Here is a 72,089-nt window from a genome sequence, read left to right as displayed (position 1 = left end):
TGGGTCAGATGTGCCAGGCCATCGGATCCACACAGTCCAGTAGATCCGATTATCCCTTTCCTCTTCCTGGCTAGAGGCAGGGCCCTCCTATTCCTGGTCACGGCATACATTGTTCTCCTCCTGTACGTATGTTTCTGAGGTCCCTTCCAGAGGATCAGTCATATCATCATTCCTGTACCGTCTGGAGTTCTGAGAGACTGGGGCAACCTTGATTCTAGATGGGCTTCTTGTGGTAGATGTTCCTCTTTTCAGTTCACGTACCCAGGCTGCTAAGGAGGAGGTGGGTTTTCCATCCCACTTCTTCATGTCTTCTCCATGCTCTCGAAGAAAAGACCACAGGTTACCCCGTGGTGTGTATCCTCTCTCCCTGGCTGGGGGATGCCTGCTCCTAATGGCAGAGACTCTCATCGGCTCTGGTGAGATATGGTAAATTTCTCCCTTAAGTTCTTTTAATTTCTGATGGCCTTCTTCAATCAAGCTCCGGACTTGCTCCGCCAGTCTTGTTTCCACAGACAAGACATGAGTGCAAACTGGGGCGGTGACAGTGTCCTCGTAAATTCTTAATTTATTAGCCAAGACACCCACCTTGTCCTCACCTTCCCTCCATTGCAGTGTTGCCAGGTAACGTGAGTGCATCTCTGGTCCAAGCCGTGCAAATCTCAACCACATCCGTGATGTGCACTGGACATCATCTGAGCTTTTAGGAAATCTCTCGTTTTCTGAAAAAATGATCTCCAGCACAGCCAATTCCCTCAGGCATTGGATACCTTGTTCTATTGTGCTCCATTTTCCTTGGTGCACTTGGAGGTCTTCTTTACAAAGTTATCTGTCTTTCACACTTGTTAGCAGTCGCTGCCAGAGGCTGAGAGGTTCTTGGGTTTTCCCAATCCCCTGGTCAATGACCACATCCTGGGACAGTGATCCCAGTTGCCTGGCCTCAATTCCATCCAGAATGGTGTCATTGGCTGCAGCGTCTCAGATGCGGAGCAGCCAGGTCAGGATGGACTCGTTGGTCTGGCGGGTGAATTCCCTTCGCAGGTCACGCAACTCACCCAGGGATAGAGAGTGAATGATGATCTCTATCTCTGTCTCCTCTGCTGGCTGCGAAGGTCCTGCTGCATCCTCGTCAGTCACTACGCAGACTGATTTGCTCCTTGACTTCTTCTTCTGAGTGGTGGCAACTGCTACTGGTTTAGGTGGTTCCAGTTCAGTGACGGTTTGTGTGGAGATGCTGACAGCACCTTTGGTTCCGTTCTCCTCTGTGACAGTCTGCGTAGATGTGGACACTGTTGATTCACTTTTGGCTTCTTTCTCCTCTGCGATGGTCTGTGTAGATGAGGACACTGTTGTCTTGCCTTTGGTTCTCTTCTTCTTTGTGATGGACTGTGTAGACGCTGATGCTGTTGTTTTGCTTCTCTTTCCCTCTTCCTCTTCCTTAAGAACACACTGTATCACACTAGGTAGTGTTTTGATCCTAAGCATGTTACGGGCTGTGCAGAGAAGACAAAGCAGGACTAACAACAACATCATACTGTCCTTGGTATTAAGAGGGTACTCAATATTTTCAAAAACTGCTATGTTATGCCTGAAAAGCTGGAAAAAATCATTCTTTACTCCTCCCCACAGGGGCTGGGTAAGATTGTTTAGGCCCCAGATGTAGCATCCTAGACCAGAAAACGAATCTAAAACTAGGTATATATTCTGAATGCTGTTCATTGCCCCGGAGTTTATCAAGCAATGGACATAATAGACCAATAAGGCAATTTTAGTACCATACCCTGGTCTACACAGGAGCATTAAGACCGGCAGATAGTACCCCATGTGTGGAAAAATATAGAGAGATAGGTATAAGACACATGTAAGCATGTTGAGCATCATAGCAAACAGGTGTCTTCTTCAATACAAAACTATAGTTCTGACTTTTCTCAGTGCCTCTGCCCCACGTTGGGCACCAAAAAAAATGTTGTGGTTTGAAAGCAAAACAAATGAGAGGCTCCAAGTCAGAAATACAATTTAATAAGAAGAAAGGTAAAAAGGTAAAAATAAAATAAAATAAATGCAATAACACAAAGGACCACTGAGAGAGTCAGAATACAACCTGAGCAGGATGGTGGAAGCAGTCCAGGTGAGGTGCTCTTCCTGAAGCAGTGATCCTGTAGAAAGGTCTGGTAGCTCTGGTCCTCTGGGAATCCAGTAGGTAAGTGCTGCTTGTACTGTTCCAAATCCCAGGTTATATCCAGATGAGAATGCTTGTCTCCTCCCCCTGGGCAGAGCATCTCACAATGGGATGATGAGTGTGAAGTGGGTCCTTGATGGCCCATTAACAGAGATAACCCCTGGAGGGAGTTACCTGTGAGTCATGGGCAAGGTGTTGATGGGCCATTAGCAGAAGACAGCCCAACACTAGAGCTCTGCCCCACTTGGTTTCAACAGTTCATGAAGATGGTGATAGAATAGATACTTTGTGTACATCCCATACTACAACCCAGGACACCCTCTTTGCAGAATTTGCTGCCTGTGCACAGAAACCACATGGAAATGACACTTCTGGGCTGTCTCTGGTTGTGTCAGTGCTGGAGTGGCTTTGGGATTGGGATGTGCATTTCCCATTGATTCCAGCCAGGCAGGAACACCTGAATTTATGGGATAATTTTGCCTGGAAAATGAGCATATTACATTTCCCAGTGATTGCCACTTAATTCTTCTGCTGTCAATCCTACTGCGAATTTTCAGTGAATTGAGGCTTTCTTGTGCCCATTTTTCTACTTCAGGGCACTTAGGACCCCTCCAAGGAGCCAAAGAGCAGAACCCAAATCCAGCTGGCATTTGAAGGCCACTGGAATATATATGATCAAGGCATTAACTTTGTTCCTTTATTGCTCCTTTCCTTCCTGTTCTTTCCTGCCCCAGCAGAACTCATTTGTCATTTGGGCCTTAAATATTGCATGTCTTTGGTTCATCCTGATGCTTTCATGGAGCTTTCCATCCATAGAATCCATGAACAGGCTGCTGTGGCACAAATGGAGCTTCCAGGGGTGGCTTGGTGGAATCTGAGTGGTTTAGGAACCCTGCCTGGGGAAGGGGGTACCCCCATGAGCCCAAAACATCAACTTTGTGCCTCAAATTGTTGTATTTGGAACTTTTTGACTGTCTGCAATGCATTCATGATATCCTGTCTCATTCTCTCATCCTGTGGCACTGCTTCTAAAGGTCTCACACGTTTAAAGCATCAGCTTTAGGACCACAGCTCCTGTGGAATAATGTTTAGTGCCTGAGTGACCCAAAAGAATCATTATTGGGGTGATTAAATCAACAGGTTTAATTGTGTTTGGATGGGGTGTTTCATTGACGGGTTTTCCAGGAAAACTAAAGAAAAAAAAAAAAAAAAAAAAAAAAAAGAGAGAGAGAAAAAACATCACTTTACAGAAACCACGTTTGGTCCTGGAAAAGATTTTAAAGGGAAATTCCTGAGCAGAACCAGGTTGGATGAGGCTCAGAGCAACCTGGGATAGTGGAAGGTGTCCCTGCCCATGGCTGGGAGTGGAACTGGGTGAGCTTTAAGTTCCCTTCAGCCCAAATCACTCCACGATTCTGTGATTCTCTAACCCTTCAAGAGCTCATTAATGCTGCAGAATTCCTAATGTTCCATGGTTTGTCAGGGCTTCCATTTGAAACCTTTTTTGAAAAGTTTTATAACACAGCAACTAAAAATCCCTTTGGAATTAAATGGAAGTGCAAAGCATCATTTTTTCAGTTTTGGGGGTTTTTTAAAGAAGCATTTAGAAGAATTTTTAAATAATTTTAAGTGCTGTAGAGAGATGGCAAAGAAGAAAAACAAAAGGCAAGTGCTCATTTGAAGCCATCCCCTTGCAATTTTAAAAAGGCCTCATTTAAAAGTCTTGGTTTGTTTATTTATCAGCACTTAATGTTCCATTACTTTCCTATCCGAGAGAACTTTTTTCCAATAGATGCCAGGATATTTCTTCTACAAATGTTTAGGCCTTTCTGTATTTAATGCACTTAAACAAAAGCAGGATCATGAGCTGCTGAAATTTAGGAAAAAGGTAAAATAAAACTTTTTGCTGTTTGCTGGGTCAGGCAAATCCAAACCTCTGGTGGCACCAAGGCCTGGACTTGACTATCCCTGCAAACCTCACATTTTGTCCTCAACCTTTGTTTTTATTTTATCCCAAATAAGTCAGGAGAGTCATCTCTCTGGACAGAGTCCTCTCCCAGTCATCAGCACTCCTTGCTCTTTTGCTTTCCATGTCCTATAGGAATTTAGTCTAGCTCTTCCAAGGTTGTCTAAGCAATTTCAGAGCCTTTAATTTCTCTTGCTGATGGAGAAGGGATTCATTTTGCAGACTTTCCACTCATTCCTCATCTTTCCCAGAACATGGAGCAATTTCCAAGCATGACCACATCAAGCCCATGGTGTCTCCCTGCAGAAATTGCATCCAGAAAAGAAATTCCTGTTCATTGTCTGCTCCAGAATGAGTTCAGAAACTCACCATGTCTGTATTTTCTGTGGGATCTGGGTTTGTTGGCTCCTTTTCCCCAGTTCAAAGGGACAGATCCCCAGTTCTGCTGGGACAAATCCCGGTGGGAATGGACACTTGTTTTGACAGGAGGATCCAGCTACTCTGAAATCTTATCCCTGGAAAAAGGAGCAGGTGTTTTCCAGCAGAGCCTGCCTGCTCCATCTGGGCAGAGACTGATTCCCAAGCTGTGATATCGCTCCTGCCTGATCATGCCCAAAGGGACACGGAAACACTTCCCTTTTTCTTCCCATCCTGCAGAGTGGAGTTTTAATGAAAACTGGGAGAAGTAGAGTTGGTTTGTTGGGGTTTTTTTCTGAATCCTGGTGACTGCTCCTATTCCAGACATGGAGCCTGGTTTTTAGGCAGGGATAGTTGATTGGAAGGTGATGCTGCCCATGGCAGAGGAGTTGGAACTGAATGATCCTTAGGGTCTCTCTCAACCCAAGCTGTCAGTGCCAGCAGGAGATTCCATATATCCACATTTTGTCCCTCACAGCTTCCCTGGGCTGAGGCTGTGGGATGGCTGTAACTGGAATATGACATCAGCAAGTCCTGGTGTTTTCCTGGAAGAAAATGAGTTTCACAAAAAAAATTGGGAAGGGTGGAGAGCCAGACTGATGGGAAGATCCACCACAGGGCAGAAATGAAGGGAGAAGACATCAACAGAGGACATGCCCAGGGATGGCTGCTGTTCCTAGGCAGGAGCACGGAGGGAGGTTAAATTTCAACAAACCCCAAGGACACAAGACATCAGGGAATTTATTCTGTGTTCTGACAGCAAAACCTCCCAGTTTAAAAGGGATGGGAGCACCCCAAACAATCGAGGGCACAGCCAGGCAGGAGCACAATTCTGCTGGGCATGAATAGAAGGAAGAAGCAGCTGAATATCAGGAAATGTTTGCAACAATGCAGAGATTGGGCTTTGCTGGAGGCTCCCAAGGGAAGTGGTAAAAGCCACAAAGGCTGAATAATGGAAAACCAGACAAAACCATGGTGTGCATGTCAGGGAGAAAAATTTTTCAGCACAGGCCTGGAGAATTCTCAATCCTTAGAGAACACAGGATTGCTGTTGTGGTAATAATGTCATTAAGTGACTGAGTTTGAGTCACAGATTGAAGATTTCTTGCAAAGGAGGGAGATGGGGAGGCCCTGGCACAGATTGCTCAGAGAAGCTGTGACTGCCTCATCCCTGGAAGTGTCCAAAGCCAGGTTGGAGCAACCTGGGACAGTAGAAGGTGTCCCTGCTGATGGCAAGGGGTAGGACTGGATGAGCTTTAAGGTCCTTCCCACCCTAACCAGACTGGGATTCTGTCTCAACCCCAAAATGAGGCAGTTTGGAGCCCAGGGCTCACAGGGAGCTCTCTGATTGTGCCCAGCTGGGGTCAAACGCCCAAATTGTGCCTCACTTGTAGGACCTGCATTAGCAAAGCTCATTAACAGAGCTAATCTTGCTCAGCCTGAGCTTTGCTGGTGCACAAACTCCCAGTGTTATGCAAATACAAGCAGGTTTATTGGTGTTATGCCACCACTGCTTCACTCCTGCTCTCCAGTTGTTGCTGGGACTTTGGCCTCCCCTCAGCCTCACTAATTGCAATTAAGCTTTTGGCAAAGCAGCCAAGGCTGTCTGCTCTGGGTTTGCTCCATATCCCTGGAAGATGCAGATAAGCATTTCCTTGGGAATGGCTCCAAAATGCCTTCAAAATGCCCATAAGGGAGCCCTCACATCCCCCAAGCCTGGTTCATCAGGACCTGACCTTCTTCCTCCCAACCCTCCCTTCTTCAGCCTGTAATAAACACTTGGCATCCACTGGAAGTCCAGCCTGAAGTTCAAAATTATCCCAAAGCTTGTAGTTCATGACCCAGAATTCCTGCCCAGGCTGACTGGTGTCCCACAGGATCTCTTGACAGGAGACAGACATTTCTTCAGGATCACCAGGTTGGAAATAGAGCACCAAGCAAAGAAATCCAGGAGATAAAACAAATAAAAACTGCTTTGCTAAAAGCATTTTGACTCCTGAGGGAGGAAGAGCTTCACCATGCCAGGGAAAGGCCTCCCTGTCCAGGAGCTCCCTAGATAAGAATGGAATTCCTTGTATAACCTTTCCCTTTGTTACCAAAGCTTTGTCTATTTTTTCCTTTTACCTTTCCTCTGTTGACTCCTGATGTCCCTCCAAGCCTGGGGAAGGCGCAGCTGCCCCATCACACCCCTGTAGCAAAGGGGAGCAAAGGCACACAGACCTTCTTGTTGTTCCAAAGAAGATTGTATATTGTAACAAACCGAGTCTTTTTATACTCTAAACTTAACCAAACTTAACCAAACTTAACTGAAACTTAACCAAAATGAGCACTCGTTGGCTGCCTGCCACTGTAGTGTCATTGTTCACGCATCCCTTTATCCAGTCAGCTCTCTGTTCATGTGGTGTCCACACATCTCTCATGATGCCTTAGGAGTTTAGTTTTTATATTTTTCATATATTTGTAATCCTGCAGTTCTTTAGTGAATAACTCTAAACTCTATATGGAGTGTTAGCTACTGTTCTCCCAGTTTGGTCAGACAAAACAATTCCTCTCTAGGCCTGGGAATAGAGGACACCTCACTGTCCCAGGCCCTGAGAGATGTAAACAAAAGTGAGTTGTGGAGGAGCAAACTTGGGGTAAATGACTTAACTACCTGAAGGTGTAATTGGAAGATTAACCCCCAATATGCAAATGGAGCAAATTTATAAAAGTGTGAAAACCCGTGACCCATCATCCATTTTTGGGTGTAGCCCCTGAGGGGGCTTTGTCTGCCTGAAATGTACCTGAAGGCCCTTCAGTAAATATAACTGCTTTTTATTCCCTTAATTTTGTCTGGCCTCTGCTTTTAGGTAGCCCCGAAAAGGCATCACCCCAACCAATCACTGCCTTATGCACAAGGCAACCATCAACCGACTCTCCGGCCCACAGCTGAATCCTTCCCAGAGTGCTTTCTGGTGAACAAAAGTGAAAAATATCCTTATTCTTATTTCCCACACATCCCTACTCTGGGGAACAGCTCACCATGAAATGTAAGACCCTCACTCGTAATTCACGGGCTTCTCATTTTATCACCACTAAGTGACCAGGGAAGGACAACTGCACCTCCTGTGACTTGGAGCCAATACAGGATTTTCTCCTGGGTTCCTGTCTTCCCTCCTTTACTGTCTTGCTTTTCCTCTGGGAAAGGATTTAAGTAAAGCAAGGATTTTACTCAACATTTAATAGTAGTTGTAGTGACTGAAGTGAATAGACTGAAGCAAGTCAACCCCTCTAGTTTTACAGGGTCTGATTGAAGTGTTTCCTGCTGGTTTCTTGTTTCTGACTATGCAATTTCATGAATTATTAATCATGCTGGACTCCCCCAAGTCATACTGGCTGTGGAATGGGAGATAATAGGATGCTTTTCTTGTTTATAACAGCACCTGCAACCCAACTTGCATGGGATCTGCTGCCCTGGAGTGTGTCCTTTGGGCTTGAGGATCCTTTCATCCATCCCTTTCCCATCCCTGCCCTTTCACAGCCACAGATCTGCTCAGCAAGAAGAAACCTGGGAGGATTATCCCTATTTTCAGCTAGACAGTGACATAGCCATGGCCAAGGGTTTGCTGAGGTTTTGATGGAACTACTCCGGATCTTTTGGAAAGGGCTTGGATTAACCTCATGCAGCCAAAAAGCCAAATGGCCCAATTCCCGACTTCTCTACCCTGAGCCTGCCTGTTCTGAGGAGGGTTGGAAAGGTCAGGGAAGTGCCTGGTGGGCTCCAAGAGGCCATGGTTGGTCCTCAGCTGGACTCAAGGTGGCTTTGGAGCAGGATGGGATGTGGAGGCCACCAGGATGTGCTGACCCCTATCAGTGCTGAGGGCAGAGCTGAAGGCAGATCACAGCCCAGGAGCTCCCCAGGAGCTGCAGATGGAGTTTCCTTGCAGGGCTGGAATACAATGAGTTCCCAGTCAAGGCAGCACCTTCCAGCAGCTCTCACTCCATGCCCGGGGGTATCCAGCTCTGGCTGCACTGGGATCCAGGACAGGAAGCAGAAACCAGCACGCCCAAAGGGAAGCGCCAGAGGAATTCAGGGAGACAGAAAAACAGCATGGAATTTGTCCAGATGCTTGGGGTTGTCACCCCATCTCCTGCAAAAGGACCATGAGTGGCCTTTGTCCAAGCACTGTGTCCCTGGGAGAGGTACAGAGAAGTGGGACCAGTGCTTGAGGTGTTCCTGGGTGCTGGGCCAGCTCCAGCTCCAGCCCGTGCAGGGCAGTTTTCCACAGTGGCACAGAGAGGTTTTCCCTTGGGAGCTTTGGCTGTGGCTGCACTCAGCTGAAGCTCACAATTCATATTCTTATGAGAACTCAAGGTGACTTTTCGGACCATTCCGAGCAGATCCTATATTTATCCTAACCCTGACACATCTCTAAATAGCACAGATATATGGCAGGTCCCTGGTCAGAGAGTTCACCACTATCAGTTTCCCTGAGCGTGGTTCCTTGGAGCACTTTGTAAAGGAGCAGATCCTCCTTAAACACTGCTTTGATCGCACATTTTTCTGACCAGCAGGAGTTGCCAGTCTCTCCCTTCTCTGCCAAGTCATTGTTACACCTCTTCTGTAAACATTATTTCCCCTCTTTCTGTTCTCTTTAGCATTCCTAAAACACCCCTTCTACCATTTTCCAAAATCCTACTGAATCTCTCACAAATTCACAGAATCACTGAGGTTGGAAAAGCCCTCCAAGGCCATTGAATCCAACCTGTGCCTGATCCCCACTTGTCACCAGCCCAGAGCACTGAGTGCCACCTCCAGGTGTTCTTTGACCACCTCCAGGGATGGGGACTCCAACACCTCCCTGGGCAGCCTCTTCCAGTGCTTCACAACTCTTTCCATGGAGAAATTCCTCCTGCTGTCCAACCTGCACCTTCCCTGGCACAGCTTGAGGCCATTCCCTCTGCCTGTTCCCTGTCCTAGAGTGACTCTGATGTTTGTATCCACAATTGTCTGTTCTGTTTATGCTGTATGTTAAGTTCTGTACCTTTAAGACTAGTTCCAAAAGTGAAGGGGGAGAAAGAAGCAGTGCAGAATTTGTTTCAAATACGACCTGACTCCTACACATTCTTTCTCCCAGACAGTGTTGTCTGCAGCACAGACGGACTGTGGGACAGAGATCTCCTGTGCTTTTGTTTTAGCTAGCTAGGGCAGAGAAGTTCCTTGAACTGTTTTTTTTTGTTTGTTTGTTTGTTTGTTTTTCTTTTTCTTAGAACTGTTTAAACCTGCTCTGGACTAAAAAACCCAGAAAAACACTGGGAGCTCGCACCTGCAGCCCACTGGGGCCTAGACCTAAGGATTTTGCCAACACCAGAGGGACTAATAAAAGACTGAGCAAGCTAAGCTACCCACAGCAAGGAATTTTTAAATTTGCCATCTCACTTCAGAACAACAAAAAGTTTTATTGATTCTTATTATTCATTCTTTGTACTTGTAAGCACTTTGTTAAATAAATAGTTTTGTTCACTTTTCTCTGAGGAAGTTTTTTCCCGGACCAGTTAGGAGAAGGGCCATTTAAGTTTATTTCCCAAAGAAACCCTATTCAAGGGTTTTCTCCCAAATTTGCCCTAAACCAGGACAAATACTGTTGCTTCGCATATCTGTCTCTCAGGTCAGCCCAGCGTTTGGCTGGACCACCCTGCTAGCTCTGATATGCCTCAACAGTACCTTGCGTGGGTCTTTGGCTCCGCAGCACCTTTGCCTTCGCTGTCACGGCCGTGGTTCGAAAGAGGGGACACTCTCGAGGCTCGGGGAACAAAGGTTTTATTCGGGGATCACAGGGGCAGTCCCTGGTTCCAGGCCTGTGCCTCAGGAGAGTGACCCAGGACCTGGTCTGCAAGGGGTTTTTGTTCAACAGAAGTCTCAGGGGTGGGTACAAGTTGCAAACCAATGAAACAAAGCAAGGTGGCTAATACCAACTGCAATACACAAACATCAACAAATCAGGTAAATTGGGGTGGGGACCCTGGAGGATCCACCAACCACTGTCCGACACCTCTCAGAAGGTCTTGAGCCTGGGAGATTGATGGACAGGAGGGGGGAGAAGATACATTGGGATGGGGGAAAAGACAATGGGAAGACCAGTCTCCAGGCAGAGACTTAGGTTGTCTTGGAAACTCTTATCAACTTCTGATAAGAACATTCCAGGACAGGGAGCCTTACCTAGCTAGGGTTAAAGTTCAAACCATACTAAACTTATAACTAAAACCTACAAAACAATTCCAGCATCCCCACACCTCCCCCTTTTTCTTTTATTTGTGTTACTGTTCTGGAGTGTAGATTTCTGAATCGCACTCGCTGCTGGAGGCAGAGTCTGGTGGGAATTCGATGGCAGGTACTACAGAATGCACAGAGGGGGTAGTAGTGGGGAGAACTGCATTCATGATCAGGCTTTTGACCAAACCAGAAGCAATGGCTACAATTAAAATGATGAACAGAACTAGCAGTCTGGTTTTGACCCACGAGCTGGCAATGTTAGAGAGTCCAACACCTTTGAAGAGGTTATCAAACCAGTCCCCTGTTTCTTGCTTGATGGAATCGACCATTCCTCGCAGCTGTCGGATTAACTCAGAAAAAAGGGGTCAGTTAAACAACCACTGAAAACATTCAGCTGGAGGAAACAGCTCTTCTGCTTCCTTTTCATGCCAGAAAACCCAGGAGGGAAGAGTAATTGGGCGAGGAGGACTTGCCTCCTAACTGTGAGCTCCCACGGAAGTGCCTTGTCACCGGCGGGTTCATGGTCTCAAAGGAACAGTTAAGAAAATTCAAAGTGAACACAGCACGGGCTAGTCTTACAGATGGTGGTTCAATTTTGAGGACTGGTTGCTGCTGGCTGAGGACTCTTTTGAGGTTCTGATGAGTCCTTTCCACAATCGCCTGACCTGTCGGGGAGTGGGGGATGCCAGTTTTGTGTTCCACTCCCCATTGCTGCAGAAAGCTGCAGAATTCCTTGGATCTGTACGCTGGTCCATTGTCGGTTTTCAGGGACCTTGGGATGCCCAGGACAGAGAAAGCCTGGATGAGATGCTTGATAGCATCCCCAGCCTTCTCCCCTGTGTGGGCAGAAGCAAAAACAGCTCCTGAGAACGTGTCCACAGAGACGTGCACGTATTTCTGCCTCCCAAAGGGGGCAAAGTGCTTGACGTCTGTCTGCCACACTTCACAGCTGGACAAACCACGGGGATTCACGCCTGTGGGCATGGATGGGATGGCACATTTGTGACATTGTGGACAGCCGGTCACAATCGCTTTGGCCTGGTCACGGGTTAAGTTAAACTGCCGGACCAGACCTGGCGCATTTTGATGGTGAAGCTGATGGCTGATTCTGGCTTGCTCAAAACAATTTGGCAGCGGGGTCACCTCCACAGGGGCAGCGAGAGCATCGGCTCTCCTGTTTCCCTCTGCTATGAACCCTGGGAGCTCTGTATGGGATCTGGTGTGCATCACGTAAAAGGGTTGCTTCCTGTGGGAAATCAGTTTGACCAGCTTAGAAAGCAACTGAAAAAGAGTGATGTTGGAAACCTCCTGCAGCACAGAATGTTCTGCTCTAGAAACTATCCCTGCAACATAACTCGAATCTGTTACCAAATTGAAAGGTCCAGGGAACGTCTCAAATGCTCTAACGACTGTGGCCAACTCAGCGACTTGAGGCGATCCTTCCACCTCAACAACCTCTGATTCCCACCTCTGGGTGAGAGGGTCCCGCCAAGTCATAACTGATTTGTGGGACTTTCCAGACGCGTCAGTGAAGACGGTTAGAGCATTAAGAGGCTCCTTGCTTTGGACACTTTTTAACTCTAATTGAAATTGGGCATCCAAATTGAAAATTTTGTGGGCAGGCTGATGAATAGAAATTTGACCAGGGTAGTTATCTAGGGCAAACTGCAGTGCTTCGTTCTCTTGAAGCAAGTGCTCTAACATTGCTTTTGTAATTTGGCCCGATTTTAATTTGATTGGCATGTGAATGCACTCAAAGTCACAACCAGCCAGTTCCCGAAGGCGAACTCTGGCTTTCCGGATCAGGTCAGCCATCAATTCTTGTGGCTTTGTCATCCTTTTGGTCCTGTGGTGGCTCAGAAAGACTCACTCTATAATAGAGAGAGGATCTTCTTTGCCTTGGACCTCCCTTGATTTTTGGAGGGTTTTGCTGTTCCATTGGAAAATCATCCCATGGAGGTGTGGCAGCTTTCCTAAGATGATGAAACGAAAAGGCAGGTCAGGTTTACATCTGTTGGCCTGTCTGGTGGACAGTGCGTGTTGAATGTTCTCAAGTGCAATCTTTGCCTCTGGGATGAGGGTCCTGGGTGAACTCAGTTCAGCTCCCCCTTTTAACAAATCGAAAAGGGGGGCCAGGTCTTCGGTAGAAAGACCCAGCCAAGGTCTCACTCAATTCAAAGCTCCACACAGCTGATGGACATCTGCAAGGGTCTGAATTTGAGTCTTGATTTCCAATTTTTGAGGAACAATGGTCCTCTTCCCAATTTCAAGCCCTAGGTATTTCCAGGGTGGCATCTTTTGAATTTTGGATTCTTGCAGCTCAAACCCTGCAGCAACCAGTGCAGACAATGTGAGGTCGAGTGCATGCGCCAACAGGTCGTCTGTTGGTGCGGAAATCAACACGTCGTCGATATAGTGATGGATTATTACTTGGGGCATCGCTGCACGCACAGGTGCAAGCAGGGAAGAAACATACCTTTGACAAATCACAGGCAAATTTTTCAAACCTTGAGGAAGAACTTTCCACTGATACCTCTTTCGTGGAGCCTCTCGGTTCAAGGTGGGCACCAAAAAAGCAAAGCGTGGGGCATCATCACGGTGGAGAGGAATGTGGAAAAAACAGTCTTTTATATCAATGACAGTCAAATTCCAGTTTTCGGGGAGCATGCTTGGGGCGGGCATCCCTGGCTGCAGGGATCCCATGTCCTCAATTACCTCATTAATTTTGCGGAGGTCGTGTAGAAACCTCCACCTGGTCTTATCTGCTTTCTGAATGACAAACACTAGAGAGTTCCACGGTGAAGTGGTCTCTTCAATGTGGCCTTTTTTCAGCTGTTCTTCCACAAGCTCATTGAGCGCCTTTAACTTTTGCTTAGAAAGTGGCCACTGTTCAATCTAGACTGGTTCATATGACAGCCAATTCAGTTTCTGGATAGGGCGCTCCTCAGTGACCACTGCCCGAAAAACCTTTGGAGGGTCAGGAATGTTAATTGTGACCCCCCATTGGGACATCAAATCTCTTCCCCACAGAGGTTCGTTAAAATCCAAAACGAAAGGGCGTAGAGTGGCCAATTGCCCTTTTGGCCCTTCAATTGTCACTGCCTTTTTTGACTGCTTGGCCAATTGCAAGCCTCCAATACCGTTTACATGTTTGACAATGTCCTGCAGTTCCCAATGTGATGGCCACATCCTTTCTGGGACGACCGTCACATCAGCGGCTGTGTCCCAAGCTCCTTTAAGGAGTTTGGATTCCCCACCCATGGAAAGCTTACAGTAATCTTTTGGCCTGCCTGAGCCTATCTTTTTTACCACAGCGACAGTGGTGTCTTTGTCGCTTTCTCCTTTGCCACTTTCTGTGGCACTGTCCTCTGGACTTGCTTTTACTGCAAGCCCTTGCACTGCTGGGATGGCCTGGGCAATAATTTGCCCCTTTGGTAGAAAGGTGGGTGGGTTTTCACTGCGGAGCCACACAACAAATCGCTCTGGGTCAGTTGTGATTGTCCCAGGGGCGATCTTTATGTCTGAGGGGGTGAACTTACAGTCTCCGATGACCATAAATTTTGTCTCCACCATGTGCCACGTGCCGGGTTCCTTTGAGACCATGGCTGTTTGCCACTGACTGTCCCGCAGGTGAAGAGGCTCCGCCAACTGGAGCCTAAAAGGCTCATACCTGTCTGTCGTTGTCAAGGATCCTGTTGGCTCAGGCAATATTATGTGCCTCGGTTTCCCTTGTTCTGTCAGGTCCTGCGAAGAAAGAGACAAATCTGATTTAGATGACCTTTTTTCTTTTTGGGTTATTTGGGCTGCCTGATTGGGATCTTCACGCTGGGCAGTCCCACGCTCCCCAATCAGTTTTTTGACAACCTGGTGTTCTTTTTGTCCTCCCTCCCCTCATTTTCCCTTTCTTGTTTTAAAAAATTGTCAAATCGTCCCTTCATTGGACACTGGTTGACCCAGTGACCGTTCTTTCCACACAGAAAACACGGGCAGTTAGCTCGTGCAGGAGTGTTCTTCTTGTGTGGCTCTGGTGTTTTCTGCATTTTCTGGGCTTTTGGTGTTTCCATGGCAGCAGTGGTGATTTTTGGGCGCGTTTTCCCCTCTTTCAGGGCTGGTTTTCTGCAGTGCAGGACGATGGCACTCACAGCTTGCAGCATCTCCTTGAGAGGAGGCGTCGAGCCTGGTTCTCTGGGTATGAGATTTATGGCAGCAGTGCATTCCTTGTTCGCATGGGAGTATGCTAACTGCTGTATCACTTGTTTTTGTCCTTCTTCTCCAACCAACTGCTGTTCAACTGCTGATGCAAGTCGCTCCACAAACTTGACATAGGGTTCTTGTGGTTCCTGAAAAATTTCTAGGTAACATTGTGAGGGACCATATGGTTGCATTTTTAAAAAAGCTTTGCAAGCTTGATTAGCTACAAACTCAAGGACATTTTTGGGAATGTTGGTGGCCTGGTCTGAGGCTGCTTTCCAATCACCCTCACCTAACAGGTGGTTTAGGGTAATTGGGTTTCCTGCATTGTCAGTTGCTGTGGTTGGATCTTCCAGCAAGCCTGGCAGTGCAGCTTTCAGCAGTTTTCTCCAAGTGACCTCCCAAAGCTCAAACTCCATTTTGCTTGAGAGGCACTTGAAAATCTGCCTTAAATCAAATGGGACAACTGTGATCCCACCAAAGGAAGAAAACGACATGCCTTCAAAGTATGGGCTATCTCGCCCATACTCCTTCAAGGCTTTCATGAGATCCTTAACAAGCGTCTGTGACAACGCTTTCCAGGTGGCAACAGTTGTTCCCTGCCCCCGACTCCGGCGGTATGTAACTGGAGTAACTGTGGGCACACCACCTGGGTTCACACCCCCTGGCTTCCGAATTCCTCCCGCTGGGTTCCCAATCGCAGCATCAGCTGCTGGTTCCGGGGCAGCTGCCGTTTCGCAGCATGTCTTGGGGCTCCAGCTGTATGCTGGGAGTGGCACCCAGTCTGCCTGTGGCACGGGCAGCTGGGGTGGCTGAAAGCTTGGAAGAGCGTCCTTCAGAGGGGGTGCAGTTGGGAAAACCATGTCACCAGGGGGGGAGTAGGGCGGGAGCGGGGTCAGCGGGACTCCCGCGGTAGAAGGGGGCTGCAGGCTCCATGCTCCCGTCAGCAGTGGCAGCGGCTGGTGGGGGGGGCCCACGCTGGACAGGGGCGCCCCGTCCGTGCCGCGCGGGGGCTGCAAGAAGACGGGCTGGGGTAGGGGCTACACCTCGCTCACGCCGCGGTGATCGGGGGATGGGGTCCACGGCGCGATCAGGGGCAGCAGCAGCGGGGGGGGAAAGGGAGCCAGGATCGCACGGTCCACTCCGTCCAGCAGCAGCGTAGGGAAAGGGGGAAACGCGGCAGCTGTGGCGTGCGGCAGGGGAGGGGGGGCCAGACAGGCCGAGGGGAGAGCGGGCGGCCGCGGCTCCGGTGGGAACGGCGGCGGCAATGGGCAGCCCCACGCTGTTTGGGCTGCGCCGTGATCTCCTCCCGGTCTCAGGAGCGGGCCCGGCACGGTGGGGGGTTGGGGTGGGTGCAGAGCCTCCCCGGGGCCACACGGCTCGGGACGGCTCAGCACCGGGAACGTGGGGGGTGGAAGGAGGGGTTGGGGCGGGTGTGGGGTGGCTCCCACATGGCATGGAGCAGGAACATCCTGCTCCGGGGGCGGGGAGGGCAGGAGGGAGGTTCGGGGTGGAGGCGGGGCAGCGCCTGCACTGCAGGAGGCGGGGATGTCCCACCCCTGACTCTGCAGGGGCGGGGGAAGGGGCGGGGGCAAGCCTTGGGAGGAAAGGAGAGGCGGGTATGAGGGAGGGCAGGTAGGAGGCAGGGGGAAGGGATTCTGGGGGCAAGAAGGTGAGGGGGGAAGCAAACAAAGAGAGGATGGCTGCTCCTCGAGGCTGCCGCCATTATCGGGGCACTTTTCTTTGTTCTCTGAAAGGGGGGGGGCCTCGGCGTCTCCCTTTTGGGGGTTCCCACAGCCGTCCTCGCCGCCGGTCCCAACAGGGGGTGTTGGGGGCTGGTTTTCCTTGGCAAAAGAAAAACGGACTCTGGGTTTGTTCGCTGGGGAAATCGGGGGGGGTAAAGGGGGGGAGTTTGGGCGTCCTGGCCAGCCAGGCTGCCCCGGGAACCCCTCGCAGCCCAGCCGTGGCTGCAGGGGGGAGGGGACCCCGGAATTCTTAAAGCGCCCGGACTGAAGGAACCCCTGGGGGGTCGGAGCACTTTTCAGAATCCCTGGGGGGGGGGGGGGTTGGGGTTTTTGGGGACTTGGGAGACTTGGGGGACTTGGACGGGGGGAAAAGGGGAGACTTGGGGGATTTGGGGGACTTGGGGGACGCAGAGGGACAGGACAGTGGGGACTTGGGGGAAGCAGGGGAAGGGGGAGGTGGGGATGGGGCTGAGGGAATGCTTTGAGAAGATGCAACTTTGTTTTCTTGCATTCCTCTGATCTCTTTTAAAGCAGCTTTTATCTGCCAGGGCCAAAATAAGAATTCAGAAAACAGGATATCTTCTGACTTCGCTAACTGTTCTAACTTTTTAGAAGTATTTTCCCAAAACCAAATGCTGTTTACTTGGTCCGAATTAACATTCGGAAAATGCAAAAACAAATGCCTAATAAATTTTTTCAGTTCCTTTTTTGAGTATTCAATTTTGGCGACAATTAAAACTCCAATTAAACTTTTAAAAACCTCTTTCTGGGTGGTGTTTAATCTGTTTCCCATTCCGACTAGCTGTTACTTTTTTTCACCACCCCTGCCAGCAACACCCACCCCAAATCCCCCTGCGAGCTTCCCTTCCTGGGGGAAAGGGCCTCTGCTCGGGGCGGACCCACGGTCCCCCCTCCTTCCCTCCCAGGGGTTGCGCAACCTAGATCCCTGAGGCTTTTCCAAGCCTCTGTGGTGGGTATCTTCCCCTCCCTTCGAGGAAAATACTCACCCAGCCCTCGGGACACTGGACGACGTTGCTGGGGAAACCACAAGCCGAAGGAGACTCCTCTGGGCAGGAGCTGTTCCCTTCATCCACCAGGGGCGCTTTTTGAGCAACCCCAGTGGTGCGTGGAGCGCTGAAAGCCTCGGGACACGGCAATGCGATGTCCTCTCAGAAGGTCTCTGGGTCACAGGGTCCGAGCCTTTCTCGGGCCTCCGTGTCGGCCCCCACGCCACAGCGAGGTCGAAAGGCGTCTGCAGGCCCCGCGTTGCCGCGCCAATCTGTTCCTTCGCGTATCTGTCTCGCAGGCCGGCCCAGCGTTCGGCTGGACCACCCTGCTAGCTCTGATACGCCTCAACAGGACCTTGCGTGGGTCTTTGGCTCCGCAGCACCTTTGCCTTCGCTGTCACGGCCGTGGTTCGAAAGAGGGGACACTCTCGAGGCTCGGGGAACAAAGGTTTTATTCGGGGATCACAGGGGCAGTCCCTGGTTCCAGGCCTGTGCCTCAGGAGAGTGACCCAGGACCTGGTCTGCAAGGGGTTTTTGTTCAACAGAAGTCTCAGGGGTGGGTACAAGTTGCAAACCAATGAAACAAAGCAAGGTGGCTAATACCAACTGCAATACACAAACATCAACAAATCAGGTAAATTGGGGTGGGGACCCTGGGGGATCCACCAACCACTGTCCGACACCTCTCAGAAGGTCTTGAGCCTGGGAGATTGATGGACAGGAGGGGGGAGAAGATACATTGGGATGGGGGAAAAGACAATGGGAAGACCAGTCTCCAGGCAGAGACTTAGGTTGTCTTGGAAACTCTTATCAACTTCTGATAAGAACATTCCAGGACAGGGAGCCTTACCTAGCTAGGGTTAAAGTTCAAACCATACTAAATTTATAACTAAAACCTACAAAACAATTCCAGCATCCCCACAAAATACATTTTTATTTGCGCCCAACGCGTGGCACAAGAAAGTGGAAAAAACCTGTACTGATTACATTTTGGTTGTACTTTGTGTGGGGATAAAGCAGTCAGTAGCCATGTTGCTCCTTGAATTCATGTTTCTTGAGATAGAGTCCTTGTGTTTCTGTTCCCTAGGCTTTTTTGTGGTTTTAATGCCTTTCTGGTCCCTAGATTTATTTTCTTATCCAGAAACAGCTCCTGTCTTGTCCCTAACACATACTTTTTACAGTAGAGATGCACGGATTAGAATCGCTATTTTGCTGGGCTCAGTGATAATGATTTATAGGAAATTTATAAAGGTACTGGAGTTTGTGCCATCTATTTTTGGTTTATGGTTTCTTCATCCTACCCTGCATCCTAGTTCCAGCAGCATGTTTTGGGAATTTATTAGTAACTGCACAGTTTGTTGGAGGAGGAGTAGGAGATGAAGCTTTGCAGCCTTTCCTTTCCTTGTTCTCTTTTGAATCTGTTACATCACTTTTGGAGAATGTTCAGTGTCTCCTGAATGTTAAAGAGACGACCTTCCTAGTATTTAATCTAGTAAGCTTCCTCTATACAGTCTCCAGCTTCTCTAGAATGAGGGCTGAGATGTCCAGAGGAGCTCATGAGACCCCTGATTCAGAAGTAGACCCAGAAGTAGAGCCAGGTGGGGAAAATCCTGAGTAGTGTGGAGAATGACAAAGAATGGGCCGAACCTTGAACGAATTTTCTGATCCCCCAGCTTGGGAATTTTCACATGAACAAATTCAGAACCCAGACGAGGTAAGGGAATATCTGGAGGACACCTGCCATGATAACTCTAAGGAGAAAAAGCTCATTGCAATAAGCTGGGCCCTGGCATATGCTTATCACATGCTGCTAGATACTGTAGAGCAGCAGATAGAGGCAGTGGGGCAGGGAGATAAATCAGCAGCTGTCGCTATTGTATTAGGGATGCCTGGAATAATGACAAGACTCCAAGTCCTCTTCCATAGAACCAGAGCAAATCTTTATTGTACGTCGTGCTTTTATAGACAGTTCCAATGGAACAAGAGATGATTGGCCATCAAACCAACACTTCACTATCATTGGCCACTCAGGAACAACACCCTTCGAAAACCTTGCAAGTAAACAGCAAGTCATCAAAATAGCACCTGCAAGGACTGTTTTGATTCTCCCTCACAATTTCTCAAGCCAGTATGTAAGAAGCTTTCCCACAGGCTCTGCTGGCTGTCAGCATCCACAAGCAGCTACCCCAGTCATTCAGGCTGCAGCCAACACTCATGTTGTAGCTAAACCAGACACTGAGCCTAAGTCAGCAGCTACACCAGATAGAGAGCCTAAGTCAGCAGCTAAACCAGACAATAAGCCTAAGACAGCAGCTAAACCAGACAGTGAGCCTAAGACACTGGCAGTCACTGCAGGAAAGAAGCACACACAAAACCAGTTGTCTTGGTTTAGATAGACAGGTATCTGCCAAGGAAGATTGGAGTCTCCCTTGGAACATAAGCCCCTCCCTCCCCCTTTTCAAATTATTATAAATTTGCAATTAAAAGGCTGTCAGGCAAAGATTTTGGGAATAGGTATAGCAGTTCTTTACTAGGGATATTAAAAAAATACAAATGTTATAGTACAAAAGAATAAGCAAACAAACAAACAAAGAATCCCAGAAAACCCTGACGGAGTAAGAAATACAACCTGATGCCCTGTTAGTCAGGGCATTGGAAACAGTGCAAAGTCAGTCCTCCTGGAGTGGCAGATGTGGTCCTGTTGGAAGCAGAGATGGTCCTGTGGAGCCAGGGGTCCTGAAGTGGGTCCGGTCTTCCTTTGGGAGTCCCATGGGAACACCGGAGTGCCTGATGACACTTTTGGCTCCTTTTTATCTAGGTAGAAATGGTTTGCCTTCTGCTCCCTGGTAGAGCATCTCACAATAGGATGATGAAATGTGTCATGCCATTGGTGAGCTTTAATGGTGCATTAACAGAAGATATTCCCATGGGGGTAGTGGAAGACTGAGCAGAGATAAGAGACAATACCCCACCCGGTTTTTAACAGCTGGCTTGTTATCAGGGAAGGCAGTTACCCCCTCCCTTCTGGAGTTACAACAGATAAGAAAAAACCTCCCCAACAGAGCTTTTGGCCATCTCTTTGTTTTGTTCAAGTACTCTTTAAGTATCCAACACTTAGTCTTCTTGGTAACTTATGGAGAAAAAATTCTTTAAAGTAAAAAAGGAGCAAACCTAACCCCCAACACCAGTGGACAGTGATCCAAGTGAAGGGCCCTCAATGCCTCCCGACAGCCAATCAGAAGCCCAACCAACTGACACCCAATCAGAAGCTGAACTAACTGACATACAGTCAGAAGCCCAACCAACTGGCACAAGATCTGGAGCCACTATTGAGTCCTTTTCCCTGAAGGACCTTTGTGACCTAAGAAAAGATTACACTTGACTACCTGATGAATCTATAATTAATTAGTTAGTCCGTCTTTAAGATGCTGCAGGCAAGGCTACAGTTCTAGATGGCACTGAAGCAAGGCATTTGAGATCCCTCTTTCATAATTTCTTGGTCAATAACTGGATCATGTGACAGGGATCTGGGAATGGGTCCCAGGAAGTGTGGCACAAAAATATCTGTGTGCAGATGATCTCTCTATGCAGCAAACTCAGTGGAAGACCATAGAACAAAAGATTCAACGCTTAAGAAAAATAGCAATGGAAAAGACGGTCTTCTCAGATGACCTAAACACTAAGAACCCAGACTTGGTACAATGTACACCTGTAATGTGGCAAAAACTTGTATGACTTGGGCCACAAGAATACTCTTCTGCTTTAGCAATAATGAAGCAGGATGACATGGAGGAGACCGTGCTAAATATGGCGAAGAAGCTCCAAGCATATGCAAGAATCGCAGCTGTAAAAACAATTCTGCAGAAATTAGAAGACAAGATAGAGGAGAACCACAAGAAACTCAAGGAGGAGATTAAAGAGGGCATTCTCCAAATCTCAGCAGTACAAGTCAGAGGTTCTAGCACTAAATGCAGATGTCCCCTAGAGAGAGAAGGGGCATCCCACGAGCTAAGCTGTAGACCCTCCTGTGTGATTCTGGGGAAGACATGAGGAGATGGGATAAAAAAATCTACTGATGCTCTGGCACAATGGCTGCATGAACTGTTGAAAAACAAGACTCAGAGAGGAAGTTCTACCAAAAAGGAAGCAGATCCAGTTACCCAAGAAAAGAAGGATAACCAAGCTTAGAGAGGCCCTGTCTCTAGCCAGGGAGAGGCTAGGGAAAACAGTGTTTTTTGGACTGTGTGGATTCGTCGGCCTGGCACATTAGAACCAGAAAAATATGTGGCCTTTGTTAACACTAGTGCGCAGTACACATTACTCCCATCAAGATATGTGAAGGCAGAATCTGTTTCTATTGCTAGTGTGACAGAGGGATCACAGGATTTTACTTTAGTGAAAGCTGATGTGAGCCTAACTAGAAATGAATAGAAGAAACACTCTATTGTAACCAGCCCAAAAGCCCCATGCATTTTGGACATAAACTTCCTCCAAAATTGGTATTTCAAAAACCCAAAAGGACTCAAGTGGGTGTTCAGGATAGCAGCTGTAGAAACAAAAGTTGTTAAGCAACTGAACACCTTACCTAGACTATCAGAGAATCCATCTGCAGTAAAACTTCTAAAGGGGGAAGTGCAAGGAGTGCAAATTGCCACTTCAACAGTGCATCACCAACAGTACAGAACAACTCAAGATACTGTAATCCCCATCCACAAGATGATCTGTAAGCTAAAGAGCCAAAAAGTAGTCAGCAAAACACACTCACCCTTCAACAGTCCCATCTGGCCTGTGCACAAATCTAAAAGAGAATAGAAATTGACTGTAGACTATGGTGCCTTAAATAAAGTAACTCCACTATTGAGCATTGCTGTACCAAACATGTTAGAGCCCCAGTACAAGCTGAAGTCAAAGGCAGCAAAGTGGTATGCCACTTTTGACATTACCAATGCATTTTTCTCCATTCCTTTAACAGCAGAATACAAGCCTCAGTTTGCCTTCACGTAAAGGGGAGTGCAGTACACCTAGAACCAATTACCCCAGGAGTAAAAGCACAGTCCTACCACCTGCCATGGACCAATTCAGACTGCACTAAAAAAAGGTAAAGCTCCAGAGCATCTACTGTACATCAATAACATCATTGAATAGAAAAACACTACAGCTAAAGTGTTAAAAAAAAAAGATCATCCAGATTCTCCTGAAAGCCAGTTTCTCTATTAAGAAGAACAAAGTTAAAGGACCCACTCAAGAGATCCAGTTCCTAGGAGTAAAGTAGGAAGATAAACCGACGTCATCAACAAAATTACAGCAATGTCTCCACCAACCAACAAGAAGGAAACACAAGCTTTCCTAGGTGCCATGGGCTTTTAAAGAATGCATATTCCTGAGTACAGCCAGATTGTGAGCCCTCTCTACCTAGTCACTTGCAAGAAGAACACTTTCTAGTGGGGCCCTGAACAGCAACATGCCTTTGCCCAGATCAAGCAAAAGATCGCTCATGCAGTAGCCCTTAGCCCAGTCAGCACGAAACCAGATATAAAAAATGTGCTCTACTCTGCAGCCGGGAGCTATGGTCTATCCTGGAGCCTTTAGCAGAAAGTGTCTAGTGAAACTCAAAGCCAACCACTAAAATTCCAAAGTCGAAGTTACAAAAATCTGAAGCCAACTACACTCCAACAGAAAAGGAAATTTTAGCAGCCTATAAAGGAGTCCAAGCTGCCTCAGAAGTAATAAGCACTAAAACACAACTCCTTCTGGCACCCTGACTACCAGTACTGAAGTAAATATTCAAAGCAAAAATTCCCTCTACCCACCATGCCACCAATGCCACACGAAGTAAGTAGATTGCTCTCATCACACAGCTCATCCGTATTAAAAAATTAAATCACCCTGAGATTTTAGAGATAATTACAAATTAGTCTGAAAGTGAAAACTTTAGTCTTACTACTGAAGAACAAGACCAAGTAACACGTGCTAAAGAAGCTCCACCGTACAACCAACTGCTAGCAGAAGAAACACGTTACACTCTTTTTACAGATAGTTCTTATTGCATTGTAGAGATGAAACAAAAGTAAAAAGCAGCCGTATAGAGCCCCACACAACAAGTTGTACAAATTACTAATAAAAAAGTAAGTCAAACCAACTCGCTGAACTCACATGTTCAATTATCCCTAGACATTACTAAAAAAGAAAAGTAGCCAAAGCTCTACCTCTATACTAATTCATAAATAGTAGCCAATGCTCTGTAGAGATAGCTAAAGAAATAAAAAAAGGCTAATTGGCAGCATAAAAGAAAACCAATTTAGGCTGCTAAAAAGTAAAAAGATATCGCTACCAAGGTAAAAAAACTACCTGTAAAAGTCCGCCATGTAGATGCTCATATCCCCAAGAGTAGAGCTAATGAAAAGCACCGAAACAATGAGCAAGTAGATCAGGCTGCAAAGATAGAAGTGTCAAAAATAAACTTAGATTAGCAACACAAGGGAGAGTTATTCCTAGCTCAATAGACTCATAATGCCTCCGGTCATCAGAGTAAAGGTGCCACCTATAAGTAGGCACAAGACCAAGAAGTAGATTTAACCATAAACAGTATTTCTCAAGTTATCCATGACTGTAAGACATCTGCTGCAATCAAGTAAGCCAAGCAGGTAAAGCCCCTATAGTATAGTAGGCAGTAGTCCAAATATATGTATAAAGAAGTATAGCAAATTAATTATATTACACTGCCCCGGACATGCCAAAGTAAGCACTATGTACTCACAATAGTAGAAACCACCACAGGATAACTAAAAGCCTACCAAGTGCCTCATACTACAGTCCGTAACACCATTCTAAGTCTTGAAAAGCAAGTTCTTTAAAAGCATAGTACCCCTAAAAAATTAAGCCAGACAATAAGACTCATTTCAAAAACAGCCTTATCAACACCTAAAATAAAGAACATAGCATTAAGTGAGTGTACCATATCCCCTACCATGCACCAGCTGCCAGGAAAGTGGAAAGATACAATAAACTGTTAAAAACCACTTTAAAAGTGTAAGGAATAAAATACAAGTTCCTGAACTGAGTTGAATGTAGTTACTGTAAAGTGCCTTCTTGGTTAAATGCTATTTATCTCGTACCTATTGTAAGGCCTTATCTGTTAAATACCGTTTGCCTCATACCTATTGTTATTGTTGTGAAAAACGAGGTTCACTTTTTGGTAAATTTTAAGAAATACGCTTAATTAAAAAATTAAGACAATTAGGAGAAAAAAAAGCCAAGTATGGCATTTAGCCAAGTCCACACCTTGCTATCTCAGAGACATTCGTTAAATACCCTTTCTATCACAACAGTTTACGAATATTCATTAAAACTATTTTTTCCTATTTTTGAGGTCACCTCTAAAAATCAGAAAAACCTCTAAAAATTAGCCCCTGTTAATCCGCAAAACTGCACCTTTTTTTTTTTTTTTTTTAGCACCTTAAGACTCAGTTCAGGGTATTTCTTCTAATTACTATATTTTAAATTTTTTTTGATAGAGACTTCAAACTCTTTCCTTTTTACTATCACCATTTCTGATATATATATATAATTTTTTTAACTTACTTTTTACATACTACTGGGGCCCCTCCCACAACATATGCTTTCTTTGCTTCAAGACTGACTAAAATTTTGAATACTTCCTCCTTAGGACCTACTTTCAAGGTTATTAGAGGCTCTAGGTGGTATTTGCCTTCTAAAAAAATTACCAGAGCCTATGACTCCTCTATTTTATTTTTTTTTTTGTTGTTGTTTGTTTGTTTTCTCGATGAGGGCACTCACGCTTATAATGTTTTTCCCTCCCACAAAAGAAGCAGACATTTTTAGGGTGCTCTTGAGAATTTGTTCGTACTAGGGCTCTGTTTCTTTTTCTTTTTCTCTAAGACCTGAATCTCTGAGGAGAGGGAGGTTGCAGGCGGTGTCTGGGGCCGCTCCACGGTCAGAGTCATCCGGCGGAAGGCAGGCTGTCCGCGGAGCACCTGGTGGCATGGACTCCGCGTTCGGGACAGACGGGACTCTCAATGGAGTCCGCAAAGCCGCAGCGGCGTCTCCCACAGCAGAGCTGAGGCACCTTTCTCTGTTGGCAGCCCCGCGGCTGTAACATGAGCAGGTGGGGGGGGCAGGACTGCGGGGAGGTTTAGCACGAATTCTATGGGGACAAATGGCTGCATGGCAGGGGAGATGGGTGGCTGCTCCGGGGCGGGAGGCAGCGGCGCGGGGAAAGTGGTCGGAGCAAACAGGACTTCTGGCGTGGCAGACGGAGCAGCTACGGGCAGTGCTCAGGCGGGCGGCAGCGCGGGGGTGGGGGACAGGCAGCCCGATAGAGACACAAGCGGGAACCTTTGCGCAGCCTGAACCAAAGCGGGAGGTACGGCAGGCACAAACAGTGGCTCAGCAAGCGCCGTGACAGGCGCTGGCGGAGCCGTGAACATCGACTGCGCAGCTGGGATGAGCAGCTGCACAGCCAACACAGACAGAAACACGGGCAGGGGCTGCACCCAGCCCCCCTCCCTTTCGTTCTCTGGATCCCAACTCATCTCTTTTTGATTTTTCCATTTCTTCAAGAATCTACCTGTTCTGCCTCTCCACTCCAACCTACTCTCCTGATAATTGAAACATCATCTCTCCCCTTCTTCCCACAGTACAGGAAACTCCTCTTTTCCAATAATACAACACAAATAAACTCTACAACAAGCACACCTTCTCTTCAGCTGCACTTACTTCTACTTACACAAAACAACACAAAAAGATTGGTACCTTTTAAAAATTATTTGTTAGTATTTACTCATAGGTATTTGACTAACCCCCAGATGTTCTTGGGTTATCACACTTTTCAAGCCTCTAGTGTTTCTCAACCTGGCAGCCTTTTTTAAAGCCCAGGTGTCTTGGACCTTACACCCGCAAGCCTTTTTGTGTTTTTGTCCTCAATTTAGCAAAAAAGAAAAATACCTATATTTGGCCAACCCCAAAATGCTCTTGGGTCTTACGTAACCCTTTTAACTCAGCAGCAATTCTAGGTGCTATCGGATTTTTTACTTGACTCTCAACTTTGGAACATTATCCCGTTTTCCCAGTGGTTTGTGCCAGGGAAACTTTTGCTCCCTTCCTTTAAGGGGTCCAACCGCTTTCTCTGGGACCCCTGTCCCAGACCAGGGGGTTCAAACCTTTTCCCCCCCAGTATCCCGCTTTCTCAGTGGATTGCATAGGAAAACTATCGACTCCCTTCCTGAGGGGTCCAACCTCTCCTTAGGACCGTCCCAGTCACCCCGGGTTTTTTACAACCTCTTTTGCTTGGGATTCTGTCCCAGCCACCCAGGGGTCACTTTCACACTTCTTATCTTTCGCTTCACCTCTGTACTGGCCGTTTCCCTTGCAAGATAATGAATAGCATGAGAAGCCACATCACACTCGTTTCACCAGTCTGGGGTACCCAGCCAGTATCTCACACACCACACAGACCCCCTTTAACTCGCTCCCCTGAGAAATACTTACAATCCTTTTTCTTTCTCAGGTTCTTCGTGCACAAGGTTTTTACAGAGCAAAAAAAATACTGCAGCTTTAGGGAGCCTTTTCCCTTTTCCTTACTTGCTTTTTCTCTTTCCTTGCTTGTCTCTTTGGATGTTTACCTTCAATCCCCAATTCTCACCAGGAAAAACAAAGTTTTGGGCCACCAAAAACCCAGGTGGGGCGCCTCCCTTGCTCTGGATTTCCTGGGGTTTCAGGGACGAGGTATATCCTGGCAGAGCCTCCAAATTGTGAAAAACGAGGTTCACTTTTTGGTAAATTTTAAGAAATATGTTTAATTTAAAAATTAAGACAATTAGGAGAAAAAAAAGCCAAGTACGGCCGGCCGGGTTACTTGGCATTTAGCCAAGTCCACACCTTGCTATTGCAGAGACATTCGTTAAATACCCTTTCTATCACAACAGTTTATGAATATTCATATAATTCTATAAACTAGTTTCCGTATTTCAGGAACTGTTTAGCATGGCTCCTCCTTGGGTCCGCCTTTTTAGAGCATGCGTGTTTCGTGGCTGTGTCTACATTATCGCCTCCAGCTTGGGCCTTGGTCCGTGCTTTCTTCGGGTGGTAGATGCTGATAGTTGGTGTATCAGTAGCAGAGTCTTCTTTACATGTTCACTGGATGTTATCCTGACCAAACAGACAGTTTAAGCATACTTACATCAACTACTACCACTATGCCTAGTCTTCTTTTACTAATAGCAGAAATAAAAAACTTATATCCTATATCCTTACCACAACGTTATTAATCATATAGCACATATCTTGCGAAAAGCCAATTTTATAATACACATTTATAACATTGTGATTGCTAATGCCTTTCCTAAATGACTTCTCTGTTAAATACTACTTACCTGGGACCCCTTTCTTTGTAACTGTATCCTTCCGGTTGAGTGTTGCCCCTCCTGCTCCCCACATAGCAACCAATGACACCACCTGGCATGCAGATGAGGAGAACTCTCATGGGCCTTAGCACCCAGTGGAAGTGGGATTGACACCTAAAAACCCCTAAAGCCAGCAAGCCATGGCCCGAACAGAACTCCAAACTACATCAGTGAGCAGAGAAAGCATCGGGCTACCTGCTGGGGCTCCATGTCTTGTCACTGTGAGTTAAATAGTACACTCTCCACATGACTAGCCTAGACTTGTCAATGAGCTGGTGTCTTCCCAGGGACTCTCGTGAGGATGGAAGCCCCAGCTCTGCCCTGCGGCAAAGCTGAACACCTCCTCCCCTGCGTCATCCATTGGGAGGAGCAGCAGCAGTGTGTGCGACCCCTCGGGCCCCCACCTAGAGCTGACCTTAATAAAGGCATTAAAAAGGAGCAGATCACCTTGCCCATTCATTTCAAAAGCATTAAGTAGAGGATCTTTCAAAAATTAAGAGCAGCATTTAGCAAAAGCCACCTAGTTAGTTAACACCCGAGACTCCACCAACAGAGCAGGCCCTGCCCAGCCTAAGGTCCTGCATACAGTAAGGAGAAATAAAGTTGCAGTAGTACATGTAAGAATTTTGTTAAGGAAGTCAGTTTACATCAATTCTACCTCAAGTACAAACAAACTCATCCGTAAAATTGTCTTTGCTCAAGGACCAAGTTACACATAGATAATACAGAAAGATAGAACAACACGATGTTTACCTCAGGGAGATCTAATTATTAAATAAGAACTATGTGTAAATACCACTGTGCTAAATGTTACTGCCATTGTCTGTATATAGCTGTATACTATATATATATATATATATATGTTGTGGTTTAGGTTTGGTTTCCCGGCCAACGCACCATTTAATGTGGTGGTTTCACATTCACCGAATTTATTTACCAACTGGGAAATAGAATTCTGGGAGAAAAAGGCAAAACAGGCTCAACTTAAAAGTAAACAGATAGTTTATTAACACACAGTAAGGAAAGGAAAGGAAAAAAAAATGAAACTTTCAAAACCCTTCTCCTCCCCCCACAGGTGTTCACTTTCCTAAAACCTGTGACATTCAGTCAGTTTGACCATTTAAATATAGTCTTTCATCAATTCTTCAGGAGAGGAGTCTCTTGTTTACCATGGAATTCTCCCACTGACAACCTAGAAAAGTTCTCTTGTGGGTTGGAACTCTCACAGAAACAGCCGCCCGGGGAAAACCTGCTTCCATGTGGTTTCCTCCCATTAGCAGTTTCCCAAGCTGCTTATGGGTTGTGGAACTCAGGCATCTGGGGTGTCACTTTTTAAAGATAAGCAACTTCAAAGGAAAGGATTTCTCATCTCAAGGAACAGAGATGTTTTCTCACTCCTTTCACTGGTGGGGGAGCTTCTCATACAGTCCATCACAAACACCTTTGCTCAAAAATCCACAGATCATCTCCCCAAATGCATATTTTTTCCATGATTTAAAGGACAATTTACCAACAGAGTTCAGTTCCATAGCTCAAACAAGAAAGTCCAGCCAACAGGCAACTCCTTCATCTTTCCTCTAATTAATCTTTCACTCACTCTCTCCACCTGACTGTTATGCTGTCTTCTCTATGTTCACTCTGTCTCTCTTCTCTCTCTCTGGGAAGAGCTAAGCTTTAAAAGCTTCATGTTGGCAGGAAAGAGTTAAAGCTTGCCCAGGCCTGCGATGGTCAAGTGATTTCTGCTGGGCAGCAGCCAGGATTTTCAAAAGCCACGGGAATGGAGGAGCCTGGCTGATGAAAGGCTCCTTGCCCCTCACCCCTTGGTCTTGGTCAGGATGGGCCCAGCTTGGAGCGGGCGCAGGCTGCAGGCTCCCCTTCCCCTGCTGGGGAAAGGGCTCAGGCCCATGGCCAGGCCTTGGACCAGCACCCCCCCCACCCCCCCACCCCCATAGGGGGAGCGGCAGGATGTTTCCAGCTGCTAAAAAAACGATCCAGAACGTGGGCACATCATACCCTCCCCCGGCCTGAGAGTCACCAGGCCAGGCGGCCCTCCCGTGAAGGTCCAGGCCCGGACAGGCTGGGCCATCCCGGACCCCCAAAGGAGAGAGCCAGGCCAGCCTTACCTCTTGTGAAGACGGAAGCAAGAGAGCGATCCCAGGCTTCCTTCTAACTTTTAAGGCTGTGTGTTTCCCAGAGGTGTATCCCTGCATGCAATTGGCTATTTTGGTTGTCAATTCAAAGGAAACCACCAATTGTACCTCACCATCTGTGCTAAACTAACACATATGTATGTACAATGTATATGTGTGTAGAGTTTGAATATTTATTAGTTTTAGTAGTAAGCTGACAATATGGGGATAAAAAAGTCGAATGTCCTAAAGTGACTCTTTGATGCTTGTATCCCCAATTGTCTGTTCTGTTTATACTGTATGTTAAGTTCTGTACCTTTAAGACTAGTTCCAAAAGGAAAAGAGAAGGAAAAAAGCAGTGCAGAATTTGTTTCAAATACTACCTGTCTCCTACACATTCTTTCTCCCAGACGATGTTGTCTGCAGCACAGACAGACTGTAAGACAAAGATCTGCCCTTTTAGTTAGTTTTAGCTAGCTAAAGCAAAGAAGTTCCCTAAACTATTTTTTTTTTCGTTTTCTTAGAACTGTTTAAACCTACTCTAGACTGAAAAACCCAGAAAAACACCGAGAGCTCGCACCTGCAGCCCACCGGAGCCTAAACCTAATCATTTTACCAGTGCTGGAGGGACTAATAAAAGGCTAACCAAGCTAAGCTACCCACAGCAAAAACTTTCTAAATTTGCCATTTCACTTCAGAACAACAAAAAGTTTTATTGCTTCATATTATTCATTCTTTGTACTTGTTCGTTAAATAAATATATTTTTCCACTTTTCTCTGAAGAAGTTCTTTCCCAGACCAGTTAAGAGAAGAGCTGTTTAAGTTTACTTCCCAAGAAAAAACCTTATTTGAAAGTTTTCTCCCAAATTTGCCCTAAACCAAGACATTCCCTGGGAGCAAAGCCTGACCAATATCTGGCTGTCCCTTCCTGTCAGGGAGTTGTGCAGAGCCAGAAGGTCCCCCCTGATCCTCCTTTTCTCCAGCCCTGTCTTTGCCCAGCACTGGAGTTAAACTTTCCCATGGTTCCAGGAGAACACATGGTTTTGCTTAGCTCTGCTGAAGGAATTCCGTGCTGAAAGTTGTGGATGTGGCTCTGCCAAGGCAAAGTAACCTCCACTGTGAACTTGGACAACCAAAGCTCGGCCTTGTTTGTTTTCCTATGTATGGATTTACCAGCTGCTGCTCTCTGACATTTCCTGATGTTTTCTTTTTCCCAATCCAGACGTCATTGTGACAATCCATGTTTGTCATCCCACGTGCAGGGGGTGGCCAGATATCCCATGAGGCCTTTCTTCCACCCAGGGCAGGATCCAGCAGGGAATCCCAATTTACTGTATGGACCAAATTTACTGTGAGGGGAACAGGTACAAGCAGTGTTTTACATCCTCAGTCCCCAGAAAAAGACTTGCAGAAATCTTAATAGAAGCTGTGGAAAATGCCAGGGGATAGTGGAAGAACTGGATATTTTTTATTAACTTTTCTGAAATGTTTGCTCTGAGAAATTTATTTCTTTGGAGATTTCTATGTTGGATTAGAGAAAACAAGGGGAAACCTGACTGTAAAAGTGTGTATTCTCTCTTGTGAGACACCTGAGTATTCCTTGGGATTCACTTTGTTCTATTCTGAGGGAAAGCTTCTCACAAAAAGCACATCCTGGAACTGTCACAACCAGAGCTTGAACCTTGTCATTGGCAGGTGGACATTTGTGTTCCCAAAGTTTGGGATAATTCCCAAAGGCTCCTGGCTTGCTATGTGTCCCTTATTCCTGCCAGGGGTTGGTGTTGCTTTATCCACACCTACATCCATGGATTAGCCATGCTGGATAAGGACAACTGGCAGCTCTTTGTGCTATTTGGGATTCAAACCAATGGTTCCCTATACACCTTACACTGAAAAATTGGTGTTTGAGCCTCAATTATCAGGTTTGCACAGCCTGGGCAAGAGTTCAGGTGAAGTAGGACCCTCTTGGTAAAGGATGAGGAATGTTTTATAAGAAATAATTGTGTTTTACAGAGCTGCCTTGACACAAATGAGGGTTTGAGACCATTTTGTTGGCTTGTTGCTTCTACCAATGGCAATGACTTCACACAATGTCATTTCGAATTTATGTCCTGCCTGGTGTCTGAGAGAGCAGTGGAATCGATTTAGGCTGCAAACAGAGCCCTCCAAAGCTCAAAAATGCCACAGTTTCAGGTGTCTGCCAGATTTTTGCACCAGAAAATGTATTTTCTGTATATTTTCTCTATATTTTCTGCATATAGTTTTCTCCACAAGCTGCCACTCTATTTGGGTGCACAGGATGAAATACAGAGCATGAAAACCTTGCTAAGTTTGTAAAGAAAGAGTTTTGCCAGTTCAGAGGTTTTCTTAACTTGCCACATGTCAAATGACATCAATGCAGATTCTTGGGTCAAGTTGAGAAAATTACATTTTGAATGACATTTGGGAGCTGTTATCAGACCTTTAGAGTGCAGAGAAAAAGATGTTTGAGATGTGGGCCCCAGCTCTCGCTGCTAATTTCTGTGACTGTGTCACTCCTGGAGATATTTGAACACATTAAAAACAAGGAGCATGTTCAAGATCCCTGTAGCCCCAGGGAAGCAGGGAAGCATTGGGAGCAGCCTGGATAGACCCAGCTCCTCACCTGGAAAACCTCAACCTGTGCTCCTGGCACGTGGCTTGTCTTTGTTCCAGAAATTCACAGGCAAAAAATAATAATAATAATAATAAAAAAAAATCATCTGGCACCAAGCCTGGTGTAGCTTCAGGGCCAGAATCCAGGGAAAAGCATCTTCAGGGAACAGAGCTGTGAAGAGGAGTCTCTGGGGGAGTGGGATGTAATTCCCACCTCCAGACAGAGCTGTCTTCAGCCTGGCAGAAGCACAGAGGACAATGCCTGTGTCCCTGTTTTTCGAAGGGAGGTTGGAAACTGGGAAGGGAGAAAGGAAGTTTCTGCTTCCTTTTCTCCCAGGGAGAAAATCCTGGGGAAGAATCAGAAGAGAATCCTACACAAACCAGTACAAATGAGATAAAAAATCCTACAGAATGAGCCATGGAACACAAATACAGCAAAATCTCTGCCCATCAGAGATCCCCATGACACGACCAGAAGCAGATGGGCTGGTGGCTGCTCTTTGTCCCCAGGCTTTTCCTCAGCCCATGCACCTTTGGGTTTGCTTATTTGGGTAAGTTTTCCTTAATTTGGGAGGGTACTGGAGCTGTATTAAGCACAGAGGCTGCTCTGGCTCTGGGTTGAGCACCACAAACACCCAGGGCACAGAAAAGTAGCCAGGCAAAGGCTCAACCCTCCAACCTCATGGGTAAAAATAACCCGAGCAAAGTCTGGGAGATGAAAGCACCCACAGCATGTCTCCAAACACAAACCCTTTAATGAGGCTGAGAGACAGGCTGGCCTAACAATTTTAGGGGCTCTGGTGGCCAGTCCCCATGAATAGAGCACTTGTGGAAGGCCTCCAGTGCCAAAAGAGGGGAGATGGCGCAGGGGGAAACAAGGCTTAATGAAAGCTTTTAGAAAGCTCTGCTTTTACAGGCCATGTTTAACATTTAAACTGCTGCAAACTTGATACCTCCACGTTCAAAATCGTTTCATGACAGCAGCACATAGAAAAAGGGAGAAAAACCTGTTTGGCTTGATTTTCAGGTAAACTTACACTTCTCTAGGACCTTTTTTCCTGGCTTGTTATATTAGTGGAAGGCAGGTAATTTAGCACATTTTTACAGGCTCAGAGCAGTGTCATGGCCCTTCATGATGAGAAAGACATTGAGGGGCTGGAGTGTGTCCAGGGAAGGGAATGGACCTGGGAAGGAGCTGGAGCACCAGGAGCAGCTGAGGGAGCTGGGAAAGGTGCTCAGCCTGGAGAAAAGGAGGCTTAAGAGGGACCTTCCAGCTCTGCACCACTTCCTGACAAGAGGGGACAGTCAGGGGGTGACGATGATTGACAGAGAGACATGGACTCCATAGGTTGCATGCATGAAGCCGTTTATTGATACATCTAGCTGAATTTATATACCTTTTCATTATATAACAAGCAATATTGCCAAGTACATTGCTTAAGTCATGCCTTGCACTAACACAGGTATGTGCTATCTTCTCTCAGTTCTGCTTGCTAAGCACGTATTGTACCAAGCACATCGCTGCGTCTTAAATTCCTTTCTCAAACTTCTGCTTTCGGTTGCCAAAGGCTTGCGGCCTACTAATGCTAACATGTCCATTTCTGTCATGAGCTGAGCAGTGCTCCTAGCATGGCTCTCTAGCTGTACCCCCACATCTCCCCTTTCTGTTCCACCAGCAGAATTTTCTTTGTAGACTTATCAATCAGTCTCTGCACACATTGCAAAACACAAGGTAAGCACATCATTATAAGCAATAGTACAGTCAAAATATAAATTCCTGTTTCTCGAGTTTTAAAGTTTCTTTTTCCCCCGAGATTTCCAAAGGTTGGTGGTTCGTGTGGGTCCGAGGGAGTGATTTTCTCTCCTGACCTCTGAAGGGTTTAAATCTGACTCTGTTTCTGGTTCTGTGTTTGTGCTGAGCTCGGTGCAGCGCGAGAATGAAGGGAGTCTCAAGGTCTTGGTTTTCTTGGTTTCTCGCGTTGTTTATTAGTTCTTATCTTACAATTCTCTGTGTCCGGCCAAGATGTTCACAGCAGTCTGGACACGAGGTGACTCCCCCCGTGATGGGAGGTCGCTACCTCTTATACAGATAACTACGTACCCATTATTTACAATTCTGTGCCAATGCCTATCACCTATACTAGAAGAGTAATTTCTACTTTGATCCAATCCACTGAAACTACTTTGTGCCCACGTCACTGCAGAAGATGGATGCCAAGGGAGAAGAAGAAGAACCCAGGGCACCACCCTAAAATCTCCATCTTGTCCCTTTGCATCTACATTCTAAAAATCCCAAACTACAAAATCTTCCACACAGTGATAAACTACACTACTATTTTTTACACATTTGTGACTTGCAATTCTTCTCTGTGTTGGATGTTTTTCACATGGACCAAAATCAAAGACTGTGTCTTTCTGGGCTCTGTGCAAGGCAAACCCCCCTGCACAGACCCCAGACCCTCTTTTTTGGGTCCCAGGCCTCTCTACCAAGGTCTGTGACTTTCCAGGGTGCCCAGAAGCATGCCCTGGACTCCAACACTGCTTTAACCAAATGCTTAAGCCAGCCAGTAAGCCCCCATCCCCCAAGCATATGTCCAAGCCAATCATTATCATCCACCATCTTCAATTTGGCTACACTGTCTCGAAGGGCCTGTATGTTAGTATGAATAGACAAAGAGTTGTCAGAAAGGTTCGTGCAGCACAAGCCTTCAAAATCCTCACAGCCATGTCCATGAGCTAGAAGCAAGAAATCTATCATGACCCTGTTTTGAAGCGTGGCGTGCCTTACACTATCAACATCTGTTAGTAAACCTGTTAAAGCAGAGCTAGTAGCGTTAGTTTGTTTTGCAAGCCAACAGCCAAGGTTATTCAAAGTTTTTAATGCATGCACTGTGCCTATAGATGGAATAATTGAGGCAAACACTCGGGGTCCGAGGTTCCAGGATTCAACATTGTCATCACAATCTGGGCTACATGTGTGTGTGCAACGTTTTGCTTGTGTCAGCTTGTGTAGAGATGGTAAGCTGCCCCAAAAGAAGTGAAACATGGTTAGTCGGCCAAAAGTACAAGGGCCTCCCATAGCCCTTCCTGGTATTCCCTTCCAGGCTCTATTTCCACATATCAAAAATATATTGTCCATCAAACCAATAGAAACAACTCCAGGTGTAATGGGCTGAGGCATGGTATGATTACACCAGGCAGAAGCATTGGCATAGATTCCTGTGCCTGAAACATCAAGACCAAATTTTTGGTTAGCAAAAGGCCCAGTGGTATGATTTAAAAAGAAGCATGCAAAGGCCTGCATGGATCCAAAAATATCCCATTCTTGGGGCGGTAGGGAAAGGGTAAAAAAGTCAGAAACCTTATTTACTCCTAACCATCGATCGTTAGCAAAGTACCACTCAGCTGGCCTGTTATTCTTTCTGCGATATGCATCATTGCACCACTATACCGGCTCAATTCAACCTGGAGCAACACAATCCATGTGCATTGTTTTATTATATAAGGCATCCCATTCACTTTTTTCCAAAGGTATGGCAATTAAAAAGTCTGGAAAGGATCACTGGGGGAAGTCATAGACAGGCACAATGTAGATTCATTTAAGGCTTGAGCAAGTGTAAGCCACATGTTACGTTCTGGGAGGGGTGGCATCGCTGCCACCTCTCCTTTGCCGAGAATCCACAGTCATAGAAGAGCTAATGTTTGAATTTTGCACATCTCGTTTTAATTATAGCTTGCCAATCCCACAATTTAACACAAGTTATCTTTTGTTTGATGATATATATCACTAGCCAAAGCACGTTGGTCTGTGGATTCTTTTCACAAAAATCCTGATAAATCAAATTCCCGTAATTGTGGAGGACCAGAAAGATGCTGTTGGAGAACCTTGGGTCCTAGTTGTTCTCTAATAAACACAAATGGAGTAAATGACCTGCGAATCTCACAAAAGCAATGATAACATACAATGCCTACAACATGTGCAATTCTACTAGTAGTTTGTACCTTACAACGTAAGCAAACAATTGTCACTACTGAGTGACGGCTAAAATTATGTGACTGACACCGTGCTATTCTTTCTAAACGACTTTGTGCCTGGATAAGTGCATATTGCAATGCTCGTGTTATATCATCAACATTATTACCACTGTGTCGCCCTGATCTTTAGCCTTCTGATGATTGTTTACATATTTCTTCTGGAGTTTCTCAAAACAATGTAGATTGTTTTCATATTTCTCTGTGATGGACTTCTGAATTGACCACTGGGGTCAGAGAGGTGTTCCTCTCATCTACCAATCCTTGATCAAATTCCAAATCCTACTTAAACCCCAAATCATAATAAACTGCCCTTCTTTCCTCACTTCAACCTGACCGGTGAGTGTGTGGTTCTTTCGTGTCCCTAACAGCAACACCACTGTACTGTGGCAGCGACAGGTTAAGCGCTCTGTTAGTCCTCCAAACCTGTCTTCTGGTTGCTTCTGGGTCTTCCAGCTTGCTGTAAGAAGGGCCGAAGCAGCTGTCTCAGGAACGAGTTGATCTTGCAGCTCACGAGTTGGTGAGAGGCCAATGAGTCCTCCCTGGTCAGGCAGAGGCTGGTTTGGGTGGTTGTGGGCTCTCAGTGGTTCTGGATTCAGCAGTCTGAGAGAGCAGAGGTGAGGGTGAAGCAGGTGAAGTGTTGGGGTGACCAGGATCCTCAGGAAAGGTGTCCAAGGGTTCTCTGAACGGTCTCACATTCTTGGCTGGAATCCACCTCGGGCTAATTTTAGTTGAGACATAAGCAAATCCTCTTCCCCATGTGACAAGGGGATAAGGTCCCTTAATTTTACCTGTTTCTGGGTCCTTAATAAGGACTGGGGCTTTCTGTTTAACCTCTAACTTGGAGTTGTTGCCAAAGTGCCTCACAACTGGAGGGTTAAGATCTGTAAGCGAGCAATTTAGGAAGTTAAAAACATACAGTGCCTTCTGCAATAGCTCTGCCAGAGTAGCATTCCCCATTCCCCCTTTCTGTTGCAACAAAAGACGCTTCAGTGATGCATGAGCTCTTTCGATTATGGCTTGTCCCGTGGGGGAGTGAGGAATCCCTGTTTTGTGGGTTACCTCCCAGAGGGTGAGGAAATTTTTGACCCTCTGGGAAATGTATGCTGGGCCATTATCAGTTTTAATTTGTGAGGGGATTCCCAGGACCGCAAAAGCACTTGCAAAGTGACGGCAAATGTCCTTTGCTGATTCTCCTGTGTGACAGGATGCAAACAAGGCACCTGAAAAAGTATCAATGGAAGAATGAATGTACTTAAATCTGCCAAACTCAGGGAGATGAGTAACATCTGATTGCCAAATTTGAAGACTCTCGAGCCCTCTAGGGTTAACAGCCCCCGCAAGGGAGGGGAAGGAGTGTCTCTGGCAGTCTGGGCACACAGCCACAATACTAGCAGCTTGACATGTGCTCAAGTCAAAGGCGCGGGCAAGCGCAGCAGCATTCTGGTGAAAAAATGAGTGACTGAGTTTGGCCTGGGAAAGGTGGTCTGGGATTTGAACATGTAAGGCGAATAAATCAGCTTGACAGTTCCCCTCTGCAATAAAACCAGGTAAAGTGGTGTGAGACCTGACATGCATCACAAAGTAGGGGTTCTCTCTAGTATCTAAAAGAAAAACAAGTTGTTGTAACCACTGAAACAGATCCTTGTTGGGCACATCCTTTAGTACAGCAGCCTCAGCTCTCTCCACAAGTCCTGCAACATAAGCAGAATCTGTTATTAAGTTTAAAGGGGTTACAAATCACTGAAAAGCTTGGACAACAGCTGCTAATTCAACAATCTGAGGTGAACCTGATACAGTAGTGGCATCCAAATCCCATCGATTGAGATCAGTGTCCCACCAAAGCAATACTGACTTGTGGGTGCAACCGGATCCATCTGTAAAAACAGTTAAAGCCTGCAATGGGACTTCACTTCCTTGGGGTCTTGTCAGAAGATTAAAGCTGGTTGCCACAAGCTTGTGCTTCAGAGGATGTGTAGAAAGCTGTCCCAAAAAGTCAGTAAGGGCCATTTGAAAAACTTCAGATTGCTGCAACAGCCACTGTAAATAAAAGGTAGTAACAGGCAAACAGATTAAACAAAAATCCACATCTGCAAGTGTGGTAAGTCTCTGTCTAGCTTTTACAATGAGCATAGCAAACATTTCATGCTGTGTGCTTACAGTTTTAGACATCTGATGTGGCAAAAAAATCCACTCAATGATCAGCAAGGGGTCAGGCGCTTTAGGATCCCACTGGAATATCAAAGCATGAGGTTACCTAGCCAGATTCAGAATGATTAAGGAAAAGGGCAACTCAGGGGCCCATCGGGCTGCCTGCCGGTTTGAAATAGCATCAGCTACCAGTTGCAATGCCTGGCAGGCTTCTGGTGTGAGTTGGCAAGGCGATAGCAGATCTGGTTCCCCTTTTAGCAGATCAAACAAAGGGCTCAGGTCAGTGTTTGAAATTCCCAACAAGGAACGAACCCAATTAATTGAACCCAAAAGTTTTTGAGCATCATGCAACGTACGAATTTCTGTGTGAATCTGCAAAGGTGAGGAGAAATACTCTGGGTCCTAATGCGCCAGTGCAGTGGTTCGGCTTTACCAATGGGTGCAGCTCCGGCCAGCCCTGCCGCCACTACAACCAGGGGGCCACTTTGCCAGAGGCGTGAGCAAACCCGACCACGGTGCGGATAGTGCGCAGAATAGAAAGGCGGGACTCTCAGGATGTGCAACCAAGGGGTGCGTGTTCCCCAAGGCAGCGCTCCGAGAGAGACGCTGACCTCGGGATGCCACGGCTCTTTATTGAGTGGGTTACAGGGGTGGGATTGCGTGGGACCAATCACAACCTTTTGCCAACGTATAATGAGGGAATGCACAACTTTTGAACCAATAATAAGTAACTTGGGGAGGAGGAATACATGATGAGGGGGTGGGGAAGTTATATAACTTAAAGATTGACACTTAACAGAAAAGTGGTAAACAACTATTATGGGATAGGGTTACCAGGACAACCAAGGTTTTGGCGGGAAAGTCTGAGGGAAGGAGAGAAGGAGAGGGAAGGAGAGGCCATCTTAAACAATAGTAATAATTACAAAATTATAAAACACAACTTATAAAACCAAACTGGAGCAGTGAAAACCCAACTGGAATTGAATTTAAGCACCACCACATCTCCCCCTTTTTTATTTTTTTGTGATGGATTTTAGTAGTATCTGTTCGGGGGATAGATTTCCTGAAACTGTTCTTGTTCCGTGAGCCACCTCTCGTCATCAGTCTCCGGTGTAAAAGTCTTCTGGGTCAGGGTATTCCTCGTCTTCCCATGGCGGGAGTTGCTGCATCTCAATCTCTTCGACGGGAGGAACACTGGCCCAGACGTTGTTCACGCTGAGTGAAGAGGTGGCTGCAGTGATGGTCTTTTGAGTGGATCGTCGGATGATGCCAAACGCAATTCCAATGATGAGTAACAAAAACAAAATTAGGAGTCCCATTTTTACTGCAGAATTGACCCAGCCTGAGAGTCCCCAGTTTCCAAACAGTTGGTCAAACCAGTCCTTAGTCTCTTGTTTGATTTCATGGACCATGTCCTGGATCTTTTTGATGGAGGATCTTACGTTTTCCGCTCTGGAGGACAAATTAAAACAGCATAGACCCGCAAACTCCTCACACGTGTGGTGGTCGAGGAGTAAGAGGTAGTCCATAGCTGCCCTATTTTTCAGCGTGGCCTGCCTAGTTATTTCCTCATCTTTGAGGAGGTCTGACAGGGCAGCTGAAGTCAGGTTGGCCTGCTTAGACACCCAACATTCCAATTGGCCTAATTCACCCAAAGCTTTTGCCACTGAAACCCAAGGGAGAAAAACCGTTATGACTTTCGCCTTGGACCAGTGGATGACGTCCGATTTGCAGTCAGGGTCGAGATTTGCCAGATCTCGCCTTTTGACTGGTGCGTGCCGTGTGGAATTTTTCAGTATCCAATTCATGATTGTGGTTTTGTTTGGTGCCAGCAGACTGAGCTTGCCCAGGGTGCATGGGCCTCCTAAAAGCCGAGAGGGGATGCCTGTGAACGCTCGGTCACCGCAAATTAAAAAGACACCTTTGGGGAGGGAAAGAGGGACCACACCAAGGGTAGAAGCCATTTTTACATGGGCGACCCGCCTACACCACGGGGTGGCGTAGTAGGCCTCCTTAACTTGCAGCAGATTGGTGTATTGTTTGGCTTCCCATTGGGGGGGAGTAAACACAAACTGAATGCAATTTGGGGCAGGGGACGAACCCAGGAGTTCCAGCTCTTGAGGTTCGCTTTGGGCTCGGGGGAGGTAGGCTGAGACCCATTCTCGCCATAAAATCAAAGGGTTGATGATGGGGTAGGGAAAGATTCTCTGGGGGGCACGGTGCCGGCGACCCGATCTTGGGGGTGGAGGCGGATGGCTGTTAAACTCCGCCTTTAATTTCAGGAGATCGGGGGGGAGCTCCGATTCCTGGAAAGGGATCCCCACTAGGCAGGACGCTATAGGGTCCTGCGCCGAGCCCTGGGACAGGCAAATGTGGTCCTGCCCCATGGCTTTGGCGAGGGTCCTCCAGATGTTAGCCTTAGGCTGCGGAACCTCCCAGGACATGGCTTGACTAAGGACGGTCAGGACAATCGCGAGATGGAAGATGCGCCGTCCTCCTGGGGCTCTCAGTCGGCATCCGACTGGGCTGTTCTGTAACTTGAAATATAACAAAATAAATTAATTAACAAAAAGCCAGTGAGGAATGGGGAAGGAAGGAGCGGACCTCTCTTCCTCCGGACCAACGGGCTTCCTTTTCCTTCGCCAAACGACATTTTTCACTTGATGGTCTGACCCTTTGGAGGCCCTGGGAACATAAGGTCTCACCCACTTGGCCGGCACCCATTTAAGTTCGGTGGGTGTCGATACGCAGGCGTACCCGCGTCCCCAAGTGATTAAATCGTGTGGACCTTCCATTCTCATGGTCTCCGGGTCCTTGACGAGAACTGGCGGTTTGGACTCTAATTTTAAATTTGGGTTCCCTCCAAAGTGTCTAATTATTGGGGGATTCATAAATTCGAATGAACAATTTAGGAAATTAATTGTGTGCAAGGCCCTGGCTAATCGAATTTGGGGTGACTCTAATTTTAGAATTTGTCCCTGTTGATTGAGGACTCTTTTGATGTTTTGGTGTGTCCTCTCCACAATTGCTTGGCCTGTCGGGGAGTAGGGGATGCCGGTCTTGTGTTCTACTCCCCATTGCTGGAGGAAGTTGCGGAACTCCTTGGAAACATAGCTTGGCCCGTTGTCTGATTTGATGGTCTTAGGGATGCCTAGGAAAGAGAAGGCTTGGAGAAGGTGTTTAATGACATCCCCTGCTTTCTCCCCTGTGTGGGCGGAGGCATAGACTGCTCCAGAAAAGGTGTCCACAGACACATGGACGTACTTCAGCCTCCCAAACTGGGAGACATGAGTAACGTCCATCTGCCAAACCTCATTGCTGCTCAGCCCTCGGGGGTTCACCCCGGCATGCAGGGTTGGGACTGCATGTCGCTGGCAGCTGGGACAGGTCGCCACAATGGCCTTGGCCTGATCTCGGGTCAGTTTGAATCCTCGGACCAGACCTGGCACATTCTGATGGAAGAGTTGGTGGCTGAGCTTCGCCTGCTGGAAAACGTCGGGCAGCGGGGCCTTCGCGACAGGGGCAGCATCAGCCTTCCTGTTTCCCTCCGCTATGAACCCTGGCAAATCCGTGTGCGACCTGGTGTGCATCACGTAAAACGGTTGCTCTCGGTGGGAGATTAGCCTTATCAGCTTCGAGAGCAACTTAAACAGAGCAATGTTAGTCACTTCTTGGAGAACTGAGTTCTCCGCTCTGGACACTACACCTGCAACATAGCTCGAATCGGTTACCAAATTAAATGGTTCAGAGAACCTTTCGAAGGCCCTGACGACTGCGGCCAACTCAGCAATCTGAGGGGATCCTTCCACCTCAGCAACGTCAGACTCCCACTGCTGAGTCTGAGGATCTTTCCAAGTCACCACTGACTTGTGGGACCCTCCGGACGCGTCTGTGAAAACTGTCAAGGCTTCGAGCGGTCTTTTGCTCTGAACACTCCTTAAATTTAATTTAAATTGAGCATCCGAATTAAAAATTTTGTGGGCAGGCCGATGGATTGAAATTTGACCAGTGTAACTGTCCAGGGCAAACTGAAGTGCTTCGTTCTCTTGAAGCAAGTGCTCTAACATTGCCTTTGAAATTTGGCCCGTACTCAACCGAATTGGTACGTGGATCACCTCAAAGTCGCAACCGGCCAGTTCTCTAATGCGGACTCTGGCCTTCCGGATTAGTTCAGCCATCAACTCCTGTGGGCGTGTCATCCTCTTGGACCTGTGGTGGCTGAGAAAGACCCATTCTATAATAAGAAGAGGATCTCTCCCGCCTCGGTCCTTCCGGGGTATGCTGGTCACCCCGTTGTCCCATTGGAATATCATTCCATGGAGGTGTGGCAGATTCCCTAGAATGACAAAGCGGAAAGGCAAATCAGCATGGCATCGATTTGCCTGTCTGGTGGACATCAACTCTTGAACCCTTTCCAGTGCTTTCTGTGCCTCCGGGGTGAGTGACCTAGGGGAACTCAGCCCCTCTCCCCCTTTCAATAAATTGAAAAGAGGTGCTAGGTCCTCGGTGGTAAGACCCAGCCAAGGCCTCACCCAGTTCAAAGCCCCACACAGCTGGTGCACATCCGCTAAGGTCTCAATTTTGGTTTGGATAGCTAATTTTTGCGGAACAATGGTCCGCTTATTAATTTTGAGGCCAAGATATTTCCATGGTGGCATCTTTTGAATTTTTGCTTCCTGCAACTCGAACCCTGCAGCAACCAGTGCAGCCACTGTCAGGTCAAGCGCATGCGTCAACAGGTCGTCGCTGGGGGCGCACACGAGCACATCATCCATATAAATGAAAGATGATGGCCTGGTGTGCAGCTGCACGCACGGGGGTCAGCAAGGAAGACACGTACCACTGGCAAATGGCGGGAGAGTTTTTCATCCCTTGGGGAAGAACTCGCCATTGATACCTCTTCCTCGGGGCCTCTCGGTTGATGTTAGGAACCGAGAACGCAAACCGCGGAGCATCGTCGGGGTGAAGAGGAATTTGAAAAAAGCAGTCTTTGATGTCAATTACTGCCAGATTATAATTTTGGGGCAACATGGTTGGGGAAGGCATCCCTGGTTGGAGAGATCCCATATCTTCAATGACCTCATTAATTTGTCTGAGGTCCTGGAGAAGCCTCCATCGGGTCTTGTCGGATTTCTGTATCACGAACACCGGGGTGTTCCAAGGAGAGGTGGTCTCCTCTATGTGACCCTTTCGGAGTTGCTCTTCCACGAGCTCATTCAGCGCCTTTAATTTTTCTTTAGAAAGCGGCCACTGCTCCACCCAAACTGGAGAATCTGTTTTCCAATTCAGTTTTTGGGTGGGGCGCTGTTCAGTGACTGCAGCCCGAAAATTTCGTGGAGGGTCAGGGAATTCAATTGTTGCCCCCCACTGGGCCAGGACATCTCTCCCCCACAGGGGTGCTTTGTAGTTTAAAACAAAGGGCTTGATGTTGGCCAATTGCCCATTGGACCCCTTAATTTGTACCATGTTTTTAGATTTTTTTGCCAATTGAAGGCCTCCAACACCCTCAACTTGCTCAACCACTGTTTGCAACGGCCAACGTGACGGCCATAGGTGTTCAGGGATCACCGTTACATCCGCCCCCGAGTCAAGGAGACCCTTGATGATGGTGGTCTCCTCGCCCACCCTTAGTTTGCACACCTCCTCAGGTCTGTCACGTGTAATGTTTATGACTGTGCTTATCTGGGGGTGGCAGGTCTTGCAGTCGCCCTCGGGACACACCCTTTCGGGGAGTGATGGTATTGCCTGGGCGACTATCTGTCCCTTTGACAGATAAATGGGTGGACTCGTGCAGCGGAGCCGGAGTTCAAACCACTCGGGATCCGCAGGAGTGGTTTGGGGAACAATCTCGATCTCCGGCGAGGTATGTTTACAATCCCCCACGACTACATATGTTGTGCCAATTTTGTGCCAGGTACCTCGATTTTTAGATACCGCCACGCGGTGCCACTCATCATCACGGATCCACAGGGTATCAGATAGTTGAAGATGAAAGGGCACTCCTTCGCTTGTTGTCGTCAAGGACTTTCCTGCGAAAGGAACAGGCACATTCGGGTCAGGATCATCAGGTGAAAGACTCCTCAAAGGGGAGTCTGTTGTCTCGTCCGGTGAATTTCCCCCTGGACCTTGCAGAGAATTCCTCCGCTGTCCCTGGGAAGAAAAAGTCAAGTCCGTTAAAATACAATGTCCGGTGCAACTCAAATCAACATTCCCCATTCCCTCTCCCCCGGCTTGGACCGCCCGATTGGGGTCATCGCACTGGGCGGCTCCGCGCTCCCTTATTCGTTTTTTTGTTGGGAGCCTCCTCCTCCTCCCTCTTTCATTTGTTTAAATTCCTGAAACTCCTGTCTCAGGGGGCAAGCTTGCCACCAATGACCTCGCTTGCCACATAAGGCGCAAGGCCTGTCAGCTGCATTTCTAGATGACTGTCTCCCTTGTTTTGGTACCACGGCCGCGTTGTCCTGATGGAAGGTTGGGGTCGCTGCGGTTGCTGCATTCACGGCTTTCTTTCGATGTTCTTGTTTTTTAGGACGCCCCGGCGTCATCAGAGGGACTATCTCTGTGACGACCTCTACGTAGTCTTGCAACGTTGGCTTGGGGTTCCTTGGCAAGGTCAGCATCGCCTGTTTACATATCTGGTTGGCATGCTTGAATGCCAAGGATGTGACCAGACGTTTCCTCGCCAACTCGTTGTCTTCCTGCTGCTCTATGGCTACCGTTAGCCGCTCAACGAACAGCAGGAAGTTTTCCTGAGGTCCCTGAAAAATATCTAAATAGGATTCCATGGGGCCGGAAGGCCGCATGGTGGAAAACGCTTTCACAGCAACCTGAGCAATTCGTTTCAACAACGGCCTTGGGAGGCTTTCAGCTTGTTTTTGTGGCATCTCCCATTCTCCCTCACCCATTACTTGTGACAGCGTAATCATGTTTCCTTCATTGTCTACAGCCGTGTCAGGATCGTTTGACCACCCTGGGAGGGCGTCCTGCAAGTGCCTTTTCCAGGTTGCAAACCAGAGCTGATACTCAGTTCTGGAATGCAAGCACCGGAAAAGGTACTTGATGTCATGTGGGACTACATCACTCCCGGTAATCTGGCCATCCAACAAGCCAAGGAAGTACGGACTCATGCGGCCGTACTCCTTGAGGGCCTTCATGAGTTCCCTGACCACGTTCTGGGACAATTGCTGCCAATTTGCCTCCTCATGCCCTCCCCTACCCCTCCTGTAGGTAACTGGAGCGAGAGAAGGGACATGGGGGTCATCACTTCCTGGATCCCACCCCTCCCCCTCCAAGCCCCAAGCGTGGGAACCGGAAGAAGGGGCGTGGGAACCGGGAGGCAGTGGGCGGGACTTGCTGCGCGTCACCGAGGGGCGTGGCCGAGGACGGGAGGGGGGCGTGCCAGGGTCTGGGAAAGGCACGCCTTCGGAGGAGTGGTTTTGGGTGGAGACCTGGGAGGTGCGGCAGGTGGGGGGGTCATAGGGAGGGGTTTCAGGAGAGGGACGGCCTCGGGGAAGAGTGGAAGGGGACAGAAAAGGGTTGGTGGGAGAAAACTTGGGGGACTGGGAAGGGGAAGGGAACGGGAGCGGGGCCATGGCGGCGGCGGCGAGCGGCGCCTCCGGCAGCGGGATGGCGGGCAGGGTGGACAAAGAGGACGATCGCGCCATGCGGCCGCCGCCATTCCGCGCCTCTGCCGCGCGGGCGCCGCGTGCCTGCGCCTCTCCCGCGTGGCCGCCACGCGGCTCTCCCGCGTGGCCGCCGCGTGCGCCTTCCGCATGGGCGCCACGTGCTCCTGCCACGTGGTCGCCATGCGCGCTTTCCACGCGGTCGCCATGCGGCTTTTCCGCATGAGCGCCACGTGCGCTTGCCACACGGTCGCCATGCGGCTCCGCGCGGGCATTTTGTGTGCATTCTCCTCCGCTAACGCTGAACCGAACTCGGGGTTTGTTTAGGGAGGTTCGGGGAAGGGAAAATTCCTCGGGAGCGTGGCCAGGGCTCCGTCGGATGTCCCGGGCAGACTGCCCTGTCTGCCCCGGGCGGGGGGTCGGCATTTTGAGGGAGTCAGGGCTGGCGGGCTGGGGTTTGCCCGCTGCGTCCCTGAGAATGCCGCAGCGGGGTGACGGGGAGCGGGACACAAAACGGGAACAACGGGGGGAAACAGGGCTTTCTCCAGGAGACTGCTCTTTCTGCACTCCTTTCATATTTCTTACGGCGGTCCGAATTTTTTGGGACCAGAACAGATATTTCGCCGCTTTTTCGTCCCCAGAGGCGGCCAAATTGGTAAGTTTTAAAACGACAGGCTCCCAAAATCGGAGCTCCGTCACAACCTCCGGGTTAGTCTTGGGGAAGTGCAGAAAGAGCATGCGTACGAACTGCTTTAGCTCTCCCTTTGAAAACTTAACATTATTAAAACTGAGAACGCCAACAAAACAACGAAACACGCCTTTCTGCTCTGCCGAGAGCTTGGCACCCATTCTTAACTTCCAAACCGTACCGCAACACAAAAATAAACTAAAAGTCGAATCCAAGCACGAAAACTCCGGTCAGGCAGTACCCCCCCACTGCCTCCGCCCCGGAGGTGCCTCGTAAAACAAAAAAAAACCCGCTTCAAACCGCGTCTGTCGCCCGTGCGCAGACCGAAAACGGGGTGGCTCCGGCTTGCAGAGCCCGCCGGGTCCGCCAAGGAACGAGCACGGCGCCGCTCCGGTCCCGCCGCTCCCGCGGTCCCGGTCCCGCCTGACCGGGAATCGAACCCGGGTCGCGGCGGTGAGAGCGCCGAATCCTAACCACTAGACCACGGACTCGGCCGTGTCGCTCCCGATCACCGCGCGCGGCTTCCCGATAGCTGGGCTCAGGCGCACCAGCTCGGAGCCGCGGAAACACAAAACACAAACCAACAAAACAAAATAAAACCAGGAACCTTTAAAGAAAAACCCGAGAGAGGAAAACAACCCCCCCCCGAGTGCCGCGCGGCTTGATCCCCCCAGGACAGCAGCTCCTGGGCTGGATCCCCCTTTTTGGGTAGGGTGAGGGCTAGGGGCTCACACTTACCCTTCCCTTGGTTCCTGCGTGGGTACGGCGGTTTGGTCTGGGATCAATCCGCACCGAAGAGGACTCCACTGGGATTGCGTGGGACCAATCACAACCTTTTGCCAACGTATAATGAGGGAATGCACAACTTTTGAACCAATAATAAGTAACTTGGGGAGGAGGAATACATGATGAGGGGGTGGGGAAGTTATATAACTTAAAGATTGACACTTAACAGAAAAGTGGTAAACAACTATTATGGGATAGGGTTACCAGGACAACCAAGGTTTTGGCGGGAAAGTCTGAGGGAAGGAGAGAAGGAGAGGGAAGGAGAGGCCATCTTAAACAATAGTAATAATTACAAAATTATAAAACACAACTTATAAAACCAAACTGGAGCAGTGAAAACCCAACTGGAATTGAATTTAAGCACCACCACACGCCAGCCAAGGTATTTCCAAGGAGGTTGACACTGGATTTTTTCAGGAGAAACACAAAGCCCAGCTTGGGTTACAGCATCAGTGACAAGGGCTAGGGCTTCCTTCATGATCTTCTGTTTTTCTGCTGCAACAAGGATGTCATCCATGTAGTGATATAACAAGGCAGCAGGCATTTTCTGGCGAATGGGGCTGAGGACCCTCGCAACAAACCATTGGCAAATTGATGGCGAGCATTTCATCCCCTGGGGGTGCACCACGCAGTGATATCTCTGCAAGGGTGCTTGCATGTTGATACTAGGGACAGAAAAGGCGAATTTAGGTGCATCCTCAGGATGTAATGGAATGTCAAAAAAGCAGTCTTTTAAGTCAATGACTGTCAAATGCCAATCTCAGGGGATCATAGTAGGGGAGGGGAGACCAGGCTGCAGGGCTCCCATGTCTTCAATGACATCATTAATTTTTCGGAGATCCTTGCGCAAGCGCCACTTGCCAGTTTGTTTTTTAACAACAAACACAGGTGAGTTCCAGGGACTGGTAGAGGGGACTACACATCCCTTTTGAAATTGTTCCTGAACAAGCTCAGTAAGTGCGGGTAATTTAGGCAGTGGAAGGGGCCATTGATCCACCCAGCAAAGGTGTTTCAGTTTTCCAGGTTAGTTTCAGAGTGTCACATGCCACAATGGCCCCTATTAAAAATCATCCTGAATTTTGAGTCCCCATTGGGAAAGCACATCTTGTCCCCACAACACCATGGGCACAGGCAAAACAAACGGCTTCACAGAGGCTATATGACCTTCAGGTCCTATCACTTGAATTAGATGGAGATTTTGGTAACTGCAACTGCTCCCCCCAATCCCAGTGAGGGTTTGGGGTATCTCTGTGAGGGGCCAAGTGGGGGACCACTTGGCTTGAGAGACAACACTCATGTCCGCTCCTGTATCTAAGATACCAGTGAGTGTCACCTGTTGTCTCTGTAGTGACAGGGTACACTTGCAAGTGGGATGTTTTTCAGAAATTTCTTGCACCCATAATACCTGTGGGGTTCCTGGGGAACCAAATCCTCCCACCCTTGTATCACACTCTGCAGAAAGGGGTGACAAATTGTGTGAAAAGGGAATCAATTGCGCAATGCGTGTACCTTGAGGAACAGTACATGGTGGAAAGGGAGTCCAAGCCGTAATTTTTATTTCCCCAACAGAGTCCGAGTCTATAACTCCTGGTAAAACAAAAAGCCCTGAAAGGGTAGTTGAAGACTTACCTATCAGTAGAGCACTTATCTGGGGCCCTAGTGGGCCAAAAATTCCTCCTGTGGGGAGTAAATGAACAGAAGAGTCAAGCAACGTTACTGTGATTGAGGTTGCCAGATCCAGTCCGGTGCTCCCAGCAGTTGCTGGGCAAAGACTTGAGGCTTTCCTCCGCTGGGCATTCTCGGTGGCTGCACTTGTGGTGCTGGCATCTGCAGTGGCTGAATCTGCATCGGCAGCTGAGGAATTTGTGTCGGGGCACAGCGCCGGCCCACGCTCTGGCTCCGGTTTCCCTGGATCGGATGACCTTCAGAATCATACTTAGCAAAATTACGACCTTTGTGACACCGTGGACATATATCATGGGCTTTCAGCTTAGCTTTCCTCTGAGTGAAGCAGTCTTTTTTAAGGTGGCCTGGCTTGCCACAGTCATAGCAAACTGCTGCACTTCTAAAAGTGCCTTTGGCTGCTGCAAAGCTGCAGCCATAGTCTCACATTCATGTTCTATTGTCCCAATTTGGTTGCATGCCTCAACCATTTCAACAAGACTCGGCTCTTGCTTAAGCAGGGACTTAAGGAGTTTTTTACAGTCTGTGTTCGCATTTTCAACAGCAAGTTTTAAAAGCAAAATTTCATAGGCATCTGCATTATCAATTTGGCACTCTAATGCTTGTTTAAGGTGATCAACAAATTGCATATAGGGCTCTTGGGGCCCCTGGACAATGGTTGAAAATGCTTTCTGAGGTGTTTTGGCATCTGGGACCACAAAAAAAGCCTTGGCGAGCTGCATCTCGAGCTCCATCAAGGAATTCTTTTGGGCAATCTCGCACCTGAACAGCAGGATCTGTATACAGTCCCGTTCCCATAAGCTGCCTGATTGTGAGGGTGGCCAGGGCCTGATCAGCATGGCCCATGTAGGTTAAAAGCAGGTTTTGCAAACCTCTTTCCCATTCTTTCTCCCATAAGCTGTATTGCATAGGAGATAGCAGCAGCCGGGCAAGAGTTTTTAAATCATATGGAGTCATTGTGTGGGCAGCAAACACAGAGTCCAGCAAGCTTACAAAATGCGGTGAGCTAATACCATGCTCTGTAGCTGCTCGCTGGAGCTCTTTAATTTCTGAGGATAGCTGTTCCCACCGGGCAGTTCACCCTCGCGATCCCTTGTATATCACTGGAGCTACGATTCGTTCAGCAATTTCAAAGTCTCTCTCTTTTAGTTCTTGTTGTTTTAACTGCACTCAGTTGTCATGAGGGTCAGGGGGATATAAATCAGGTTCTTTGTCAGGATCAATAGGTCCAGGATCAAAGGGATCCTCCTCCGGACCATCTTGATCACTTTCCTCACTGTCATAGTGTTGTGGTTTGAAAGCAAAATGAATGAGAGGCTCCAAGTCAGAGATATAATTTAATAAGAAGAAAGGTAAAAAGGTAAAAGTAAAATAAAATAAATACAATAACACAAAGGATCACTGACAGAGTCAGAATACAACCTGAGCAGGATGATGGAAGCAGTCCAGGTGAGGTGCTCTTCCTGAAGCAGTGATCCTGTAGAAAGGTCTGGTAGCTCTGCTCCTCTGGGAATCCAGTGGATAAGTGCTACTTGCACTGTCCCACATACCAGCTTATATCCAGGTGAGAATGCTTGGCTCCTCCCCCTGGGCAGAGCATCTCACAATAGCATGAGAAGTGTGAAATGGGTCCTTGATGGCCCATTAACAGAGATAACCCCTGGAGGGAGTTACCTGTGACTCATGGGTCATTAGCAGGAGACACCCCAAAAGTCATTAGCAGAAAACACCCCAAAGGCGTTAATGGGCCATTAGCAGAAAAAGCAGGGGGCTTGGGAAAACACTAGCCCACCTGGTTTGAACAGTTCATGAAGATGGTGATAGAATAAATACTTTGTGTACATCCTACACTGCAACCCAGGACATAATCCACCCCTTATTCTATTACCATCTACATCATATCCAAATCAATACATTCTTACAAAGATATGCATACGCATAGAGAATAAAATGTTACACACTGTTCTCACTTAAAATTAAGTCTCCCTGTGGCACACAATGGGTTTCCCCATCTTTCTGCATTACCCACCAAGTGTGACCAGGTCCTTGAGCAAAGACAATCCCACGGATGGGTCTGCCTTTTCCTGAGGTGGGATTAATCCAAACAGTCTTCCCTAAAATGCCTTTCATATGTACTGCAGGGACTTTATCTCCATCCACTGTGTGCAAGAGTTCAGACTGGGCAGGACCACCTCGATTAATAGATCCTCGGGTGTTGACCATCCAGGTAGCTTTGGCTAAGTTCATTTCCCAATTCTTGAAGGTCCCCCTGCCAAGTGCCTTCAGGGCAGTTTTTAGTAGTCCATTGCACCGTTCAACTTTTCCAGCAGCTGGTGCGTGATAAGGAATGTGATATATCCATTCAATACCATGTTCTCTAGCCCAGGTGTTTATAAGGCTGTTTTTGAAATGGGTCCCATTGTCCGACTCAATTCTCTCAGGGGTGCCGTGTCTCCACAGGACTTGTTTTTCCAGGCCCAGGATGGTGTTCTGGGCAGTGGCATAAGGCACAGGGTAGGTTTCCAGCCATCCAGTGGTGGCTTCCACCATGGTCAGCACGTAGCGCTTTCCTTGGTGGGTTTGGGGAAGGGTGATGTAGTCAATTTGCCAGGCTTCCCCATACCTGTACTTCAGCCATCGTCCACCATACCACAGAGGCTTCACTCGCTTGGCCTGTTTGATTGCAGCGCAGGTCTCACAGTTGTGGATGACCGGGGAGATGCTGTCCATAGTAAGGTCCACCCCTCGGTCACGGGCCCATCGGCATGTCGCATCTCTTCCTTGATGACCAGAGGCATCATGGGCCCAACGAGCTAGGAACAGTTCTCCCTTGTGCTGCCAGTCCAGATGCACCTGTGACACTTTCACCTTGGCAGCTTTGTCCACCTGCTCATTGTTGCGATGCTCCTCATTAGCCCGGCTCTTGGGTACGTGCGCGTCCACGTGTCGAACCTTCACGGTCAGTCTCTCTACTCGGGCAGCGATGTCCTGCCAAATGTCAGCGGCCCAGATGGGTTTTCCTCTGCGCTGCCAGTTGGCCTTTTTCCAGCGATTCAACCATCCCCACAGAGCATTAGCTACCATCCATGAGTCAGTGTAGAGATAGAGCCTCGGCCATTTCTCTTGTTCAGCAATATCCAAAGGCAGCTGGACAGCTTTAAACTCTGTGACCTGACTCGACCCACCTTGTCCCTCGGTAGCCTGTGCAACTTGTCGTGTGGGGCTCCAAACTGCAGCTTTCCATTTCCGGTTAGCGCCTACAATTCGGCAGGAGCCATCAGTGAAGAGAGCATATCGTCTTTCAGTCTCCGGTAGCTCATTGTATGGTGGGGCTTCCTCGGCACGCGTTACTTGCTTTTCTTCTTCAGACGATAATCCAAAATTCTCACCTTCTGGCCAGTTATAACTTCCAGAATCCCAGGGCGATTTGGGTTTCCAATACGGGCGCGCTGTGTGATGAGAGCAATCCATTTGCTCCATGTGGTGTCAGTGGCCTGATGTGTGGAGGGAACCTTTCCCTTAAACATCCACCCCAGCACTGGTAATCGGGGTGCCAGAAGCAGCTATGTTTCAGTGCCAATCACTTCTGAGGCAGCTCGAACTCCTTCATAGGCGGCCAAGATCTCCTTCTCTGTGGGAGTGTAGTTGGCTTCAGAGCCTCTGTAACTTCGGCTCCAGAATCCCAATGGTCGGCCTCGAGTCTCCCCAGGCACCTTCTGCCACAGGCACCAGGACAGACCGTTGTTCCCGGCTGCAGAGTAAAGCACATTCTTCACATCTGGTCCCGTCCTGACTGGGCCAAGGGCTACTGCGTGAGCAATCTCTTGTTTGATCTGAACAAAGGCTTGTTGCTGTTCAGGGCCCCAGTGGAAATCGTTCTTCTTGCGAGTAACCAGATAGAGAGGGCTCACGATCTGACTGTACTCAGGAATGTGCATCCTCCAGAAGCCTATGGCACCTAGGAAAGCTTGTGTTTCCTTCTTGTTGGAAGGTGGGGACATGGCAGTGATCTTGTTTATTATCTCTGTGGGGATTTGGCGACGTCCATCTTGCCACTTAACTCCCAGGAACTGGATTTCTTGAGCCAGTCCCTTAACCTTACTTCGTTTAATGGCAAAACCAGCTTTCAACAGAATTTGGATAATCTTCTCTCCTTTCTCAAAGACCTCCCCTGGGGCGTTCCCCCATACGATGATGTCGTCGATGTACTGCAGATGTTCCGGAGCCTCACCTTTCTCCAGTGCAGCCTGGATCAGCCCATGGCAGATGGTGGGGCTGTGTTTCCACCCCTGGGGCAGTCGGTTCCAGGTGTACTGCACACCCCTCCAGGTGAAAGCAAACTGGGGCCTGCACTGTGCTGCCAAAGGAATGGAGAAGAAGGCATTGGAAATATCAGTGGTCGCATACCACTTTGCTGCCTTGGACTCCAGCTCATATTGGAGCTCTAACATGTCTGGCACAGCAGCGCTCAGTGGTGGCGTGACTTCATTCAGAGCACGGTAATCCACCGTCAGTCTCCATTCTCCACTTGACTTAGGCACAGGCCATATTGGGCTGTTGAAAGGTGAATGAGTCTTACTGACCACCCCTTGGGTCTCCAGTTTACAAATCATCTCATGTATGGGAATCACAGAGTCTCTGTCAGTGCCGTATTGGAGGCGGTGTACTGTTGTTGTGGCAGTTGGTACCTGTTGTTCTTCGACTCTCAGCAGTCCCACAGCAGAGGGGTCATCTGAGAGACCAGGCAAAGTATTCAACTGTCTGATGTTTTCTTTCTCAACTGCAGCTATTCCAAAAGCCCAACGATATCCTTTCGGGTCTTTGAAATATCCATTCCTGAGATAGTCTATGCCGAGAATGCATGGGGCCTCTGGACCAGTTGCGATGGGGTGTTTTTGCCACTCCTTCCCAGTTAAACTCACTTCAGCCTCTAATACAGTCAGTTCCTGGGACCCTCCTGTCACCCCAGAAATAGAGATGGATTCTGTTCCTACATACCTTGATGGCATCATGGTACATTGGGCCCCAGTGTCAACCAACGCCGTATATTCTTGTGGGTCAGATGTGCCAGGCCATCGGATCCACACAGTCCAGTAGATCTGATTATCCCTTTCCTCTTCCTGGCTAGAGGCAGGGCACCCCTATTCCTGGTCATGGCATACATTGTTCTCCTCCTGTATGTATGTTTCTGAGGTCCCTTCCAGAGGATCAGTCATATCATCATTCCTGTACCGTCTGGAGTTCTGAGAGACTGGGGCAACCTTGATTCTAGATGGGCTTCTTGTGGTAGATGTTCCTCTTTTCAGTTCACGTACCCAGGCTGCTAAGGAGGAGGTGGGTTTTCCATCCCACTTCTTCATGTCTTCTCCATGCTCTCTAAGAAAAAAACCAGATGTTACCCCGTGGTGTGTATCCTCTCTCCCTGGCTGGGGGACGCCTGCTCCTAATGGCAGAGACTCTCGTCGGCTCTGGTGAGATATGGTAAATTTCTTCCCTAAGTTCTTTTAATTTCTGATGGCCTTCTTCAATCAAGCTCCGGATTTGCTCCGCCAGTCTTGTTTCCACAGACAAGACATGAGTGCAAACTGGGGCGGTGACAGTGTCCTCGTAAATTCTTAATTTATTAGCCAAGACACCCACCTTGTCCTCACCTTCCCTCCATTGCAGTGTTGCCAGGTAACGTGAATGCATCTCTGGTCCAAGCCGTGCAAGTCTCAGCCACATCCGTGATGTGCACTGGACATCATCTGGGTTTTTAGGAAATCTCTCGTTTTCTGAAAAAATGATCTCCAGCACAGCCAATTCCCTCAGGCGTTGGATACCTTGTTCTATTGTGCTCCATTTGCCTTGGTGCACTTGGAGGTCTTCTTTACAAAGGTATCTGTCTTTCACACTTGTTAGCAGTCGCTGCCAGAGGCTGAGAGGTTCTTGGGTTTTCCCAATCCCCTGGTCAATGACCACATCCCGGGACAGCGATCCCAGTTGCCTGGCCTCAATTCCATCCAGAATGGTGTCATTGGCTGCAGCGTCCCAGATGCGGAGCAGCCAGGTCAGGATGGACTCGTTGGTCTGGCGGGTGAATTCCCTTCATAGGTCACGCAACTCACCCAGGGATAGAGAGCGAATGATGATCTCTATCTCTGTCTCCTCTGCTGGCTGTGAAGGTCCTGCTGCATCCTCGTCAGTCACTACGCAGACTGATTTGCTCCTTGACTTCTTTTTCTGAGTGGTGGCAACTGCTATTGGTTTAGGTTGTTCCAGTTCAGTGACGGTTTGTGTGGAGATGCTGACGGCACCTTTAGTTCCTTTCTCCTCTGTGACAGTCTGCATAGATGTGGACACTGTTGCCTCACTTTTGGCTTCTTTCTCCTCTGTGGTGGTCTGTGTAGATGAGGACACTGTTGCCTTGCCTTTGGTTCCCTTTTCCTCTGTGACAGTCTGTGTAGACACGGACACTGTTGATTCACTTTCGGTTCTTTCTCCTCTGTGGTGGTCTGTGTAGATGAGGACACTGTTGCCTTGTCTTTGGTTCCCTTTTCTTCTGTGACAGTCTGTGTAGATGCAGACACTGTTGATTCACTTTTGGCTTCTTTCTCCTCTGCAATAGTCTGTGTAGATGCGGATGATGTTGCTTTGTTTCTCTTTCCCTCTTCCTCTTCCTTAGGAACACGCTGTATCACACCAGGTAGTGTTTTGTTCCTAAGTATGGTGCAGAAAAAACAAAGGGCTGTGCAGAGAAGAGAAAGCAGGGCTGACAATAACATAATACTGTCCTTGGCATCCAGAGGGTACTCAATATTTTCAAAAACTGCTGTGTGGTGCCTAAAAAGCTGGAAAAAATCATTCTTTACTCCTCCCCACAGGGGCTGAGTGAGATTGTTGAGGCCCCAGATGTAGCATCCTAGACCAGGACACGAATCCAAAACTGGGTATATATTTTGAATGCTGTTCATTGCCTCGGAGTATAACAAGCAATGGACATAGTAGACCAATAAGGCAATTTTAGTACCATACCCTGGTCTATGCAGGAGCATTAAGACCGGCAGATAGTACCCCATGTGTGGAAAGATATAGAGAGATAGGTATAAGACACATGTAAGCATGTTGAGCATCATAGCAAACAGGTGTCTTCTCAAATACAAAACTGTAGTTCTGACTTTTCTCAGTGCCTCGTGCCCCACGTTGGGCACCAAAAAATGTTGTGGTTTGAAAGCAAAATGAATGAGAGGCTCCAAGTCAGAGATATAATTTAATAAGAAGAAAGGTAAAAAGGTAAAAGTAAAATAAAATAAATACAATAACACAAAGGACCACTGACAGAGTCAGAATACAACCTGAGCAGGATGGTGGAAGCAGTCCAGGTGAGGTGCTCTTCCTGAAGCAGTGATCCTGTAGAAAGGTCTGGTAGCTCTGCTCCTCTGGGAATCCAGTGGATAAGTGCTACTTGCACTGTCCCACATACCAGCTTATATCCAGGTGAGAATGCTTGGCTCCTCCCCCTGGGCAGAGCATCTCACAATAGCATGAGAAGTGTGAAATGGGTCCTTGATGGCCCATTAACAGAGATAACCCCTGGAGGGAGTTACCTGTGACTCATGGGTCATTAGCAGGAGACACCCCAAAAGTCATTAGCAGAAAACACCCCAAAGGCGTTAATGGGCCATTAGCAGAAAAAGCAGGGGGCTTGGGAAAACACTAGCCCACCTGGTTTGAACAGTTCATGAAGATGGTGATAGAATGAATACTTTGTGTACATCCTACACTGCAACCCATGACACATAGTCGGCAGTGAAAACCCTCACAGAGCATGGAGGGCCTCCCTCCCTTCTCCCCGCAATAGCTGGTGCCGGGGCTGTGGGTAGTGTTCGCTGCGGCGTGGGAGACAGAGATACAGTCTCTTCAGTTAAGGATTTATTCAATTCCACCACACAGGAGGGAGAAAGTGGCAGTTTGTTTAACTTTAGCAGCAGTCTTCCGTTTTTAAAGAGCATTTAGAACTTGCCGTAGAAGAACAGGCATTCCCTGTATCTTGGGAGTTTTCTTGAGCCTTTAAGGTCTCAAAAGTCACCCTCCATGAGGGTAGCATTTCTGCAGCTGCTTTATTTCCCTTGGTAGCAAGATCCCATAGCTTAACTCCTGCTTTGTCCTATAGATCTGATGTAAAGATCGTGGACTCGGTGACTCCTGGAATCTCCACTGCTACCCAACGTAATATAGCTTTTAAATCATGCAAAGGCAAAGTTTTACCAAGCTGTTGCAACAGCCTGTACATAAGCTCAAAAATGCTTTTATCCTGGACAGACATTCCCTGACCCATCGTCCCCTGCAGCGGCTAACCTCCAAAAATCCCAGAGTGTTAGCTCACCTCCTACTTCCCGGAGGAGTTCCTTTTGCCGGCCGGCGTTCCTGCTTCTTTCCGCAGCACTTTGTTCTGCAGGGCTCGTCGTCCGTGGCTCTGCTAGGCGATTGTCACTCCGTCACACAGGGCACTGGTTGACAACGATTGACAGAGAGACATGGACTCCATAGGTTGCATGCATGAAGCTGTTTATTGACATGCCTAGCTGAGTTTATATACCTTTTCATTATATAACAAGTAATATTACCAAGTACATTGCTTAAGTCATGCCTCGCACTAACACAGGTATGTGCTGTCTTATCTCAGTTCTGCTTGCTAAGCACATATTGTACCAAGCACATCGCTGTGTCTTAAATTCCTTTCTCAAACTTCTGCTTTCAGTTGCCAAAGGCTTACAGCCTACTAATGCTAACATGTCCATTTTTGTCATGAGCTGAGCAGTGCTCCCAGCTCAGCTCTCTAGCTGTATTCCCACAAGGGAGAGTTGGGCTCTGCTCCCAGGGAACAGGGACAGGATGAGAGGGAATGGCCTCAAGTTGCATCAGAGAAGATTTAATTTGGATATTAGGGGAAATTTCTTCATGGAAAGGGTGGTCAGGCATTGGAATAGGTTGACCAGGGAGTCATCATCCCTGGAAGAGTTAAAAAAATGTGTGAGCATGGCACTTTGGGACATGGTTTAGTAACGAAGTGGCAGTTTTAGATTAACAAGTGGACTTGATGATCTTAGAGGGCTTTTCCAACCTTACTGGTCCCATGATTCTCCGATTCCTGGGAGATTTGTGTTAATTTGCATGTTTACATTTGCAAACAGCCTTGTGTTAGAAACAAACACTCCAGATATTCCCAGTACCATGATGGGGTCCTGGCCCTGCCATGTGTTCCTGTGTCCCCTGGCAATGCTGTGGCTGGAGCTACTGCTGCCGAGGCAGCTCATCCTGTGCTAATTAACTGATGTAACGAAGCAGGGGAGGCTGTTCTGTGCCAGCCCCACTCTGTTCCCACACTGAGGGACTGTCCAGACCAGGTGTCCCTGCACAGGCAGGACGAGCTGTGCGCATCCCTGGAACTCGCCCAAGAGCCCAAGTCACATCCTGAAAACCATTCAAGCCCACGGAGCTCTGGCAGCCTCCCCGGCTCCCAGTTTGTTGGATGTTGCCATGGAGAGAAGGAGCTCTTTCTGCCTTGCCTCTGGCTGCTTTTCCAGCCGCCGTGCCGAGGGCAGGGAGCACAAACCCTGCGGGCAGGCACAGAATGCCAGGAGAGAGAACAGGCTGTGCTGCTGTCCTCCAACCACAAGTGTCGTCACCCACCCACAGCCCACAGGTGCCTTTGGGATGATAAATAGCCCTTGGTGACTTTCTTGGCTCAGTGGTGGGGGTGTCCAGGTGTCTCAGAGCTGCCAGGAGCAGCCTGGAGCCTGTGGATGAGCAGGACACTCAGGGTAGCCAAGAGGTGCTACCAGCTTTTAATTCCATAAATTGTTGCCTGAGAAAAAGGAGAGATTCAGGCTGGACACCAGAAGGAATTTCTCAATGGAAAGGGTGGCCAGGAATTGGAAGGGGCTGCCCAGGGATGTGGCAGTCCCCATTCCTGGAGGTGTCCAAGGAAGGCCTGAATGTGTCATTCAATGCTCTGGGCTGGTGACAAGGTGGGGATTGGGCACAGCTTGGCCTTGGTGATCCTGGAGGTCTTTTCCAACCTCACTGATTCTGTGAAAGTTGGATTGGGCCCACAATCTCATGTGGATGCTCAGTAAATTCCTGTTCTCTGGGGCCAGGGGCAGTGGGAGATGTCACCTGCTTGTCTCTGAAAGCGTAGAAGTTTCAGCTTGCACAACAGGCAGTGGAATGAGTGTAAAACCCTCCCTGCAGAGCTGCCAGGGAGTTCTGCTGGGTTATTTCAATCCTTGGACATGGTCAAGCAGGAATTTGGTTAAGGAAGGGCAGGAGCCAGGTGTAGCTGTGGCACCACAAGACCATCCCTAAGCCTGATGCTGCTGGGATGGGATTCAGAGCAGCTTGAGATGGGCTCTGGCCGGTGCAGGTCTGCAGCCATGTGGGGTAATTTGGGAACGACTGAGGCAGAAGGTGATGGAATAGTGGGGGACAACCTTTCCCTGACCTTGCTCCGATGAAAATCCAAGCCATGGATCAGGGGTTTTAATCAACCTGGTCTGGTTGAAGATTCCCTGCCCATTGCAGTGAGCTGGAACGAGATGGTGTGGAAGGTCCCTTCCAACCCTGGGGACCTGCAGCAGGGTGTGGATGAGCAGGACACAGCCCTGGCTCCCTCATCCCAGCCTGAGGAGCTCCTGCTGCTCTTGGAAGCTCCTGGGTCCGCCAGGATTTTGGGAAGTGCTGGATCAGCTAGGGATGGGACTCACCTGTGCTATAAATACCTGTCCTCTGCCAGAGCAGGACTTGGGCTTGGAGTCAGCAAAACATTCCAGCATGTGCTCATTCACATCCAACCCTTGGCAGAAGTTGAGCATCTGCTTATTTTCAAGCCTGCACTTTTAAATTTTGGGGGCTGGAATGGTGCTGCCATGGAATGGCCAAGCTGGATGTCGGTTATGATGGGTTTTGTTGACTAGCTGGAGTTCCAGGGAATGCTGCCTTCAGCTCTAACACTTTTAAAGAACAAAAAATAGTCCAAAGCTGATTATATGGGAATAAACATTCCCACAAGTCATCTGCTGTTAATTTAAAGTCAAATTAATTCATTTTAATCCAAAAGCAGAAGAGCAGCTTTCAGCCTCTGAAGACCATTGAATATTACACTTGATAGCATCAGTAAAAAGGATTGCAGGGCATGTTTTATTTCACCAAGAGCATTGAGCACTTTTCCAAACTCTGTCTCCTGAGGATCACTGCAAATGTGTTCTCCTGCTTTTCATACAATGTGGTTGTTCAACTCTTAACTATTCCTGCAGTTTTAGCTTGGAGGCTTCTTTAATGCAAACGTGTATCTTGGTCTCACAGATTTATCTCCCCCTAAATAAATAAATGTATGAACAACCTTCCTTCCAGGGCCTGAAGGGGCTCCAGGACAGCTGGAGAGGGACAGGACATGGGTGAATGGCTTTAGGATGAAGAAAGTGAGATTTAAGCTGGATATCAGGAAGAAATTCTTGTCTGTGAGGATGGAGAGGCCCTGGCACAGAGAAGCTGTGGCTGCCCCTGGATCCCTGGAATTGTCCAAGGCCAGGCTGGATGGGGCTTGGAGCAACCTGGGTTAGTGGAAGGTGTTCCTGGCCATGGGAGGGTGTTGGAAATGGATAATCTTTCAGGTCATTTCAGACCCAAACCATTCCATGATTCCATAACCTCACATGTGCCATGCTGCCACAGGAGATTTTTTACCTGAAATATGTGAACCAATCACTTCCCAGCAGAGAAGATGCAAAGTGAGGAGCTCACCTAAATCCCTTGGACAAGTTGGACTGTGCCAGGCCTATGTTAAATTAAATCAGGAAACAGCAAATGAGCATTGCTTGCTTTAGATCTTCATTTATCTTTTCTTCTGCCTCACATGGAGGAAAGACCTCAGTGGGAAGCAGGAACATTGGGCAGCTACCTCTGAGTGCTGAGGGTCTTTGACATGTTTGATTCCCTGCAGCTGCTCTGGGTGAGTTCATTATCTCCTTAAAGGAGGAATTCCTATTTTTACAGGGTGATTAGCAGGCTGATGGAAACATGGAGAGGGCAGAAACCCAAATATTTAGGCAGGGCCATAAAGTGCTTCCCAGAGCCAACCCCGCAGCTGCAGCAAACGCTGGTGGTTTTCGGGTGATATATTTTTCCTAAGGGATAAATTGCTGGAATAGTTGGAAGTGAGCATTGCCTTGTGCTTGCATGTCACTCTGCAGGGCAAAGCTGCACTGACAACCAGCAACAGGGTGCTTTGGCCTCACTGAGCTGTTCCCAGTCAGTTGTTGTCCTGGTGTTGGGTCCCTGTAGGAATGACAGATGTGGCAGAGCCGTGCTGGAACACAGCAGCTTGGCTGGGACAAGGGACAACCTTCTGGGGGCAGAGAGTTCTCAAATTTTGGGTGGCTGTAGATCTCCCCCCATGGATGTACTCCATGGCTGGGGATGATTCCATGCATCCTCCTCTGGCACATGGATGCTCATCCTGCCCACGGCAGCGGAGCAGGTGCCAGCCCAGCTCACGCACTCCAAATTTAATAAAGATCCATAGTGTTGCTGCTGAAAAGTCTGAATCAGTCTAGTCCTGCTTGATCTCTCCCTCCCTTTCAGCCTCCCTAGCTAATAATGGGCACATGGAAGTGATTAACGGAGCCTCGTGTGACTGTTCCTTGTTGTTTGTGCTCCCTCAATGTGTGCTTTATCTCCCAGCACGAGGGGGACATGTTTGGTATGTTGGACCCTGTTACTTTTGCACTTAGAGGGGCAACATGTTGCGATGTGGGTGTGGATCCTCACAGAGGACAGCAGGCAGCAGCAGGTGAAGGCATGGAAAGGCTTTTTTATTTTCTGACTCTAATAACTTATATACATTTTTTACAAAGGGCCAGGATTGGCCCAAGGAGGTTACAACCTCCTGACCTGATTGGTCACTCTTACTTTTAATCAAGTTCTCCTCTCAGAGAACAACTATGTAAAACATACAGATAAATTTTAAGAATACACATTGTTTACATCAAGCAGCGTGAGAATGGTGCTGCAAAGGTTCAAACACTTGAAAGCAAGAAAATCAGGGGAGATAGGACCCACCAGCTTTGCCAGCTGCAGGGAGAGCACCAGCTCCTCCCCACACCCTTGGAGCAGGGAATTTTTGATTTTCTCCTGATGATAAATGTGTGGCTTTAATAACCAAGAGAAGCTCAGTCTTTGCCTGCTCTGTGCAGTCTTTGTGTCGCTTCTCCTTTGCTGAACAATGTCTGAGGTGGGTTTCATCTTGTGCACATTCTTGTGACCCTCTGTGTCCTGCCATCCATCATCAAATCCTGGTGGATCCATGTCAAATGCCAAAATTGAAGATAGAGGGGAAAATCAATGAAAATGTTTGAAAAACTTTCCATGTCTGTTAAGTAATCTCATTTTCTTTGGCAAACATTTACTAGAAAGTTGGAGCTCGGCTCCATGTTCTGTCCAGCTGGCAGCCAGTTCACAAAATCATCCAGAAATTGTTTGGAAACCCTCTTATTGACAACAGTAACCATTAACACACTTAATCGGCTAAAAAATAATGTACATATGGGCAAAAATAAATGTAGGGCATGTGTCTGTTTTGTGGAAATTAAAGGAAATTAAGAATCATGAAATCACAGAATGGTTTGGGTTAGGAGGGAACTTGAAGCTCATCTTGTTCCACCCCCTGCCATGGGCAGGGACACTTTCCACTATCCCAGGTTGCTTCGAGCCCTGTCCAACCTGGCCTTGTAAGACTGGAAATATGGAATTATGAAGATGGTGAGGAATCCTGCTGGGAGCTTGGGTGGATCTCATCCAGTTTCAGATCTTGGTTAAGTTCTACCAACCTTTTTCCTTTTCTACCTTCTTTTGACCCAACTTGCTCCAAACCCTTCTCAGTTGGAGAACAGACCCCTGGAAGGGCTGCTGGCATGGCTAGATTTCCTCGGTATTGTTTGCATAACTTTGGATGTGCTCTTTAGGTCTGGAGTGCTTGTTTTGATCTTTGTTTGAATACTTGGAGTGTTGATCCATGACGTGGTTTCCTACAGCCTCCAAAGAGGTATAAGATAATAAAGAAGATATTGTTGTGTTTAGGGGTTTCTTTAATTAATTTCATTTCAGTATTTAACCCAGCACTGTCAAGGCCACCGCTAAACCATGTCCCCAAGTGCCACATATCTTCTAAACACACAAAGGGCATTTTGTGGCAATTATAATATAACTTAAATGATTTGATTTATCTTTCTTTGTGGCTGGAAGTCTGGGAGCTTTTGGGCATTTCCTAAATCCATTAATTTATGGGAAGAGCATCACTGAGTGATTGGGAGCTGGGGAAAATCCTCTCAATGTGAAAAGCTAAACCTAAATGCAGAGACTGAAGCAAGCGTTCATGTGCTGGCAAAATGAAATGGTTCTGTTTTCCTTTCTAATTCCTGCATTTCTGGGAAAGAAGTTAGGAATTGTCAGTTAATAATCCATAAAAATAGTAGCAGAGATTTGTTGCTTCGCGTATCTGTCTCTCAGGCCAGCCCAGCGTTCGGCTGGGCCACCCTGCTAGCTCTGATACGCCCCAACAGTACCTTTGCGTGGGTCTTGGCTCCGCAGTACCTTTGCCTTGGCTGTCACGGCCGTGGTTCGAAAGAGGGGACACTCTTTAAGGCTCAGGAAGAGGGTTTTATTCGGGGATCACAGGGGCAGTCCCTGGTTCCAGGCCTGTGCCTCTGGAGAGTGACCCCGGGCCTGGTTTGCAGGGAGTTTTTGTTCACCAGAAATCTCAGGGGTGGGCACAAGTTACAAGACCAATGAAACAAAGCAAGGTGGGTAAGGCCAAATGCAATACACAACATCAACAAATCAGGTAAATTGGGATGGGGTCCTGGGAGATCCACCAATCACTGTCCGACACCTCTCCAAAGGTTTCGGGCCTGGGAGATGATGGGTGGGGAGGGGAGATGCATTGAGATAAGGGAGAAAGACAATGGGATGACTGAAACTCTGGGCAGAGGATTAGGTTGCCTTGGAAACTCTTACCAACTTCTGATAAGAACATTCCAAGCCAAGAACTTTACCTGGCTGGGGTTAAAGTCCAAATCACATCAAACTTACAGCTAAAAAACCTATGAAACAATTTCAGCACCCCCACAGAGATTAAAGTACAGAGTACCAAGGGCCATCACATCCATCCTCTCTCCCTGTTCTGGGCTTTCCACCTTGGAGTGGTGGAAACCCCCCATTTCCACCCGTTTCTTTGGAGTTTAACCAAGCACAGCTTTGCCACCTGGGAATGTTGTGGTGGTTCTCCCTCCAGGGATGCACCTGCTAAGAAATACAAGGAAATCTGGTAGGACCTCACAGTATGAGAAGAAGAGGTGATCCAACTCCTCAGCATGAAAAGGGGACACACATTGTACAAAGAGACACATAGGTGCGTGAGGCCTAATGGGACCTCCCCACCAAAAACCACTTTTCCTCTCTGTTGGACCACAAAACCCAGGCAGAAGAAGAAACACCTGGTGTTCCAGGGGTTGTTTTTCAGGTTGATAAAAGAGGAAAGGAGCAGTTTTACAACACGTTCCAGCAGCATCCAGGTCAGCATACATCTCTTAAGTTCCACTCTTTGTGCAAAATCAGCCTTAAAATAGGCTGAAGTTGTACTTTTGTTTGGAAATAATAAATGGCAGAGATGCACCCAACAGAGAGCTCTGGTCTGATCTTTGGGCTCTTCCATGTGATCTGCCCTCATCCACAAAGTACAGGAGTTGATGCCTTTGGAATATTCCCTTAGGATTGCCTGGACTGGTCTTGTCCAAGGCAGACCCACGGCTCATTTACTGGGCCAGCAATGAGCCACAAAGATCCTTTTCATGAATAAAAAAACCTCCCATTTCTGTGTCAGCATAAGATTTAGTCCCTCTCTGTTGTGGTGTGCATTTGAGTTTTCTGAAGTTCTGTATGGTTTTGTTATGTTTTATTATCTGTTTAAAATGGTTTGTCCCTACAACCCCCCTTTCCCAACCCCTGATGGTTTCTCCCTAACAATAGCCCACTCCCCTCTCTGCCCTATGTCGTTCCTGAATTTCTTGCCTTCAAGTGTTTGAGTCTTTGCAGCAGCTTTCTCACGCTGCTTCATGTAAACAATATGTATTCTTAGAAATTATCTGTATGTTTTGCATTCTTGTTCTCTGAGAGAGAACTTGACTGATGGTCATATTGACCAATGGAGTCAGGAGGTTGTAACCTCCTTGGGCCAATCTTGGCCCTCTGTACAAAATGTATATAAGCCTTTGGAGTCAGATAATAAAGAGCTTTCCATGTTTCACCAAGCTGCTGCCTGCTGTCCTCTGTGAGGCTTCACTCCCACGTCACAACGTGTTGCCCCTCTAAAGGCTTGGGGTAACATCTGGTGACCCCGCACCTGTGAGAAGAGGGTCTCCCGTCACAAGTGGTGACCCCTCCGTGTCTGGACTGCAGCTGGATCACAGTGGTGACCCCGGACGTGTGAGAAGAGGGTCTTCTGTCGCATCTGGTGACCCCTCCGTGTCTGGACTGCAGCTAGGTCACATCTGCTGACCCTTTGTGTCTGAACGGCACATCTGGACACTGTCCATGTCTGAACGGACTCCTGACGTGGGAGAACAGGTCACACCGGTGACCTCCGACTGTGAGAGAGACTGCACGTCGGTGGACCAGTCTGCCCAGTGAGAGACTGAGCTGCTCTGCCTGAGGCAATTGTGGTAAGAGATAATGATCTCTAAACCCTCCTCAGATGAGGAAACCCTCATGTTGGACCTTTGCCTTGAGGTCCTGAGGAGAGAAGAAGTCTCCTTTCCTGGAGATGCTCTCCAGAAATTGTTCTATTATGCTAGAACTCATGGGTTTTTTTGCAGACTTGAAGAAGTTTTTTCTACAGCAGAGTGGAAGTCTTTGGGCGACTATCTGCTCCAGGTTTTCTTTGCAGATCGCAGTGTGAAGCTTTTGAAACTCATAGCCACCTGGAGCAGGCTGGAGAAAGTGCTGCCTAAATTGCAGCCTTCCAGCTCTGAGGACAGCTCCAGCCCCATCAGGCTGGGTTCCAGGGAAGACGATGGAGTCATTACTCCTGTTCCTGCCCCTCGGAGACGGGTGGGACAGCCGACCCCCCTTCCTCGGAAAGGCAGCAGCATGGCGGGAAGCCTGCCTGCACTCAGCGCACCAGCTGAGGCAGGCACGGGGTCTTCTGCAGAGCAGACCCCTTTTGCACCCACGCCTCATCGGCGCTGGAGTGGGGAAAAACTCGGGGCTTCTGAAAGCCCCTCGGGATCGGCCCCCCCCTCCCAGTCCCAAGCCGCAGATGAAAAAGCAGCGGCAGGCGGCAAAGGTCACCTCCCCCACTTCCCTCCCTCCCCGTGCCTTCCTGGCCTTGGAAGCGCCGAGAGCGCTCTTGGATCGGGGGGGAGGGGTGGTTTTTGTGGATTGTCCGCACTGTGGGGCATCGGTGGAATGTTCCGTGCGGCGGGGCGGCGCGGGGCTGTGCCGTCCCGGGGCGCCGGGCAGGGCGGCCGTTCCCCCCCGCGGTGGGGACTTGCAGGGCACACACAGGTCCCCGCAGTTTGGCGACAGGCCAAGTGCCCCGCCGGAGCGGGGGTGGGGTCTTGCCCAGCCTGTGAGGGGCGGGACAGCTCCGAGAACCGGCGGGGCCGGCCCGGGGTGGGCAATGCAGCCTGCCCAGCCCCCGCGGGAGGGGGCGGCCCCAAGGAGTGAAGGGGCCAGCCCAGGGCCACCCCGCACGGCCCCGGGGCGGGAGAAAACCCCCCCGCACAGGCCGGTGCCGCCGGTCAGAAAGGGCGGGCCAGCCCCGCGCCGCGCGGTGCAGCCGGGCAGCGCAGAAGCCACAGCCGCGGCTCCGCTCGGGAAAGTAGGGCCGGGACACCCTCCCAGCCCCCCCGCTCCTCCCCGTGCCGATTGAGGCACTCCCCCCGCGCCTGTGGGGGCAGCGCTTGGCAAGCGGGACACGCCTCCTGCAGTGCTGCCGTCTCCCCCCGTGCCGGGTCGGGGCCACGCGGGGCGGGCAGCGGCCGCCGGTCCCAAAGCGGCGCCGAGGGACATGCCCCTCCCAGTGCTGCGGTCTCCCCCCGCGCCAAGCAGGAGCAGCGCGGCGGAGCCAGCTGCAGCCGATCTGTCAATTTTAAAGGGACAGCGCAATCACAAGCGGGTGTTTTCCCGCTGCAGAGGATCCCGGGGTGCGGGATCCCCCCCAGTCTCGGGTGATGTCCCAGCCGAGGCTGATGCTGTGGGCGGCCGTGGGTCAGCACGGCATCCCATGCAGGGCAGGGATGGATTCCCCAGCTCTGTGGGTGCGGTGAGAAAAGCTCTCACCCCTGTCTCTGTGAAACACACAGGACAGGAATCAGAGGTGGATGATGCCTCAACTAATGCTAAGGCCAACAAGAAACAAAGAAAGAGAGTGCAAAAAAGAGGAATCTTTCTTTTGTTTCTTTGTGGGAGGTGTGGACGGCCAAATCACATGGCAGATGTTTGCAAGGCAAGCCATGTGAAAGGCCAGCCTCTGTCAAAAGGGCAGTGGGGTGCAAAGAGGAAGTGTGCTCGGACAGAAGAGTCTTCCCAGTCCCCACAGCTGATGGAGGTCTGATGGGAAGGTTTAATCCCATACCCACCTCTCCCTGTCAGTGTCCCTGAAGGGACCAAAATTGTTTAATTTGTGTTTGAGTTTTCTGTTCACAGGACAAAGAGTCGGTGGTGAGAAGGCAGTTGCTCTGAAGTTACTGAGCTGCCTGGATTTCACTGGACTGTTGCTCTGATCAGAGACTGTCCTGGAACGATTTGGAATGGACATTGCGATTTTCTCCTTTGCTATTTAGCAGCTGGAATGGACTGTCTTTCAAGATCCATTCATCGCCCTTCGTGACTTGTTTGGGAGCTGTTGGACCAGGATCATCTGGAAATTTCAACCAGTCCTGGGAAGTTCCTGTGTTCTGCATTGAAACAGAACTCTGGGGACTGGAGGTTTTTTATGACACCTCCAAAAAGCCAATCCTCAAATGTGAATCTGAATGATTGTTTTCTGTGATTCATTTGTATCCTGCAGGTATCACTGGCTGATGAATGTCCAATTCCTTGCACGTTCTGGAATGGGTAATTTTTGCCCCATCTGCCACAAGGCGGCAAAAATAGTGTTTGAAAAAACAAACAAACAAAATATTATTTTTTTTTGTTTGAGCTAATTATTGCTCGATTTCAGCCGCAAAAATGGCAATCAATCATTTTTGTATGAGCTCATTGCTCGATTGATAATGCAGGCAACAATGCTTGTGAATTTGATGGGTGCAGATTTTTGTAAAATTCATACTCTCAGTATTATGGGAGGAATTTGATTGGAGCTTTGCAAGCAGTGTTATTCTGCCAAATGCTCTGGAGCCATGAGCTGTTGCGAGTGGCAAGAATCCTTTGGATTTCTTTTTGCGGCCCAAAAATATTCAGAAATTTAGTGCAAGGGCCCACTGTCTTTACAGACGATTTGGGAGGATGAAGTAGGCCAGTGTTCCTTGGAGGGATGATTTTGAGGGCAAGTTTTGGAAGCCCCTGAGGATGGGCAGCCCATTTGGTTGTATTGGGGTTGCTGTCATGGCATTTCCACAGTTTTCCCAGAAACTTTTTCATTTAGTCACGGATTCAATTTCTGTGGTCGACATGGCACACAGATGGGTTGTTCAATTTAAAGGGAGTCAGCAATGTTGCTTGTTACATTTGCTGAAGAACCTTTTGTTGTGCCACAGAGGCCTGGTTCTTCAAAAACAAAAACGGGGAACGCAGGGTGAAACCCCGCAAATTCAATTGGCAAAGGCTTTGCATGCCATGGAGCACCTTACAGGTGCCACAGAATTTCACTAACCCTGCAATGTGAAAAGCAAGAAACCATGACCGAATGAAGGTCAACAGAGGAGGAACCACTGGTCCTCCCATGGGAACAGAAATTGAACTGTAGTTCATTTTCTTTTTTCCTTTTTTCTTTTTTTAAAGGTAAAAAGGGTGAGATGTCGTCCCTGCATTTCTTGCCTTCAAGTGTTTGAGTCTTTGCAGCAGCTTCTCACGCTGCTTCATGTAAACAATATTGTATTCTTAGAAATTATCAGTATGTTTTGCATTCTTGTTCTCTGAGAGAGAACTTGACTGATGGTCATATTGACCAATGGAGTCAGGAGGTTGTAACCTCCTTGGGCCAATCTTGGCCCTCTGTACAAAATGTATATAAGCCTTTGGAGTCAGATAATAAAGAGCTTTCCATGTTTCACCAAGTTGCTGCCTGCTGTCCTCTGTCAAGGTCCACTCCCACATCACAACGTGTTGCTCCTCTAAAGGCTGGGGTAACAGCCCTAGATAGCCCTGCCAATGCCCCCTTTCCCTAAATCACTCCCCTTCATTTCTAAATCGGTTCTGGGTGTCGCCTTGCTAGGAAACAGCCCCTGTATGTAATGGCAAGTTAAGCCCCAGAGAGCCGCACTTTCATGTGGGCATGGGGCCTGAAATAAAGCTTCATAATTCCCACGTGTGAGTCCTCTTGCTTCCAAGCCGTGGCCACGTTTCAGTCTGAGATTCAGACCCACAAATGTTACCTCTTATGGTTCTCTAATGAGCAAAACTAGCTTGTGAAAGCAGCTCAGAAGAAACCATAACTGGCGCCCAGAATGTGGGGCTCGCATCTCAGAAACTCCAGCAGCCCAGGAGAGCACACAGCTCAGAAGGGGTGCCGAGGAAACGTGAAGCAAGACAAGCCAGCATGAGTTCTGTGACTGGAACCAGCAAAAGGACTTGGCTCATTTTGCAAATGCTGGAAAGATACCCCCAGGGGAGAAGAACAGCCCCTCAGCATCTAGAGGGATGCTTCTGAGGCGTGGAAGTTGCACTATCATGAGATTTCTTTTCTCTACAATGGATGGTAAGTCATCTCTTTTTTGAGATAACCTTTTGGGTTCCTACTGGAACAAAGCCTAGGGTACCTTCCCCTGTGAAGCAAGGATCTTTGGGAAACCAATTGCAATCGTAAAGATTCGGAAAACTGTGTTTCTTTCTGGGAAATCCGTCTAAAGAGAAAATTCTTTTCTATCCTATATTCCTCTTTTCTTTGTCTGTGAACACATGACTTTTGGGGTGGTTGCAGTTTCGTGAGCTTTTCTCTTTGTTCTACAGTTCCACCTGGTGGCTGCAGCGGGCGCAGCACCCCACACACACTCCATGTGGCCGGGAGCGGTGTAGCTGTAATCTTAATGTTTCTGCTTTTCGTGGTATTGTAAAATCTCTACAGGCATTGAAGGAAATAAAGTTAAAAATAACTCCTGGTTATGTGTTAACAGTTTAAAAGTGTTAAAATCCTCTTAATTGTTGTATAATAAGTGTATTAATGTTTTAAATAATTTGTAATTGTAAGTCCCTGTAGTGTAGCAGTGGGGGCCACCTTCGTAGGCTCCCTGCAAAGGCAGGGAGCAAATTTGAAAGCGACGGCCCCGCTCCCTCTGAAGCCGGGCGCCCCCCCCCACCCGCCGCTGCCGCCATGGAGCCGCCGGAGGCCAAAGCAGCAGCCCCCACCGCTGCCTCGGAAAGGGCCAGGGCACAGCCACTTTGCTCTTCACCCTACAACAAACCAGCGTTCTCAGCAGCGCCGTGGGACCCCGAGCCTCCGCCGCCAGAGCCCCTGCCGGCGGCCCCGCTCCTCCACCGCCATGAGGCCACCTGCCATTGGGGCCGCGGGACCCCCAGGCCGCCGACACCCGGCCCGGCCCCGCGCCCCCCCGGCAGCACAAGTCTGCCCCAGCCACTGCCTGCTGCGCGCCCTTTCGCCACGCGAATTCCCAAGCACAGCAGCCACCATGTGCGCCCCATCGGCCTGTCTGGCCGTGTGCGTTCCATTAGCATTTCCTGCTGGCATGGAAATGAGTAGAACACCCATAAAGCCCCGCTGTGAACCAAGGCATATTCAGCACCAAAAGTCCCCCGCCAAAACAAACCGACGTAAAATCTGGACCCACAAAAGACAGTACTGAACTGGCTATGATCTAAAGTGTTGATAAACAGTTTTTTTGCATCTCGCTGTAACTTAAAAGGTGCCGGGGGGGGGGGGGAATACCCCTGGATCGGCCCGGCAAAAACGAGCTCCAGGCACACCTGCGAGGTCGG

Source organism: Zosterops lateralis, assembly GCF_965231275.1.
Source record: "Zosterops lateralis genome assembly, chromosome: W".
Taxonomy (NCBI): domain Eukaryota; kingdom Metazoa; phylum Chordata; class Aves; order Passeriformes; family Zosteropidae; genus Zosterops; species Zosterops lateralis.
The sequence above is the reverse complement of the archived record's forward strand: the minus strand, read 5'-3'. Positions refer to the sequence as shown.